Source organism: Sciurus carolinensis, unplaced genomic scaffold (assembly GCF_902686445.1).
Source record: "Sciurus carolinensis unplaced genomic scaffold, mSciCar1.2, whole genome shotgun sequence".
Taxonomy (NCBI): Eukaryota; Metazoa; Chordata; class Mammalia; order Rodentia; family Sciuridae; genus Sciurus; species Sciurus carolinensis.
Window position 1 is genome coordinate 166,627 of NW_025920174.1, and position 72,089 is coordinate 238,715.

General features: G+C 41.9%; 1 protein-coding gene and 1 pseudogene across 1 annotated transcript; both read right to left on the reverse strand.

Moving 5' to 3' along the window:
* Positions 1-31,207: 31,207 nt before the first annotated feature.
* Positions 31,208-33,839, reverse strand: LOC124974769 (small conductance calcium-activated potassium channel protein 2-like; annotated as a pseudogene).
* Positions 33,840-59,591: 25,752 nt separating this feature from the next.
* On the reverse strand, positions 59,592-60,115 carry LOC124974778 (cyclin-dependent kinase 2-associated protein 1-like). Its single transcript, XM_047537800.1, has one exon. The coding sequence runs from the start codon at positions 60,113-60,115 to the stop codon at positions 59,768-59,770; it is 348 nt and encodes a 115-aa protein (XP_047393756.1). The 3' UTR covers positions 59,592-59,767.
* Positions 60,116-72,089: the final 11,974 nt, after the last annotated feature.

The following is a 72,089-nucleotide window of genomic DNA, read 5'->3' on the forward strand; positions in this document are numbered from 1 at the left end:
CTGTATCTTAAATGTTGTTTTAATTAGCCTAATATTTATCTGTCCAAGGAGGTTTTCTCTGTCACCTTCAATGAATTTTGTAACATGATATTTCTGCAGGAAATTATCCAACTGATTTGATTTAGAACAATATTTAACAGTTGCTCCTGGTTCAAATAAAGAGAGACAACTAAAGGAGAATCCTGCAAACAAGTAAGAGAAAGGACAAGTGGTTTCTCTCTGGGCCTTAAGTTTGGAAGAATGACATAGCAGAAAGGCATAAACGTCCTCCCACTGACATAAGCAGGTGACCCACACCTGGCATTTCCCCACCCCAAACCAGAACAGAAGGCAAATCAGATGAGCTCATATTCCTGTGGGCTGAACTGAGGTCTCTGGTATCTCCAAGGGAGCCCCCTCTAACAACAGGCTACCAGGGACCAGCTCTCTCCCTTTTCTGACACTAACACCGCTGTCTGCCATCGTCAGGCACTGAGGCCACGGGGGAAAACCAGCAGCACAAGATGTGACTCAGAAAGCCCGTTTGTCAGTCCCTTTGGACAGGAGGCTCATCTCTCATGCCCAGAGACAAGGGGGCAATAGGGGAGTTGCAACCAGAGGGGTGTGCCACTGAGCCACTTTGATAGCAGAGTCTCAGGGACTGCATGGGACTTGGGTAAAAAGGATCGCACCCCAAACTGGAAAGAGCCCATGTGTCTTTTAGCAAGTACATGATTAAACTGGTGCTTTAGGAGATAGTGTAATATCTGTCCTGACTCAATCTCTCTGTAGGCTATGTCACAATATGAAAAATTGAGACTGTTCCCTTTGATCTTTTCTTCCATTCACACACTATTTTTGTTCAGCATTTTCCCCCATCTTATTTTGCTGGGGATTAAACCCACAACCTTTTGCATGCTAGGCAATCACTGTTATACTGAGCTACACCCTCAGCCCTCCACAAACTTAGTTTTTGTTATTATTGATAATTTGATTTATCAACAGTATTTATAGATACAGGACTGATATATTTACAAAACTTTTGTTTATAACTACTTCTAAAATATAGACCAAATTGTTGAAAAATTTTTCAAAAGGGAACACAAATGAAGAATAAACCAGGGTTGTTTAATATAAATTTTGTTAAATTTCTTGGAAGAGTTAGAATATTATCAGACAATATTCAAAGAAAGTAGAATGATAATTTTCCTCAATTGATAAAATTCACAAATTCAGAAAACTGCCTCTTCTATCTGGCTGTTGGAAAATTTTCCACTTGTAGATTTGCTGTTTCCTAATAACATGCTACTAGAAAAGAATGGAAAAAGATATATCATGCAAACAGGTCTGCTTGTTATTGCTGCATTGGTTCAGGATCTAAAAGTTTTGTGGTTGTTTGCTTTTCTGTGAAGAAAACTATTATCTCAGAGAGTGTGCAAAACTGAATGCTAAACTTGATACAATAAAAAAATTTGTTGAGTTGAAAACAGCACAATAGTTTTATATTATTATGTTTGAAATGATTTTGACCCATGTGTTCACCTATAATTTTATTATCCTTTAGAACACAGGTATTTTATGCTGCTGTTTTTGTTTGTTTGTTTGTTTGTTTGTTTCTTTTGTTTTGCAGTACTGAGGCTTGAATCCAGGGGCACTCAAGTATTGAGCAACATCCTAGTCCTTTTTATTTTTTATTTGAGACAAGGTCTTGCTAAGTTGCTGAGGCTGGCTTCAAACTTGTGGTCCTCCTGAATTGCTGGAATTAGAAGCATTCACCACCACACCAAGCTGTGCTGCTGCATTTAAAAAAAATAACTGTTGTCAAGATGAATTCTCTTTCTCTCTCAAATACACACAAACACACACACACATACACAATTTCGGTAAGTGTTGTTTTCTTTCATTTCTCACGATGTCAAACTTCATTTATTAACCTTTTTAGAAAGGAGTTATATTGATCATGAGTTACACACCTCCTGTGATAAATACAATCACAAACTGATCACAAGTATTAATTACTTGGTATTCTCTACATACCAGGGCACAGAGACAAAGCACAACCAAATAATTTATTAGAAACACAAGTAAGTTTGGTAGCAGCTTGCCTCTAATTGATTATAATTAGACACAGTGTTTTAACATAGTTATTCAGGTACAAGATATGAGCTAGGTTGGAACATGCTGCTTGCATTCTAAGTTGCCATACATGGACATTTTTATTAGAAAGTTCAAAGGAGAACAGGAGAGAAAGAATGGGAGGGAGGGAAAATTCCTTGGGCAACAGAATTGTAAATTGTGTACTAATTTTCTGTTCATTATGTACTTGTTCAATGAGAGACTGAATCTTCCTGTCTTGCAGACTCAAGAGTTTCTCAGAGGGGTTCATTCTTCACCTTTTCTCTGAACAGATTTAACCCTACCTAATAAGCACTTGTACTTCCCTTGAGTCAATCTTTGGGTTCACTTGCTTAATGTGATGATGTCAAACCTTTGCAAACCTTAGTGTGCCATAGTGCACTCTCCTGCCAGACCTGTTTCCTAACTTCTTTTTAAAGCCATCACTTTCAAGAGCACTGGACTTAAAAAAGTGGGGGGACTACCTGTATTTCTGGAGGGTCATTTTGGTAGAACAACACTGGCACCTAGTGGCATGTGTTATGGGAGGAAATGCCTCCCAAATCCAGCCCGAGCATCAGTGAAGTTCCCCACAGACTCTTCACCTGGTTCTCAGGATTTGGGTTCACTAGTCCTTAATAATATGCAGTTTAATTGCAGAAGTGACAGAGTTCTCAAAAATATGATACCAGTAAAAATATTATGCTCCCTTATGAGAATACAAGTGTTCATTTATAGATATTATCTTCTGCAGAGTGGTTATCCTAAAAGGAAGGTCAATACCTTCATTGTTGGTCAATGCCATTTTATCTAATATGCTCAAGTAGATGGTAAAAGAAAAAGAAACAAACAAGCAAATGATATTTTTCTTGTCCTAGAGAAATTTGAGACCTAATCAGGGTGGATAATATATTTATTTACCAATTGATACATTCAAGGATATTTATGGGCCTTGCTCCTGAACACTCTGTTAGGTGCCATGGGTAAAGAAGGAAGCAAGACAGGACAGAAGCTCTCAGTCTCCTAGCAGAGGTAAGTCAAACAGTCAATTATCCATCCTCAAGATGTGAAGGGACAAATTGGGGAGAATTATAGCAACAAGTATCTGAAGGTCACAAAGGGGAAGACTTTTGGCTGAGGGCCATGGAAGGTTTGTTTTCTCAGTTGGGTCATAAAGAGTTGGCAGAACTTATCCATGTAGACAAGAGCACCCAGGAGCAGAGTGGAGGATGTCCCCAGTCACAGCCTCAGAGTCAGGGAACCTTAAGGCATACATGAAAAAAGTCCAAATTCATTTTTACCTAAATTGTGGTGGAGGAATTGTACAGAAGCATTGTGCAGGGCATATGAAGGAAGAGTGACTCCCAGATCAGGTGTGGGCACCCTGGCAACTCACAAATCCTCTGACCTCTCTGTGGCTTTCAACATCTTTTTCCAGAACATGCCCCCGCCCAATCCTACTTGATGGCTTTCTTCTGTATGTGAAAGGTAATCTGGTCCTCCACTCTCAATTCTCCTGGGGAACAGCAATTTCAAACTGCTGAAAGGAGCTGGGACATTGGAAGGAGCTGGGACAGGGTGCCTTGTTTTGTCCTTTTTCAGCCCTGGGAACTTGCCAGTGGTGTTTACTGGGGGTTCAGAAAGGTGACTCATATTTATTCTCAGGGTGGAGGGTAAGGAGGCAGTGATTGGGTGAGGGGTCAAATGAAGGCTCTAGAGCTGGCTTTGGATTGCAAGACTGGGGCTGCATGTGGCTCAGGGTATTCTTTTGTTAAACTAGACGATGTGTGCTCACTGCTATGGCCTCCAGAAAACTCATGCACAGAGGGTGCTGAAGGGCAACCTGGGCAGGTGCTGGGTAGGCTCTGGGACTGACACTGTGGTGTGCTGTTTTCAGGGATGGGAACTTGCATCAGTATGGGTGTACCTGGTGGGTCTTCCAAGCTGGTGAGGAGAGCTCACAGGTGATGGGGTGACCTGCTAAATTGAGTACAAATGCATACACATGCACACCCTTCACTGACAGGATTTGTGGGTTTCTGTCATTTCCTTTCATTCCATAGCTAATCTATGATCATGAATCAGTTGTTCTGCCTCCAAAATGCTTCTCCAACACACTCGTTGTCTGCAGCTTCCCTGTCATTAACCTTCCTGGAGCTGCCTCATTTGTCAATGGGAATGTCACAATGGCATCCCAGGGGTTTTTCAATTCCTTCTTTACAGTACTGCGATGGATTTTGGAAACATATAGTTTTAATCACGTGCCTAAACCCAGTTGGAGTTCATCAAAAGATCCTGCCACTTTGCAGGTCCCTGCACCCCGTGCCTGCCTTCTGCCTAAGTATCTCTCCACACTCCTGCTTCTCCATGACTCTCTAGATTTCCTTCAAGTGATGCTGTCTTCCCTCCTGGAATATATCCACTTACTGCTCCCTCTACTTGGAGGAACTTTCTCCCTTCTTTTTTAAAATGAATGATCCTTTTTAATCATTAGGTTTCTGCTTCCACTCCTCACAGAGGCTTTATGGACCATTTGATCTGAAACAGCCTACAAATCTCCACCACATGACTTTATTTCCTGCAGTTCACACAACCCTAAAGTTACCTGATTTTCTTTATGATTCTTGACACATAGTGCAGTGACAGTAGTTAGTAGGCAATTGTGAATGTGTAGTGACTACATGACAAACACTGAAACTCAGCAAATGATTAGTAATTGCCAAGCTCTTGAGTAGATGCCATTTGTGCCCATCTGTGCCCTGTCCTTGAGGCTCTGGCTGTCTCATCCAAAAGCCAGTCACCCACACAATGAATGACAGCTACCACAGTCAGGGATAAAACAGGGGAAAGAATAAATTATTGTACATTAGAAACACAAATTCAGTCATGGCAAGCACCTTGAAAGACCTGGTACTGAGCTGGCAGCCTGAGTGGAGCACATGCCACAGAGGGGCAGGAGGTGCCTGCGTAGGTGAGGGCACATCCAAAGATGTGGAGCCAGGGGATGATGGAGGCAGCAGTGGAATGAAGACAGGTGATGGAGGTAAGAGATATGTTTCCAGGGGAAATGCCTGGCAGCCTAGACCACACAGTATGAATGGCCTGACAGGCCACATTGAAGAGAACCTTCCTTTATGCTGCTCACCCCCAGGCCCTGCCTCTCAAGACAATAACTATTGTCATTTGGGGAACTTTTAAAACAGGGGGAAGAACACTGTTGAAGAATGAGGAGAGAAAGAAGAACTTTACTGCTAAAGATTGAGGTGGGATTGTCAGCATGGGCAGACCTGCTCTGACAAACTCATATAAAGAGTTCCAGAGAACACACATGCACAGGAAAGCACACAGCTTCCTCAGGTGTCACCCAGCAACATGCCCATGGAATCCAGGACATCTCCCCCTCAATCACTATGCTCTCTTTCCTTTTCACTGTTAATTGTTCTCTTGACTTTTAAAGTCATTAAGGAAAATTTTGCACATCTTAAAGTTCTATGAGGGTCTGGGTGCAGTAACATATGCCTGTAATCCCAGTGGTTCAGGAGGCTGAGACAGGAGGATCATGAGTTCAAAGTCAGTCTCAGCAGAAGCAAGGTGCTAAGAAACTCAGTGAGACCCTGTCTCTAAATAAAAATACAAAGTACAGCTGGGGATGTGACTCAGAGGTCGAGTGCCCCTGAATTCAATAGCTAGTACCTATCCCCCCAAAAAGAAATTCTATGAGGGGAATTGTTCAGTACATATTCTGTGTGTTTGGCTTCTTTCACCAGCACTACAGCTGTGAGATACATCTATATTGTATATAGCTATAGTTTATTTATGTTTATTCCCATAGAGTATTCCAATATATTACAATTTATTGATCTGATATCAATGGATACTCAGGTTGTTTGGGTTTAGGGTTTGGTATGAATATTTTTGTAGCATATTTTTGGGTTCACCAAAGTTAGCATTTTTGTAATGCTAAACTTAAACATATAAAGCAAAACTTCTGTGGCAATTCTCAACCCCATCAGTAACCTGTTGAAAGCCATTGTTGATCCATATCCCCACCAACACTTGGTTCTGTCTTTTTTTATGTTAGCTCTTTCAGTGTAGATATATCTCTGTGGTTTGAATTTAGCTTCCTTGATGAAAAGAAACCAAACCCATATAATATGTCTACTAGTCATTGGATATCCTCTTTCAAAGTGTCATGACTCAATGGTGCATCATACCATCAAAACTCACAGTCTCAATCAACTTCTGGGATGTGTTACTTTCAAATCTTCCTTTAAGGATTCTCATGTGAGGGAACCAGGGTTGGGTCTGCCAAGAACTTACCCTATCTCTTTTAACTCAAAGAGACACTATACTATAAGAAACAAACCAACAAACTCACAGAGAAAAGTGGAAAACTGATAAATCTCAAAAGAGCAAGATGGGGAGGGGCTGGCTTCCGAAGTACATATTAAGTTCCATTACAGAGTTCTCCCCAAATTAATTATCTTAGTCAACTTTTTTGCTGCTGTGACTAAAGGACCAAAACAACAATTGTAGAGGAGAAAAAGTTAATTTGAGGGCTCACAATTTCAGAGATCTTATTCCATAAAAGACCAGTTTCATTCCTCCAGGTTTGAGGTGAGGCTGAAAATCATGGTGGGGGAGAGTGGCAGACGAAAGCAGCCTACATGGTGATCAGGAAGCAGAGAGAAAGAGAGGTCTACCCTTGCTAAGTACAAATTTATATCCAAAGTCACACCCCAATTCTCACCTCCTCCAGCCACACCCTACCACTTCAGTTACCACTCAGTTAATCCCTATCAGGGGATTAAATCAATCATTTCTCTTCCACTGGAAAACTCTTAGAACTCATAAGTGAATTCAGGAAAGTAGCGGGATATAAGATCAATGCACATAAATCTAATGCATTTTATACATATGTGATGAATCTTTGGAAAGAATAATTAGGAAAACTACCCCATTCACAATAGCCTCAAAAAAAATAAAATACTTGGGAATCAATCTCACAAAAGAGGTAAAAGACCTCTGCAATAAGAACTACAGAACACTAAAGAAAGAAAATAAAGAAAACCTTAGAAGATGGAAAGATCTCCCATGTTCTTGGATAGGATGAATTAATATTGTCAAAATGGCCATACTACCAAAAGTGCTATACAGATTCATTGCAATTCTAATTAAAATCCCAATGATGTACCTTACAGAAATAGAGCAAGCAATTATGAAATTCATCTGGAAGAATAAGAAACCCAGAATAGCTAAAGCAATCCTTAGCAGAAAGTGCAAAGCAGGGGGTATCACAATACCAGATCTTCAACTCTACTACAAAGCAATAGTAACAAAAACAGCATGGTATTGGTACCAAAATAGAAAGGTAGATCAATGGTACAGAATAGAGGACATGGACACAAACCCAAATAAATACAATTTTCTCATACTGGACAAAGGGGCCAAAAATATGCAATGGAGAAAAGATAGCCTCTTCAACAAGTGGTGCTGGGAGAATTGGAAATCCATATGCAACAGAATGAAACTAAACCCCTATCTCTCACCCTGCACAAAACTAAACTCAAAATGGATTAAGGACCTTGGAATCAGACCAGAGACCTGGCAGATTATAGAAGAAAAAGTAGATCCAGATCTTCAACATGTCGGCTTAGGACCAGACTTCCTCAACAGGACTCCCATAGCACAAGAAATAAAAGCAAGAATCAATAACTGGGATAGATTCAAACTAAAAAGCTTTCTCTCAGCATAGGAAACTATCAGCAATGCTAAGAAAGAGCCTGCAGAGTGGGAGAAAATCTTTGCCAATCATACTTCAGATAGAGCACTAATCTCCAGAATCTATAAAGAATTCAAAAAACTCTACACCACTAATGCAAATAACCAAATCAACAAATGGGCTAAGGAAATGAACAGACACTTCACAGAAGAAGATCTACAAGCAATTAACAAACATATGGAAAAATGTTCAACATCTCTAGTAATAAGAGAAATGCAAATCAAAACCACCCTAAGATTCCATCTCACCCCAATTAGAATGGCAATTATCAAGAATACAAGCTGTGCTCAGAACAAGCTCCAAGTCCCGGAACCAGCGCGGCATACTCCGGCGGGCAAGCGGCTTCAGGGACCAGGACAGGGCAGCCAGAGACCTCCCCAAGCAGCCTGGACCCCTGCAGTGGGAGGTGCCTTTCAAGGCTAGCTTCTCGGAACAGGCCACCCAGTGAGAGCCTTTCTACATAGAGCCAGCCACACGTCCCCCAGCCAACAGAGAGCTTCGATCTGCAAGCAGCCTCTAGGATCAGGGCAGGGCAGCCAGAGACTTCTTCAGGCGGCTCTGCCCACTCCAGCCACAGGCTCTTTCAACGGGGCAATCCAAGATGACAGACTAGATGGGGACTGCATCCCCAGTCGCTCCAGAACCCAGGAGTTAAGAAGGGGAGGCATTGAGAGACTCGGACCAAAATAGGGCCATGGGTGAGTCTGCCCACTGGGTAAAGCTCGGCCCGGGTGGCAGGCCCAGATAGAGGTGGCTTATCGGAGCACGGCAGGGCAGCTAGAGTCTTCCACAGGCAGCCCTGCACACTCCAGTGCTGGGCCCCTCCCACACAGCCAGCTTCTCCAGGTTCTTGGAGCAGGCCCCCTAGTGAGAGCCGTTCTGATCAGAACAAGCTCCAAGTCCCGGAGCCAGTGCGGCATACTCTGGCCAACAAGCAGCTTCAGGGACCAGGACAGGGCAGCCAGAGACTTTCCCAAGCAGCCCGACCCCCTGCGGTGGGAGGCGCCTTTCAAGGCTAGCTTCTTGGAACAGACCGCCCAGTGAGAGCCTTTCTACAGAGAGCCAGCCACAAGACCCCAAGCCAACTGAGAGCTTCGATACACAAGCAGCCTCTGGGATCAGGGCAGGGCAGCCAGAGACTTCTCCAGGTGGCTCTGCCCACTCTGGCTGCAGGCTCTTTCCATGGGGCAATCCAAGATGGTGGCCTAGAGGGTGACTGCATCTCCAGTCGCTCCAGAACCCAGGACTCAAGAAGGGGAGGCATTGAGAGACGTGGACAAAAATAGAGTCATGGGGTGAGTCTCCCCCACTGGGCAAAACTTGGCCTGGGTGGCAGGCACAGATAGGGGTGGCTTATCAGAGCAGGGCAGGGCAGCTAGAGTCTTTCCCAGGTAGCCTTCCACACTCTGGTGGTGGGCTCCCCCACACGGCCAGCTGCACGGTGCAGGCCCCCAGTGAGAGCCTTTCCACACAGAGCCAGCTCCAAGCCCTGGAACCAGTAGGGGGCTAGGGGCAGCTTTCCTCAGAAGCACTGCATTATCAAGTTCCTACAAGTCTTCAGGGTACTGAAGGCTGGGAGGTGATACACTGGAAATCTACCAGGACACTATAAGCCAATAGAGGAAATCTGCAATATCTCAGGGTCCCACTGACATCTGACCAATATGAGAAAACAAGGGAAGAAAATGTCCCAAACAAACCTAGATACTACATCAATAAAACCCAATGACAGCACAGCAGAAGAAATGTCAGAAAGGGAGTTCAGAATGTACATAATTAAAACAATCAGAGAAGCAAATGAGGAGATGAAAGAGCAAATGCAGGCATTGAAGGAGGAGATGAAAGAGCAAATGCAGGCATTAAATGATCGCACCAATCAACAGTTAAAAGACCAAATACGGGAAGCAAGAGATCATTTCAATAAAGAGTTAGAGATACTGAAAAAAAAAAAAAACTGAAATTCTTGAAATGAAGGAAACAATAAACCAAGTTAAAAACTCCATAGAAAGCATAACTAATAGGATAGAACACCTGGAAGACAGAACCTCAGACATTGAAGAAAAATTATTGAATCTTGAAAACAAAGTTGGCCAAACAGAGAAGATGGTAAGAAATCATGAACAGAATCTTCAAGAATTATGGGATATCATGAAAAGGTCAAATTTAAAAATTATTGGGATTGAGGAAGGCTTAGAGAAACAAACCAAAGGAATGAACAATCTATTCAACGAAATAATATCTGAAAATTTCCCAAATCTGAAGAATGAAATGGAAAACCAAGTACAAGAGGCTTATAGAACTCCAAATATACAAAATTACAACAGACCCACACCAAGGCACATTATTATGAAAATACCTAACATACAAAATAAAGACAGAATTCTAAAGGTCACGAGAGAAAAGAATCAAATTACATTCAGAGGGAAACCAATAAGAATATCAGCAGATTTTTCAATCTAGACCCTAAAAGCTAGAAGGGCCTGGAACAACATTTACCAAGCCCTGAAAGAAAATGGATGCCAACCAAGAATCTTATACCCAGCAAAACTTACCTTCAAATTTGATGATGAAATAAGATCCTTCCATGATAAACAAAAGCTAAAGGAATTTACAAAAAGAAAGCCAGCATTACAGAACATTCTCAGCAAAATATTCCATGAGGAAGAGATAGATGAAAAACAACGATGCAAATCAGCAACAGGAGGTGCTAGCCTAAAGGAATAGCCAAATAAAGGAGAAACCAAATCATGTCAAAAAACAAATATGAGTCAAATGACTGGGAATACAAATCATATCACAATAATAACCCTGAATGTTAATGGCCTGAACTCATCAATCAAAAGACATAGACTGGCAGATTGGATTAAAAGAAAAATCCAACAATATGCTGCCTGCAAGAGACTCATCTCATAGAAAGAGATACCCATAGACTAAAGGTGAAAGGATGGGGAAAAACATACCATGCACACGGACACAGCAAAAAAGCTGGAGTATCCATCCTCATTTCAGATAATGTGGACTTCAAGCCAAAACTAGTCAGAAGGGATAAAGAAGGACATTACATGCTGCTTAAGGGAAGCATAAATCAGCAAGACATAACAATCATAAATACCTATGCCCCGAACATTGGCTCATCCACGTACGTCAAACAAATCCTTCTCAATTCCAGAAATCAAATAAACCACAAAACAATAATACTAGGCGATTTTAACACACCTCTCTCACCACTGGATAGATCGTCCTAACAAAAATTGAATAAAGAAATCATAGATCTCAATAACACAATCAACAATTTAGACTTAACAGACATATATAGAATATACCATCCAACAAAGAATGAATACACTTTCTTCTCAGCAGCACATGGATCCTTCTCTAAAATAGACCATATTTTATGCCACAAAGCTACTGTTAGCAAATACAAGAAGATAGAGATACTACCTTGTACTCTATCAGATCATAATGGATTGAAATTAGAAATAAATGACAGAATAAAAAACAGAAACTTCTCCAATACCTGGAGATTAAATAATACAATATTATATGATGAATGGATAACAGAAGACATCAGGAGGGAAATAAAAAAATTCTTAGAAGAAAACGAGAACAAAGACACATCATATCAAAATCTCTGGGACACTATGAAAGCAGTACTTAGAGGAAGAGTTATTTCATGGGGCGCATTCAAAAAAAGAAGTAGAAATCAACAAATAAACGACTTAACACTACAGCTCAAAGCCCTAGAAAAAGAAGAGCAGACCAATACCAAAAGTAGTAGAAGACAGGAAATAGTTAAAATCAGAGCCGAAATCAACGAAAATGAAACAAAAGAAACAATTGGAAAAATTAACAAAATAAACAGTTGGTTCTTTGAAAAAATAAACAAAATTGATAAACCCTTAGCCACACTAACAAAGAGAAAGAGGGAGAAAACTCAAATTACTAAAATTCAGAATGAACAAGGAAACATCTCAACAGACACGACTGAAATACAAAACATAATTAGAACCTATTTTGAAAATCTATACTCCAACAAAACAGAAAACCTCGAAGACATCAACAAATTTCTTGAGACATATGAATTACCTAAACTGAACAAGGAGGTCATACACAACTTAAATAAACCAATTTCAAGCAAAGAAATAGAAGAGGTCATCAAAAGTCTACCAACAAGAAAAGTCCGGGACCAGATGGGTTCTCAGCCGAGTTCTACAAAACCTTTAAAGAAGAGCTCACTCCAATACTCCTCAAAGTATTCCATGAAATAGAAGAGGAGGGAACCCTCCCAAACTCATTCTATGAAGCCAATATCACCCTGATACCTAAACCAGACAGAGACACATTGAGGAAAGAAAATTTCAGACCAATATCCTTAATGAACATCGACGCAAAAATTCTCAACAAAATTTTAGCAAATCGCATACAAATATATATTAAAAAGATAGTGCACCATGATCAATTGGGTTTTATCCCAGGGATGCAAGGTTGGTTCAACATTCAGAAATCAATAAATGTCATTCACCATATCAACAGACTTAAAGTTAAGAATCACATGATTATTTCAATAGATGCAGAAAAAGCATTTGATAAAATACAGCATCCCTTCATGCTCAAAACATTAGAAAAAATTGGGGTAGTGGGAACATTCTTTAACATTATAAAGGCCATCTACGCTAAGCCCATGGTTAATATCATTCTAAATGGCGAAAAACTGAAAGCTTTCCTCCTAAAAACTGGAACAAGGCAGGGATGCCCTCTTTCACCGCTTCTATTCAACATCGTCCTTGAGACTCTAGCCAGAACAATTAGAGAAACCAAAGAAATTAAAGGGATACGAATTGGAAAAGAAGAACTCAAACTATCCCTGTTCGCTGACGACATGATTATATATTTAGAGGAACCTGGAAATTCCACCAGAATACTTTTAGAACTCATAAGTGAATTCAGTAAAGTAGCAGGTTACAAGATCAACAATGTTCATAAATCCAATGCATTTTTATACATAAGTGATGAATCTTCAGAAAGGGAAATTAGGAAAACTACCCCATTCACAATAGCATCGAAAAAAATAAAATACTTGGGAATCAATCCCACAGAAGAGGTGAAAGACTTCTACAATGAGAACTACAGAACACTAAAGAAAGTAATTAAAGAAAACCTTAGAAGATGGAAAGATCTCCCATGTTCCTGAATAGGCAGAATTAATATTGTCAAAATGGCCATACTACCTAAAGTGCTATACAGATTCAATGCAATTCCAATTAAAATCCCAATGATGTACCTTGCAGAAATAGAGCAAGCAATTATGAAATTCATCTGGAAAAATAAAAAACCAGAATAGCTAAAGCAATCCTAAGTAGCAAGAACGAAGCAGGGGGTATCGCAATACCAGATCTTCAACTCTACTACAAAGCAATAGTAACAAAAATGGCATGGTATTGGTACCAAAATAGAAAGGTAGATCAATGGTACAGAATAGAGGACATGGACACAAACCCAAATAAATACAATTTTCTCATACTAGACAAAGGGGCCAAAAATATGCAATGGAGAAAAGATAGCCTCTTCAATAAATGGTGCTGGGAAAACTGGAAATCCATATGCAACAGAATGAAATTAACCCCCTATCTCTCACCCTACACAAAACTCAACTCAAAATGTATCAAGGACCTCAGAATCAGACCAGAGACCCTGCATCTTATAGAAGAAAAAGTAGGTCCAAATTTTCAACTTGTTGGTTTAGGATCAGACTTCCTTAACAGTACTCCCATAGCACAAGAAATAAAAGCAAGAATCAACAACTGGGATAGATTCAAACTAAAAAGCTTTCTCTCAGTAAAGGAAACTATCAGCAATGTGAAGAGAGAGCCTACAGAGTGGGAGACTATCTTTGCCAACCATACTTCAGATAGAGCGCTAATTTCCAGAATCTATAAAGAACTCAAAAAACTCTACACCAATAGAAATAATCCAATCAACAAATGGGCTAAGGAAATGAACAGACATTTCACAGAAGAAGATGTACAAGCAATCAACAGATATATGAAAAAATGTTCAACATCCCTAGTAATAAGGGAAATGCAAATCAAAACTACCCTAAGATTTCATCTAACCCCAATCAGAATGGCGATTATCAAGAACACAAGCAACAATAGGTGTTGGCAAGGATGTGGTGAAAATGGAACACTCATACATTGCTGGTGGGGTTGCAAATTAGTGCAGCCACTCTGGAAAGCAGTATGGAGATTCCTCAGAATGCTTGGAATGGAAACACCATTTGACCCAACTATCCCACTCCTTGGCCTATATCCAAAGGACTTAAAATCAGCATACTACAGAGATACAGCCACATCAACGTTCATTGCTGCTCAATTCACCATAGCCAGATTGTGGAACCAACCTAGATGCCCTTCAGTTGATGAATGGATAAAGAAACCGTGGCATATATATACAATGGAATATTACTCCGCAATGAAGAATGATAAAATGATGGCATTTGCAGGCAAATGGATGAAATTGGAGAATATCATGCTAAGTGAGATAAGCCAATCTCAAAAAACTAAAGGATGAATGATCTCGCTGATAAGCGGATGAGGACATATAATGGGGGGTGGGAGGGGTTAGCATTAGGTTTAGGGTTAGGTTTAGGGTTAGGGATAAGGAGTGTGGTAAGAATGAAGGAAAGAAGGACTGTATAGAGGGAAAAGAGGGGTGGGAGGGGTGGGGGGAAGGGGAAAAAATAGTGAATCAAACATCATTGCCCTATGTAAACGTATGATTACACAAATGGTATGCCTTGACTCCATGTACAAATAGAGAAACAACATGTATCCCATTTGTATACAATAATAATAATAAAAAAAGAAACTTAAAAAAAAATACAAGCAACAACAGGTGTTGGCGAGGATGTGAGGAGAAAGGTGTACTCATTCATTGTTGGTGGGGCTGCAAATTAGTGCAGCCACTCTGGAAAGCAGTGTGGAGATTCCTCAGAAAGCTTGGAATGGAACCCCCATTTGACCCAGTTCTCCCACTCCTTGGCCTATACCCAAAGGACTTAAAATGAGCATACTGTAGAGATACAGTCACATCAATGTTCATAGCTGCTCAATTCACCATAGCCAGATTGTGGAACCAACCTAGATGTCCTTCAATTGATGAATGGATAAAGAAACTGCGGTATATATATACAATGGAATATTACTCAGCCATGAAGAATGATAAAATGATGGCATTTGCAGGCAAATGGATGAAATTGGAGAATATCATTCAAAGTGAGATAATCCAATCTCAAAAAACCAAAGGATGAATGATCTCACTGATAAGTGGATGATGACACATAATGGGGGGTGGGAGGTGTTAGTGTTAGGTTTAGAGTTAGGGTTAGGGTTAGGGTTAAGGAGGGTGGTAAGAATGGAGGAAGGAAGGACTGTATAGAGGGAAAAGTGGTGGGAGGGGTGGGAGGGGTGGGTGGAAGGGAAAACATAACAGAATGAATCAAACAACATTACCCTATGTAACTTTATGACTACACAAATGGTATGCCTTTACTCCATGTACAAACAGAGAAACAACATATATCCCATTTGTTTACAATAAAAAGAAAAAAAATCAATCATTTCTCTTCTGAACTTTCTTGCACTGTCTCACCCATGAACTTTCGGGGTGAGATTTTGGGGGATACCTCACATCCAAATCATAATACTCATGTACCCTCCACTTCCATCCAGACTTCACGTAACAATTGGTCCACATTAAAATTAGAGTAGATGACATTTAAAGACAAGTAAAGGTGAACAGGTAGGAACTTAGAAGAAGTACAAGATAAGCCAACCATGGGCCTCCTAAAATGATCTCATACTTCCACTTTGATCCTTGCTGTTAGGTTAAGTTCGAGCTTCTTCTAGTGGCTTCAGTCTTCTTCTTTGCAGCTTTTGTTTCATATATATCCTATTACCTTACCCATTCTCCTTAGAAACCCAGTTCCACAAACCCTCTGCTATTAACACACTGAAGGGTTATCAGTCTTTCATGCCTCTTTGTCTTTAAACCCTCAATCCCAAATGCATTTTAACCATTGACAGGGACCAGATAAAACTGAGCGAAAATAAAGCAATTTTCTCAAGGTCATCTAACCAGGCGAAGCAGAGACTAAATTCAAAAGTAGAAAGCCAACTAATTCCTTTATCCTTTCTTAGCATTCTACCACCTCTAAGTAAATACAACCTAGTCAAACCTTCTGTTTTTGTAGTTTCAGTTGACATAAAGTGTGTATTTTTAGTACATAGTTAAATCTCTCAAGCACAGGCACTCAAAAAACTATGTTCCTTACCTCTGACTTATCTCTTCCCTTCAAGTAATCTTTATTAAAGAAATTCATATTTAAGGAAAGCCTAAATACTGACACAATAAATGATCATATGCTCCCCATCAAGAGCAATAAGTTGTTTCTAATTGTATCATTAGCTTTATATCAATGATCATATATTACATTTACTTTTTCAACTCCCAATGATTCCTTCGATCTAGAACTGTCCTTGTATTTTTGGGAGATTTGGGTTCAGGTCAGCTCTCTTGCAGAATATCTTGTCATCTGGATGTGTATTTTCTCCTTGAGATGCTTAAGATTCAATTAGAGTTAAATATTTTTAGCACAAATGGTCTATACGAGTGTTGACTTTTGTATCACATCAAGAGGTGCATAATGTTAGTCTGTTGATGGCTATTGGCAACAATAAATTTGTCACTTGATTAAGATCTGGAAGAAAATGTAAACAACACTTTTTCCCAAAACTTTCCTGCAATGACATTCAATTGTTGGTCAAAAGTTCTGATTTTCAAGTTATTTCTTTCTTCTGTATTTATTTGGTAGTATTCATGTTGAGGAAAGAGCTTCTCTCCTCTGCTAGTAATCATTATGGATTCAAATTTTTTTTTCTGATTTAGGTTACATTATGGTCATTATTTTATTGAAGCTCCAGTTTTTTTTTTAAACATGCCTAGTGGGAATGCACTTGAAATGCCTCCATTTGTCTTTGGGCATTTCCTTGCCTTCTGGCACAAGATGTTTGTGGCTTGGCTTGAACATTCCCTTCTCCAGATGAGGTACCAGTCGCTTTTCTTCATGTCTGAACACTGAGTGTGCTCAGTGATGCTAGGGTACCATTGCTTCTTGACCTGAACTTCAGTGAAAAGAGTTGTGGGAAATGTGAATAACATAGGAACCAAACATAATTCCAAAACAATACCACCCACTTCCTTGGTCACCTCAGGATTCTTCCTTGTCTATTACTCCACAAATGTCACCCTGAATAACACATATCCTGGGAAAACTCAAAATTTCCTGTGACTGGGTCAATTTGTTTGTTGAATTTACTTCCACTGCATCTGCTTTCTGTTTGAAGCAAAAGGCCAGATCAACTTCTCAGAGTGGTAGTGGCATTTGTGGGTTGTGGTAAGAAAAACACATAGAGAAAAGTGAAAAAAGTAAAATAGTGTTTGTGGAGATCAGGAGTTTATTTGGTTATGAAAAACATAATTTTGACAGGCTCTGCTGAATGACCATTCTAGCTAACAAGCTAACACAGAGGACATTTATGTCAATTTCTCCAAGTGTTCAATTGCTGGAATTTCATTATGTGAAAAGCAATAGTGGGCTGCCATCTTACTGAAATGCCAGCAATCAATTGTCATATAGTACACTGCAGTACTAGCTAAGAGACTCCATTTGAGGGGAGGTAGGTCCAGAACACTCTCCTTATCTATCTCATAGAGAAGATTAATGGCCTTTCAGTTGTTTTGTGAATGTCTGGGTGAACAAATGACAGAAATATGAGTACAGAAATGACAAATTGCACTTTCCTAGCACTATATAGATGAATCCTCACTGAAATTTGAAATCACTAAGTCTGAGCTTAATCTTACCCTCAATGAAAAAGACAGCAATGACATAATGAAACTAACCTATTTTCATTGTGCTGTGGAGATTACTATTTTACTCCTGGTGAAAAGTTTGTACTGAGATTTTTGGATGTAAGGTAGTTAACCCATCTCTGAACCCTGTGAAGTTATCCTGAGCTTAACAACACATTTTCAAGGAAAGAGGTTTCATTTCTTTGTTGTCTTTCTCTGTCCCTCAGGTGGGTTGAACTAGTTGAAAGCAGCCAGAAAACCACTCCAGATGCAGGAACTCACACAAGAGATTTTAATAAGCAGATAAGCAGAGTATCTGCCCTTAAGGATGAAAGAGAATAAATGGCAGGGGAACTACCCTGAAGTAGTGGAAGCCCATGGATTAATTGGATCAATGACTGATGAGGAAGTTAACAATCTAGATTGTAAATGGTGTGGGGGGGTAGAATCAGGGGAGAAATGGCTTCAGCTTTGTTCCTTTCAATAGTAGGTAATGATTTAAATGCAGACATGCTTGTGAGAACCTGTTGTGGTGGGAGCTGTGTGAACAGCTGTCCAGTGAATGCTGCCCTGTGGCAACCATGGGAGGTCACCTGCCCAGTTCCCATAACCTACCTTTTTTTGGAGTCCAAGGAGCCTCCTAGATGAGCCCTGAGTCTCTGGCATATGGACCATTCACTTCTTTTTATGTATATAAAAATATTCATGAAGTTTAGTTTATTGCTTTGTAAAATATGGGTAGTAGGCCTATAGATTGCCAAGGTCAGCATCCCACTGTTTGTTTAAATACCACTCCTTAAAGTGAACTTGCCACCTCACAGCACCGCCTGTTCCATTCTCAAGATGTCGGTATCATGAGTCCCCTCTTGTGGGTCTGACCTTGTGTCTGCCCTGTCATCACCCTTTCATACTGGCATACTCTCCTGGGCCCCTCTGAATAGTTTGTTTTGCCAGACAGAGTGCTCCAGAACAGGAGAGAAATTCAATAGTATCAAATAAACATGTTAAAGCATTTTCCCCGGGAAAGTGAACACCAAGTGCATCTACTCTTCAGAGAGAAAATATTTACTGTTTCTCCTAGGTGATTTCCATGGAACAGAGTCATTCAGTGCACAGAACACCTCAGACAACCACAGTCAGAAACTCAGGTGTGGACAAGCAAAGTGGGAAAGGCCTGAGTGAAAGGCGGTGGTTACAGGATAATATCCAGTGGTAATTATCTGTAACCCAGGCCTGACTTACCAATAACTCTACTCCTGCAACCTATGTGGAGGCAACAAAGGGGAACGAAGGGGAGGGAAGAGAGATGGGATAAGAAAAAAACACTGGAATGAATCAGACCTAACTTTCCTGTGTACATATATGAATATATAAGCTAATAAGATCACTGCATCTTTATTTCCCCAACTGAAACACTTTCAGTAATTACAAAAAATAAAATAAATTAATAATAATGCATATTATTTAATAAAATAAAATATTCACCATATTACTTAAAATATCATTTTAGTAAAATAATTATAAACAATAAAACACATTAATAATTACCTACTTTTAATACAAAAAAGTTTTAAAAATATTTTTGTTTTTATTTATTTTTATTGGTTCTTTTTAGTTATACATGATGTTAAGATTTATTTTGGCATAATTATAAAAGCATGAAATATAATTTGTTCTAATTCAGTTCCCAGTATTTCTCTTTTCCCTCCCCTTCCCTCTCCCCCTGTTTCCTCTATTCTACTCATCTTTCTGCTCTTTACTTAATGTTTTTTTAAATTAGAGTCTTGTGGATATATATGATGGTGAGATTCACTGTGGTATATTCATATATGTACATAGGAAAGTTAGGTCTGATTCATTCCAGTGTTTTTTTCTTATCCCATCTTTCTTCCCTCCCCTTCGTTCCCCTTTGTCTATGCCACTGATCTTAGTAATTAGACAATAAAATAAAATAATGATTATTTAAATGATTTATTCTCTTACCTTCAACCCATCCCCACCCTTCCTTTCTTTTATGGGTGATGGCTTAGATACTGTTCTGATTTTTTTTTTGTATCAGGGATTAAACCCAGGGGTGCTCAACCACTGAGTCACATCCCTAGCCCTTTTTATTTTTTATTTTGAGATAGGGTCTTGATGAACTGCTTAGGGCCTTGCTAAGTTGCTGAGGCTGGCTTTGAACTTGTGATCCTTTTTTTCTGAATTCTTTCTGCAGCCATGTCATTTGTGTTCCTCCTTCATACACTGAACTCAGGAATGCTGAGGTCAGCCTTTCCTGACTTCAGTATTGTCCCCTTATTCTGTCTGCATCACAAGCTGAACACATCACAGGTTGAACAAGTCATTGATGCGTTCTTCTATCATGGTTCCAGAAGGCTGGGAGGTCTTCATGTGGAACTGTGAACTCCTGAGAGCCAGGGAATGGACATGGCTCAGCTGCATTCCTGAATAGGAGATACATGCTTGTCTGAGGAAGGTGGCAATACATAGAGAACATTCAGAGCAACCTGACTTGATGTAAGTCATTCAGAACAACAAAAGGAATCTGATAAAATGAATAGTTTAGAAACCTGAGATCTGAAAAAAAATCTCTGAAAAATTATCCAGTACAACTTGGAGTAGTCTTTCAGAGACCCCCTGCAGTCCAGCATGTCTTACTGTGGGAGTCAAAATCACAAGAGCTTGTTTGTTCCTTTACCTGGGCCACTCAGGATTATTTCTGAACCTGTACATTCTGAGAAGTATCTATAACACTGTTTTTTGTTTGTTTGTTTGTTTATTTGTTTGTTGATTTTTCAGTGGCTGTGCATTATGTTACTTAACTGGTGATATGCATTTGAATTTATCACATTGCTATGGACCATTGCAATAAATAAAGAATGGAGTTCATTTCTGTCATTACTGAAATAATATATCTTTTAAGTAGTTTTATGAGCCATTTCCATGTCTAGTACAGGAACTATCAATTTATTTCATTCTCATTTTCCAATGAATTTTTTACCAGTCAAGGTAGGTTAGAATATTTTGCTTTAGGTAACAAGCAATGCTGAGGTCTCAGTGGGTTGATGTGCTATTTTAGAGTTTTTGAAAACACTTATTAATATTTTATTGTTCAAGGCAACTGGAAACCTATGGTTAACTTAAAGATTTATTTTAAAAAGTAGAAAAGCTAACTGAACCCTGGAAAATAAAAAATTGAAAATATTCAGTGACAATTCTCATAGGATATTTGCCTTTTTCTACTTGATTTTTAGATACATGAAACTTCATTATATGCATTATACATATGTATTTGTGTATTATTCATATCTATCTACATGGAATTGCAAAAATTTGTCTCTTGTCTTTTGACTCTGTGTGGAAACTATTTTTATAAATTAAAAGATTTTACTATTTCTTCCTAAGAAGGCAGTTGGCTTCATAAGTCTTCAAATACTTTTCTCATATTTTCATAATTTTATCTGATTTGGGATGTCACCTACATTTCATTCCTGCATTTTTGGAACTGTCTCTGGATTCACTATATTGTCACTTCCTGTCTCAAAATATAGTAGTATCACTTTCTATGTTAAAAGAACAGTGACTCCACAGGAAGTGTTAATCTCTGATTTGGCAAGTATTTTTTTAATTATTATTTTTTTCAAAAATATTTCATTAGTTTTTCACACTGAATTTTACAATCAAATCTTAGAATTAAATCACTTAATTTAAAAATATCAGTACTTTCGGAATTCTGCATAAATAAATTTACTATTTGTAACTTGGACATCTTACCCTATTAAGAGACATACCTTGCTATTCAAGGCAAAGTTTGGTTTACATAGGTTTGCCACATTTGTTAGAAATAGACAGATGGATTTCACACAGTATGTTCATCTGATGTAGCTGCTCTCTGCACAGTGGGAGGAAGGTACTCAGCATGCAGGAAATGGGTTCAGGGCCTTGTCAGTTTACCTTGTGTGACTCAGAAACACAGGGTCTGCCTAAGAAAACTCAGGCTGGGAATAAGTTACCATGGATCCTTGAGAAAAACACATCAACTCTAGCTATATAACATGCTTCCATCTTTTAAATTCATACACATTTGAGAAAAATGAGTACATATATTTACATATCATTAGAAGGTGACTGAATCCCCATATCAGTGCTAAGATTTCTAGTGTTCCTCTCTAAATGTATAAATACGAGAGTATTAAGACTCCACTGTGAACTCTACCAAGTTCCTAGACAAAGTGTTATGAGTACCTTTTAAGATATGGAGGATAAATTTTTGTGGGCAATATTTCAAACCTATATATAAGACTTCAGGGAGATGTTAATGTTCCAACTTTAACCAGGAAGAGTCTAAAATTCAAGTCATGACCATGTAGCTGGTAGGGGGCAGCAACAGGGTATTCCTAGTAGTTTATAAAGTACTTTCAGCTGTTATCGAAACAGTACCAACCAACAAAACAAACAAACAAAAAAAAAACATTAAATGAATCACAAGTTTCATTTTTTTCACATAAAAGTTCCAGCTGACTTCAGCTTGGTTCTGCAAATGATATCTTCCACTGTGGCCTCTGATCCCATTTCAGTCACCACTCCATCCACAGTAAGCAGGATGAAAACCTCTTCAAGCTCTTTCCTCTTAAAAATGCAGTTTTGACGATGCTCCCATCACCTGCACTCAGATCTCATTGGCTGGTGCCACACTTGACTGCAAGGAAGTCTGGCAAGTGGAGTCTCAAGCACAGCTGAAATTGTGATTCCCATCCAAGTGGAGCAAGGAATAGATAAAAGGGGAAAACTAACAATTTCTATTTCTTTCTAAAATAGTTGACATATCTGGGCTTGGTGACACACATCTGTCCAGCGACTTGGGAGGCTGAGGCAGGAGGATTGCAAGTCCCAGGACAACATCCTCAGCCACTGAACAAGACTGTCTGGAAATAAAAAATAAAAAGTGCTGAGGGTATTGCTGAGGGGCAGAGTGATTAATCTCTAGTTTCTCTCTCTCTCTCACACACACACACAAAGAATAAAATGGTATAAAATAAAATAATGATAGACATGAATGAAAGTTCAAATACTTGTTTTAAAAAGAAAGAAATAATGAAAAGCAAAAGTTATAGAACAGCCCTAGATCCCATGCTGCCTGTGCAAGTCTAAATTAGTACATTATTTTAGAAAATATTTTGGTATATTTCAGAAAGCCCTAGATCCCATGCTGCCTGTGCAAGTCTAAATTAGTACATTATTTTAGAAAATATTTTGATATATTTCAGACAGCCCTAGATCCCATGCTGCCTGTGCAAGTCTAAATTAGTACATTATTTTAGAAAATATTTTGGTATATTTTGGTATTAGAGAGACCGGGGTATTTTATGCCAACCTCACTGTCTTGACTTTTGTCCACATATAGGGCATCTATGTGTAGGGATTAAATCTATGCCCAGTGATAAAGTTACAACAAGGCAAATGGATGTAACAAAAGAGGCATCCACCCAGAGGTAGACTCCTATTTACAGATTTGGATGTGCCTCTAAAGAATAGAGGAGGCTGAGTTAGTCTCACAGACCACTGGGCACTTACTGCTTTTCCAGTTCTGACATCACAACTTGTGGACTTTCAAAACCCACTGTCTCCGCTGAGATACTAGAATATGGTAATGCACAAGAACATGTATCCTTCACAGTGCAATATTCAAGAAAACCTATGTAAGGATTTTGTTAAAATAAAAAGAAAACTTTGTGGGATGCAAAATAACAAAATAAAACATATTGTTTAATCTCCAGGTGTTGGAGTAGTTTCTGTTTTTTACTCTTTCATTAATTTGTAACTTCAATCCATTATGATCTGATAGAATACAAGGTAGTGTCTCTATCTTCTTGTATTTGCTGACATTAGCTTTGTGGCATAATATATGGTCTATTTTAGAGAAGGATCCATGTGCTGCTGAGAAGAAAGTGTATTCGCTCTTGGTTGGATGGTATATTCTATAAATGTCTGTTAAGTCTAAATTATTGATTGTGTTATTGAGCTCTATGGTTTCTTTGTTCAATTTTTGTTTGGAAGATCTGTCCAGTGGTGAGAGAGGCGTGTTAAAATCACCTAGTATTATTGTGTTATGGTCTATTTGGTTTCTAAAATTGAGAAGGATTTGTTTAACATACATGGATGAGCCACTGTTTGGGGCATAGATGTTTATGATTGTTATATCTTGCTGATTTATGCTTCCCTTAAGCAGTATGAAATGTCCTTCTTTATCCCTTCTAACTAACATTGGCTTGAAGTCCACATTATCTGAAATGAGGATGGATACTCCAGCTTTTTTGCTGAGCCCATGTGCATGGTATGTTTTTCCCCATCCTTTCGCCTTTAGTCTATGGGTATCTCTTTCTATGAGGTGAGTCTCTTGCAGGCAACATATTGTTGGATCTTTCTTTTTAATCCAATCTGCCAGTCTATGTCTTTTGATTGATGAATTCAGGCCATTAACATTCAGGGTTATTATTGAGATATGATTTGTATTCCCAGTCATTTGGTTCATATTTAAAATTTTTGACACATCTTGGTTCCTCCTTTATTTGACAGTTCCTTTAGGATAATTCCTCCCTTTGCTGATTTGCTTCTTTGTTTTTTATCTCTTCCTCATGAAATATTTTGCTGAGAATGTTCTGTAATGCTGGCTTTCTTTTTGTAAATTCTTTTAGCTTTTGTTTATCGTGGAATGATCTTATTTCATCGTCAAATTTGAAGGTAAGTTTTGCTGGGTATAAGATTCTTGGTTGGCATCCATTTTCTTTCAGAGCTTGAAAAATGTTGTTCCAGGCCCTTCTAGCTTTTAGAGAAACAGAAGTTACCAGTATATCTCATGCAGGCACAAATAAAAAAAAAATAAAAAAAAAATAAAATAAAACAAGTTTGCAATGTAAATATTTTGTTTTTTTGGACCAGGTATTGAACCCAGGTATGCTTTATCACTGAGCCACACCCCCAGTCCTTTCTCATTTTTTATTTTGAGACAGGTACTCATTAAGTTGATCAGGGCTTTGCAAAATTCCTGAGGCTGGCCTCCAACTTGCAATCCTGCCTCAGCCCCAAGTTGCCAAGTTGCTAGGATTACAGATGTGCAACAGTGTGCCTACTAAACATTAATAATATTTAAAATATTTTACAAATAAAAAGTACAATTATCCTATTAGTAGAAAAACATTCAAAATGAACTTACAAAAAAGTCAAAATGGCCAAAAAATATGATAGTAACCTTTCCATATTAGGAAGCAAATTCATACATATTTAAAAGAAAAACATTTTCCCACCTACAAAATTGGCAAAAAAAACTTAAACAGAGTGAAAAAAAGAAGAGGATATATTCAGAACTGTCAAAGAACTCAGGGTCTCAAGGTGCAGGATTCTGTCACTATCCCCTGATTGGGATATCAAGCTGAACAAAACTTTTTATACAGCAACCAGCTACTCCCTTCTATAAACTATAAATTTTTTAGTAATATTTTGAATGCAATTGACAAAACATTAATTTGAGCTGAGTTATATTTCATATTTACTGTAAGGATCCCAAGGCAGCTCCCAGACCTAAAATGAGGATGTCAAATAATGTCTATTAAGAGAAGGCATTGATGCCACTCATTCTGCAAATATATTGGAGCCTTTTGGGAGTTAGAATGTAGAAGAAACTTCTGGGCAGTTTGTTGAAGGTGCAGTTTCCTCAGGCTCCAGTCCCAAAAGGAGGCTTCCTCTGGTTTAGGGTGGAGACTGGGATCCTGCACTTTAACCAACTTTCTTACTTAGTCAGCAGTGTGGCCCAAGAACACTGAGTAGTGAGTGCTGGGCTGGATGTTTACAGAATGCATGTGAGCATGTTGGTTCCTTAATTTAAGGATCCTATACTCTGGTGGGAGAGTAAAAGAACTAAGATCAGAGCTATGATGGGGCAAATGCTAAGGACAGTCAGGACTGCCAACATTTCATAAATATAATCATGTCAAGTAATAGTAATAAATCATGTGCTTTGAGTGAATTTGTGTTTTGCCAAAACTTCCTTAGCTATTAGCTCTCCAGGCTTCTTTCTGGCCACTGGGCCCAGTCTTTTTGCATATATTTTGAACATGTGTCATTTCTTCTGATTAATTTGGAGGGACCAGAATGCCTGTACAAATGTGTTTGCAAATGTGTGCATGTGTAATTCTATGTGGGAAAATCCACCAAAAATTTGTTACAGATGAATTGTATCCCCCACAAAGATATATGGAAATCCTACTCCCATATCTGTGAAAATGGTCTCTGCAGATGTGATAAAGTTGAGATGAAGTTGTTCTGAATTAGGATTGACCTAATCCAGAATGACTGATGTACTACTCATGAGAAGAGAGAGGCACAGAGAAAATGGGACAAGTGAAGACATAGACATAGAGGGAGGTGGAAGAGATTGAAGTGGTGCATATAGAAGCTAAGGGATGCCAAAGATTTCCAGCTCTCACCAGAGCTGAAGAAAGCCTGAAGCAGATTCTTTCTCAGAACCTCAGAAGGAACTAACCCCATTGACACCTTAATCTTGCACTTTGGACCTTTAGAAACATGGGATGATAATCTTTTGTTGTTAAAGACACCCAATACTTGCTGTCCTTTATTACAACAATCTTAGCCAACTGATTCAAAGGTGCTCCAAAAATCCACATAGAATAGGTAAGCCAAGCCTGTGCTCAGAGAGTTGGAATTAAAGTGTTTCAGGTGAAGTCCAGGGAATGGGGGCAGCATAGTTGAGCACCTCATGTGGTATCAAACATCATCATCAGGGAGAAGAGGTCATGGTTTGGATGTGAGTTGTTCCTCAAAATCTCATTTGTGAAGCAATGCAAGAAGGTTTAGGAGAAATGATTGGATTGTAAGAGTCTTAACCCAATAAGTGAATTAATCACCTGCTGGGATTAATTGAGTGGTAATTGAAGGCATATGGGATGTGACTGGAGGAGGTGGGGCACTGGAAGGTGTAGCTTTGGGTTATATATTTGTATTTGGCAAGTGGAGTCTCTTTCTGCTTCCTGATCATCATGTGAGATGTATCCCTGTGCCACAATCTTCTTCCATGATGTTTAGCCTCACCTGGAGCCTGGAGACACTGTGAACCCTGAAATAAACTTTTCCTCCTCTACAGTTGTTCTTGTTGGGTCTTTTAGTCACAGCAATGAGAAAGTTGAATAACAGAGAAGGTCTGGTTAGTGAGTAATTGGAAATTTCTGGAAAAACTCGAGATATCATCTCAGGAATGCAACTTAGGTATTATTTGAAATGCAGGTGAACTTGGTGTTGTTTAAAAAAATTGAAAATTCAGAGACTGTGAATGAAATGGAGGGAGAATGTATCAAGATTTTGGGAATGTTAGCTGTGCATGGTGACTCACACTGGTAATCCCAGCTACTTTGGAGGTCGAGGCAGAAAGATCATAAGTCTGAGGCCACCTTGGGCAACTAGTGAGACCCAGCCTCAAGATTAAAAATTTAAAAGTGCTGGGGATATTGCTGAGTGACAGAGTGCCCCTGGGTTCAATCCCCAGGAGCACATACATAGATTGTTGAAATGTCAACCTTGAGGCAAAGCATGTATGTGTTTGAATTTCTAAGACTACTGCAACAAATATTCACAAATTAGGTGAATAGAACTTTACTGTCTCACATTTCTAGAGGCTAAAACTGAGATTAATATGATTCAGCAGATCCATGCTCCCTCTGAAGTTTTAGGGAAGAAACTTTCTTGCCACTTCCTGGCCTCTGGTGGTTTCCAGCATCTTTTGCAGCTGCACCCTTCATTGTCACGTGTGTTCACTCTGGTCTTGGATTTCTTTTAAGGTCTTTAGTCATTGAATTAGGGTGTGCTGGTGTATGTGCATGTTTGTGTGAGTGTGTGTTTTCATGGACTTATGGCCATACACATAAGAGAAATATCTAAGAGTATGTGTTCTTTAATAAAGCAAAACAGTCTTAGAGGTGAGTGAGTTCTTAAGAATGACCTCAATTTTACTCTTCTTCCCAAAGCAAAAAATGCCTCTGAAGTGTCCTATGACTTGAAAAGTGGCATAATTCAAGATTCAGAAGATAGTCCCTCTGGCTGTAAGAAGGCATTTCTTACTTAAAACACTTCCACAGAACATGCACCAAATTACATGGAATGAAGAGCTAACTTTAAAAACAAAATTGAACAAAAGAAAAAAAATGTACCAAGAACTATAAAATATTTCAAGAGATATGTTTTTATTAATCTGAGGTCAGTGAGCACCTCTTTGAGCAAGAAACAAAGATAAAGTTTTCCTTTCCTTCTGTGTTAGTCAGCTTTTTGTTGCTGTGACCAAAACACTCAACAGGAATAACTTAGAGGAGGAAAAGTTTATTTTAGATCACAGTTTCAGAGTTTCAGCCTATGGTCAGCTTGGCTCCATTGCTTTGGGACTGAGGTGAGGCAAAACATGCAGGAAGGCAGTGAGAATAAGCATGCTCACCTCATGGTAAGCAGCTGGGAAGTAGAGAGGGAGATGGGAAAGAGCCAAGGAGACAAGATATAATCCCAAAAGCACACCCATGAGACCCACTTCCTCCAACTATGTCCCTCCTGGCTACAGTTTTCACCCAGGTAATCCATTCAAATTATTAATCCATCAAATGGATTATTTACTGATTAGGTTATGGCTCTCATAATCTGATCATTTTACTTCTTGCACTAACACAGTAGCTTTTATGAGGTACCTTATATCCACACCATAACATTTCCCTATTTTTGAATAGTCAATTAAAACTGCTTCCCTAGAATCTCTAATCATTATTTTAAAATCTGGCCACAACTCTATTGGGAATGTTAAGATGTGAATGACTTCCTGGCTTCTTCCAAGTTGAAATACCATTACCTTCGGGGGATGGGGTAAGATGTGCCTTGCACTAATTCTGTGTCTACCAGTCCTTCTCCTCTTTGGATAGGTTTTATAAACTGAATGTTTACATCCCCCCAAATTTACATGTTGAAAATTTAACCACAATGTGCTACCAGGACATAGTACATGTGGGTGGAGAATAGGTCACAATGATGAAGCCATCATGAGTGGGATTAATGCCCTTATAAAAGAAGTCCTAGCAAGCTTTCTCTCTCCTTCCAGTGTATGAGGCCATGGAGAGAAGGAGGCAGTTCTATAAACCAGGAAGAGTACCTTTACCTGAATTCAACTATGCTAGCACTTTGACCTTGGACATTTAGTCTCTACAACTATGAAAAATAAATTTCTATTGTTCATAAACCACTTACTCTACTATAATTTATTAGAGTAGGCCAGGCCAGGCTGGGGACATAGCTCAGTTGGTAGCATGCTTACCTCATAAGCACAAGGCCCTGGGTTCAATCCCCAGCACTGCAAAAAAAAAAAAAAAAAAAAAAAAAAAAAAAGACTAGATTAGACCAGGCTGACTGAGACAATAGGTTTCTTAGTTTCTCTCTGGAACTCATGTCAAACATGTGTTTTATCTTTTGGACATTCAGCTTTCCCAAAGCTGTACATGTGTGTCCACTCATGTCCCAGGTTGTGCAGTTTCTACTTGAGAAATCAGGAATTGTGTTACAATGTGCCCATTAGATGAGTGAATTTGGAAAATGTAGCCTTGGGAGACCATCTTGAGAAAGGAGGAACTGTATAATCACCTTAATTTTTCCTTGCTGCATGTCTGTTCTCAAGCTATCAGGCTTAAAGTTAGGAGGAGGACAGACAGAGGTTTTGAAGTGTGAAAATCATCAATGCTACAATTACAGCTCCAGCATCCAAAGAGGAAAAAAGGAAGAGAAAGAATTTCCAATGTTCACTCTCTACAATTCAAATATAATTTATGAGTTTATTTACAGAATAAAATGATAGAGTGCTCTAAACTCTTTGGACCAGGTCCAGTGGTTCTATTTGTTTGCTTTAGAGGAAAGTGGAGTCCTGGGTTGGCACCCTTGGGAACAGGCTCATTGGTGCCTTTTGCCTTTTGGCTTTTGCCCTGGGTTTTCAAAACCCAAGAGTCATGAAGTCAAGAATCCAGCTTCATGGTTCAGACAGCTCAGCAGGCCTGGGCCTTCAGTCACGGCATTCCTCCTCCAATGCCCTGATGATAAGCTGTAGAGTCAGGTCACCCCAGGTTCTTTTTGTAGAGACCAAAATAGAACTTGCTCTGCTTCTCAACTACAGGGACACAGTGGATACTCAGCTCCATGTCACCAACTCAAGGTTCCACTCTATTTCCTCTGTAGCAGGGAAAATGGACTGAATCAAAGTTCTCAATACTTTGTTTTTCTTCATTGGTTTTCCTGCTTTCCCCTCATCACAATGCATGTCTTCAAAAAGTAGTTTGCTGTCATGTCATTGTCTCATTATCCATCTTTGAATCTTTGATGAAATTTCCACCTTCTCTATGCACTTGAATTGCCCAAATGACATAGTTCAATGATCTAATGGCCAAATTGAGGGCACAGTTTTGTTTCTCCATGTAACTACTCTTCTAATGTTCTAGAAATGTCTTCCTCCTCCAACTCAAGATGGCCCTTTCTTGTTTTTCCTCTTCCTTTGAGTCATTTTTGGCAAACATCTTGTGAGTGCATCACCAGAGACCAAGCTCCTACACAGTAGTGCACTTTGTTATCTGAATAAAAGCAATATGAGTTGTACAGGGACCAGTCACTGTCAGAAGTGTGTAACATAATTGGTCAAAGATCATCAGGAAATTGTTATGCACACAGCGATTTGGGGACTGAATGCCAATAGCAAAAGCTATATTTTATGCAATCACAGATAATATGCCACAGGAACTGAAATTTGAACTGGTTTTGTGGGGCTAATGTAATTAATTAGTGGTAATTGAAAGACGAGAACATCAAAACTGTGTGAAGCAAGGCCTGCCTGTAATTTTATCTTTAAATGTGTGTTTTGTAAGTGATGTTTGTAAGTGGAACATACTGGAAGCAGCAGAAATAAGTACAAGTGCAGTGTGCATGACTGCCATCAGTTCTGACTGTTCCATTTGTATGTAATGTTTGTCATGTCCCAGGAGCACAGAGTTTTAGCAGACTCATGCTGAGTGGTGGTGGAAGAAGTCAAGATGAGTAAAAAGTCATGCATCTATGACTAAGTGAAAGCAGACTCTATTGGCTCCACTCTTCAAAGAAATCAAAATTTCTACCAGATGAAGAAAGCAAGAAATCAAATTCTACAGAAGCTTGAACAACCAAAGGCCCTAATCATTACCTTTCTTGTGTGTTACTTTCATAAATTAGTTGATCTTTTTACACTAAACATGGTAACAGAAAGGAAGGGAAGGATAGGGCCCCCAAGGTTTCTGTTCTTTTTTTTTTTTTTTTTTTTGCAGAAATTAACTTTTTTTATTATATATCATATAATGTAGTAGTAAAGTTTGTTTGAAGTGTATGAATAAGAAGTTAGTGAAATTACAGGAGGAACAATCTATATAGCAATAATAGGTGCATTCCCTGTGCATCTGAAAGAAAAAAAAAAGAAGAGTTTTCACTCATTTTGGCCTAAAACTTAGTGTTCAGGTTCCCAGGATTCTGACAACAGAACCCGGATAACGCTGATTAGAACCATAGGGGCTTTACAATAAAAGCTAAAATATTGACCATATGATGGCAAAAAGTCTTATTTTGTGGTTAACTTATTCTCTTCTAGCTACTCTCTGATGAAGTTGGTGGCGCTGTAGAGGAGGACCTCCGCCTCCTGGACGAGGACCGGGACCGCTCAGCGTTGTAGGCGACGTGCTTGTCGTAGTTCTCCATCTGACCTCAATGAAGTCTCTCTGCTGCTGTCTGATGGTCTGGCTGAGGAGCCCAGGGAGGGCGTGGATGCTGCCAATCACAGTCTCTAATTTGGTTTACAGGGTAATGATCCTCTTCTTGAAGTCCTCACTCCTTTCATTTAAGTCAGAAATCATGTCATACATGATATTCTGGGTTTTTGCCAGATCCACCAAGGTATTTGCTTGGTCATTCAGCTTCCTCTGCTCCATTTTTACACTTCTTAATTGATGAATAGCTTGCAAGAATTTTCGTTGATGTTTTCTTACTTTTGCATGATCTATCTTTTTTACTAGCTTTGTATTTTTGTAAATTATCCATGTTTCCCTGAGTACATTGGCAGCTCTTTTCCTCAGCTGAGTATCCATCATGAAATTGTGCACGTGCTTGTCTGCTTTGGTAAGTTCTAACTTTCTTGCCACCACAGCTACCATCAGGGCTGTACAAACCGCACCCATAATTCCAGTAAGCAATCAGACTCCTTTTCCACAGTATGTGTTGGGTACCATGTCACCATAACCAATGGAGAGAAAAGTTATTGATATCAACCACATTGCTCCAAGGAAGTTGCTAGTAACATCCTGTTGATCATGGTACCTTTCACAAGCTCGGACAGTCCAGGTGGCAATTATCCATAATGAGATACTAAAAACCAAGAGCACAGTTCCTGGGCAAATAGTCATTAAAGTCTTCATAACAAAACGCATATTGAAGTTTATTTTACTAAGTGCTCCAATGCTTCTAGAGGAGGCTTCAGTGAAAAGTTTGCTATGTAAAAGCATGACTCTGGCAATCAGATAGAGTCTTAAGAACATTGGTATAGATAAAATAATATCCACATCAGCAGTGGTTGTGGATTGGGCATAGGAGAAGGCAAGCCGGGCTGTCCATGTGAACGTATAATTCCCAGTTATGGGATGAACAGCACACACCAGTATTTCCAAGCAGATGAAGAAAATACACTCATAAATCATGGCTATTCTCCAGTCATCTGCTCCATTGTCCACCATGAATAACTGTATTTCCGTGGCGTGGTACATGGTGATCAGACCGAGCAGGATGATCGTGGAGAGACTGATAAGGCATTTCAGAGCAAAGGAATACAGTGACGCCTTGTCATAGGCGCCCCACGACACATCGGTCTCGATAACCATGACCACAATGCCAAACATGCCGAAGATAAGCGCGTAGTCGCTGAGCCGCTTGCGTTTCTTGAACAGGGCGCACCGGTGGCCCAGCTTGTAGCCGATGTTCTGGTTCTTCTTTTTGCTGGACTTGGTGCCACTACTGCTGCCATGCCCACTGCTGCCGCCGCCTCCTCCTCCAGTGCTGCCTCCGCCGCCGGTTCCGTAGAGCGCCAGGTTGTTGGAGTTGTTGTGCTCCGGCTTAGACACCAGGATCTCTGGGACTGAGGACGAGGCAGCGGCAGCAGCGGCGGCAGACAGGGAGGACGCGCCACCACCTCCTCCGACGGACGCAGGGGGCTGCAGGGGCTGCGCCTCCGAGTCCATCTCGTGCAGGATCCGGCGGGACGCACTCAAGTTGCTGAGTGGCCGCATGACGCCCCCGTTGTACCTGCAGCTGCTCATGGCTATTTCGGTGAAGGGGTTGCTCTTGCGGCGCGCCTGGGGCTGGTGGTGCTGGTGGTGCGCCAGGTGCGGATGGTGGTGGTGGTGCGCGATCGGGGGCCTGGAGCCCAGGCTACCGAGGCTGCCCGTAGGGCTGGCGGCGGGCTGCAGGCTGTGGCACTGGTGGTACTGGGAGGCGGATGCGGGCTGTTGCGCTTACTGCTGCCGGAGCCCACTGGCATGGCTGGACGGCGTCAGCTCGCTCACATTGAGCTGGCTACCCCGGCGCGAGGAGCAGCAGCAGCAGCATGAAGAGCCCAACAGCGGCGAGGAGGTGCGGGTCCGGAAGGTGCCGCCGGGCGAGGAGGTGCGGAGCAACAGGGACACCGGAGGGAGGCGCAGCTATTGCACCGGAGGCGTGGGTTGCTGCCGCCGCTGCCCAGCTGCTGGTGCGCGAGGTGAGGGTGGTGGTGCGGGTGCGGGAGGGGCGCGAAGGGCGGGCATGGCTTGTCCTGGCTCTGTTGCTGCTGCTGGCAATGCAGGTGTGAGGAGCGCAGCGGCGGTGGCGACTGCTCTGGGAAGAAGCCGCGCTGGAACTCAGGTTTCTGTTCTAATCCTTCCTTACTCATCAGCTGCCTAAAGGTGGAAAGTGTTAGAATGTGCATGTATCAGAAGTGACATATAAACATTTGATTAACATAGTTATATGCAGTATGTCTACAGTTCTGGTGTGAATAAAGTGCATATGAATTGTGGATTTCAAAATAGAAATTTTTTAAGTTCAATGTTTCTACACGAGTTAAATGATTTACATTGATTTACTGACATTATATGAGTTGAATGGTAAAATTCTTGTTAAGAATTTTACACACATCCTAAGTAAGACTGTGAAGAAAGAAAAAAAATGTATTTTAATGCACTCATTACCTGCATACTGAACAAGAGGGCTTATATTTTCATTTTACACAGGGGCCTGCAATTTATGTAACCAGACCTGCATTCAGCATTTCTACTGTCTCCTCTGTGAATAGTGCTTAGGAACATTTAGGATCTTTGCTTCTCTTAAACATGAAAACACTGAAAAGATCTTATGTGGAAAGTAAAATGTTGTTTCCCATGTATGAAATGATAAATTATAGATCCTTAGCAAGTTGCAATCATTTAACAAACCTTAGAATAAAAACACATCTAACTAAAACAACAATAGTCTTTTACTTTTGTATCTTATTCATGTCTTTTGGGAGCACAGGTCAATGAATTCATTATTGCATTACACTCCTAGGAAAAACAATGTGAATAATGAAACTGATGCTCAATAAGACATTTTCTTAGAATCAGCAAGTGAGCAAGTGTTAGCATTGGAATGTGGGCTCAGGCATTTCAGAAACTGAATCACTTGCTCTTTACACAGCTCATATAGATTATCTCCAACTGTAAAATCACAAAATCACTGTCTCTCCACAAAGACTTTACAGAGTATAGACAAGAGTGGTCATGTGCTATCATGCTTACACTAAAGCCACAATAACTTTTCTTTTAGTTCCTCTCCTTAAGCCTACAACTGGTCCTTCAGATTATGAAATACATTGTGACAAATTTATATGGAGCAATATGATGTAATCTAAAATAAGTGAATATACAGGTATGCAAAATTATTGACTTGTAACTGTAATAGAAATAAAAGATTATAACATTTTTAAAAAGTAAAAGAGTAACAAAAGTTATTATAACTATTACTTTAGCTCTTCTGCATTGGAGACACAAACTAAATTGGAAAAAAACTTGAAGCATGTTGCAATCCCCTGTAATGATAAAAATGAAATATTTTAGTGAGAAATTAAGGCACAGAGAAATGTGCATACAATGTTCATGGATTGTACAATACTATATTGTTATGATACCTGTTCTAACTAATTCTATCTATAGGTTGAATGCACATAAAAGCACAACTCTATCAGACAGTTTTGAAGAATTTTAAAAGTTGATTCTAGAATGTGTAGAGAAAATTATAAGATGTAGAATAGCCAAAACTATCTTGCAAAAGAAAAACAAGGTTGGAGGGAATATGCAACCTGATTTTGAGATTAATTTTAATGATCTAATAACCATAATCATTTTGTATTGGCATAAGAGTAGACAAATAAATGCATGGAATATAACAAAATCAAGAAATACATGAAATAGGCAGCCAATTATCTTTTCTACAATTTGAATAATTGTCTAATTTAATTGTGTGTGTGTGTGTGCGTGTGTGTGTGTGTGTGTGTATGTGTGTCTGTGTGTGTTGGTATTTATCTTGCTTAGTAAGATTTTTGGGTCTGTGGTTTGGTATATGCCATCAATTTGGGAAGATTTTTCATGTTTTTTTTCAAATGTTTTTGATCCATTCATTTCCTCCTAATATTTCAACGACTTGTGTTTTAATTTTTAACTACATCTTAAAATATTTAACTACCATGCTTAGGTGTTATGCTGTAATTTTTCCTTGTGTTTTAGTTGGGGTAATTTTGTTGATCAGTCTTCAACTTCAGTTATGTCGTCCTGTTTGGATGACTGATGATCCAACCCAACAAAGTCATTCCTTATTATGTTACTGTGTTCTTAATCTAACATTACCTTTTGAATCCTTTGAGTTCCCATCTCTCTACATACATTCACCATCTGATCTTGTGTGAGATATTTAATATATTACTCACAATTAAATTTCTTGTCTGATAGTTTTAACATTTCTGCCATCTGGAGTTTAATGCTGAAAACTGGTTTGTCTCTTTGGACTGAATTTTTTTTCTGGCCTTTTGTCATGGATTGTAACTTTCTTGTTTGGAACTAGACATATTGTACAGGGTGATAAACCTGATTTAAATAGGCCTTTAGGAGTTGGGCTCTTTGACCATGGGAGTAGCTATGGGCACTAGAAAAATCAAATTCCTGTTAAGTTCTTAGTTTTGTCTCCCTCTTCTTGGTTTGGGGACTTCCTTTGTTCTGCTCCTCAGAGTCAGTTTCTTCTACTCCTAACTATAATCCACTTTTATTTTCCATAGAACTATGTAGTGTGTAAATCTTTTGGTTACATAGTATGCTACCTCAGTGGTGAATTTTTAAATGTTGTTACTGACCTTTCTTCTGGGTAAGTGCTTTCCCCTGATGTAGCTAGTGTTCTCTGAAGTCTGTGTCATTGGAACCCTCTCCATATAAATTACACCCTTCCTCACAACACAGAGAGACAGAGTTTTTGGAACAATGTTAAAATAGGATGGAATTCACTCTTCCCCAGTTGGGATGAGATAATCTTACTCTTGCCATGTGGCATTTCTGGGAATTGGAGCATTTGTACCAGCAGGGAGGGAAGTTGTGGGGGATTTTGTGATGGCTCTTCTTCCCATTTCACTGCCAGGGCCAGAGGCAGGAGAGGACAAAGTGGAGAACAGTGGGGGAGGGAAATGAGGATGGAGAAGTCAGGAATTCTCCCATTCATGAGATTATAGTGGATGGTGGGGTGCTTGGTCAAATCTTGAAAAGTATGATCTGCCTGTGAGTATAACCCCAGGATGGTCTCATACTCCTTAATCCCATGGAAAGCATCTGAGAAATGGGAACATGAAAGAATTTAGGGTTCTCTAATTTTCTGCTTTTTCAATTTCCATATCATTCAAAGTTTATGAAAAAGAAACATTATAGTAAAAAAGTGAATAAATAAAGGATAGTTTGGGTGGGGAGAACACAGAAAATTATTAGGGCAATGTGATGATTTTGCATGATCTATAATCCTGGGTAATGTCATACATCTGTCCAAATTGATATAATGTGCATCAGGAGTGAGATGTATTGTGAACTATGGGACCGGAGTGATAATTATGTGTCAATATAGGTTCATTGATTATAATTAGCACACTTTTCTGGGGAAGGATATTGAGAGTGGGGAAGGATGTACAGGTGAGGAAGAGAAAAGTCTATGGGAAAGCTATATTTTTCCCTGAATTTTAAGTTGTTGTAAAAATAAAATAAAATGTATAAAAAATCTACTTCAGTGTTCAATAATCCAAAATTACTAAATTGGAATTATTTTTGCCCTGTTAAAGAAAAGTTTATGCATATATATGTATATATATATATATATATATTTTATGTGTATTTATGTTAATACAAATATGCAAGTACCATTGCAACTTAACAAGTCCCATTGTGAATTATTTTAAAATGGAAATGTTCAATTTTTGTTTGAATGAAATTGTTTAGTGACAACTCATTTTATCAACACTGTTATTGTGCAAGGAGAAGACTCTGCTTTATCAGTTATGCACAGTTCATAGATGTGCTAATTCCTCTGCGATATATTAACTGAACACTTACTTCATGTCAATTCTGTAGAGAACCAGCTGCAGATAATTTTTTGTTTTAAAGTTAGATCAAGGTCCCAGTACAGTGGGCATAAGTAAAACAATGTTGCTACGGGATAAAGCATCAAGATAGTTATTTAAAAAAAAACTTCCCCAAATATGATTAGGGATAAGAAAATTCTTAGATCCATGATGAATCATAAATTCTACTTTTCCCAGAGAGATCTAACATAGCAAGATTAACAGGCTCTTAGTCACATCTTAATCATGACAGTGTTACCTAAGTCATTCACTAACCTTGTTCCAACCCAGGATCCAGGAATCTCTTCACCCACAGATTACCCTGCCCCTTTGCTAAGAATCACACCCATGACCAAATTATTACTTATTTTGAAATTATTTAACTTTCCCAGAATTTATAAATCTATGAGATGTCAAAATATTTTATTTTTCCTTATCATCAGGTGTCTTTTTTTTAATACAGTGTTCCAAAAGAATGGATAACATTATAGTCCAGAACTGGGCAGATTTTTCTGTATTGTTGTATTCCAGGATTAATAAGAAATACCTGCCAAATGCAACAGAACTGATCATTGATTTACACCTTTATTGATATCGATATCAAAAACAGTGTTCATTTCTAATGAAAAATGGCTCACCCCACCCCACATTCCAAGGTCATGTTGATCCCTGATTCAGGATCACGTGGTTGAATTTGTTAATTTCCCTCCTTGGCATGGATCTTGTGCTCTAAACCATATCCTGCTGCATGTCCACCCCTCCAGGAGCCTCAGAGACATAACAAAAATGTCTCATTTCAGTGAAGAGGACTCTCAGTGCCAATGAATCTTCCAGTCACTTTTGACTTCACCAACTTCAATATTATCCATGCCTCTGGATAAGTGTTTCTCTAGAAGCACTATCACTATTTAATCTTCATGTCTTTAGAATCTCGTTTGTGACTTACAGAATGTAGACTTACAGGTTCCTTGGTATTCTTGAGTCCACTTGTCTTACCATCTTGGAGGCAGTTCATCCTCTTAACTACTACACTCATAAACTCACATCAGAACAGGTTGTGTCTTCTTGGCCCTCACATTTCTTTCCCATGACTGATTTGTTCCTCATAGAATCTCAATTCTTTCCTACAAGTAGAGACTGCTACAGATAGAATATTTACAACCCTACCATGTGTATACGTTGAAACTCAATCTCCCATTTGATGGCATTAGGTGTGGTCTCTGGGAAGTTACTGGTCATGAGGTCAGTACCCTTATAAAAGAGACTTCAGGGAGTTTCCTTGCCTCTCCTACAAATCATGAGGACACAGTGAGATGATGTTGTCCAGGAACCAGGAAGCCCTCACCAGACACTGAATCTGGTTATGCCTTGATCTTCTACTTTCTAGCTTCCAGAACTGTGAGAAATAAATCTTTACCATTAAGGTGATCCATTCTATGCTCTTTTCATTATGGCAGTCTGAATGGGCCTAGGCAGGAACAACTATTCAAATTCATGGGATCACATTCTATACCAAATTTACCAGATTTATGACACATCTTTTTCAAAGTCATTGTTTCTCATTTTCACCTACACTTTGAGTTATGTGAACATAATTTCCTACCATATATATATTTATATATAAAAAATTTCCTACTATATATATTTTTTCACTTTTAGTTTAAAATACAGAAAATAGTAAATGCATGTTTTAAGCACCTGCTCTATGCTAGACACTGGACCAGATCTTTTCATGAAAATTGACAAATGTATTTGATTGAACATCTAATGAGGACCAGATATTTTAAATGTATTATCCCATGTAAACCTTAAGGGCATTTTCCAACAATTTTGCTGTCATAATTGAAGATGAAGATTTAGTCAAGGTCACATAACTAATAATATCAGACACAGAGTTTAACCACAATCTACTACAAATTTGCCTGACAAATTTGATTAGGAAGTGATTACATAAGAACAGCAATAGGAGATGACATCAGGATATTGAATATCAATAATATCAATAATAAAAAACTTTGTGATTGTATTTGGTGCAAGAGAAGAATGTAATGTTTCAATGTGCACCTCCACAGATATGGTATCACGTTAAGACTGAAAGAGAAGTGTGGCCCCATCCTTGTTTACTTAGTTTCTTTGTCTCTGTCCATTCATGGATTTCAGATTGAAAAGAGAATCCTAAGATGATCAAAGACAGATAAGAGAACTTAAAACCTGAATACTTATCCTTGCACCATTTATCAAACATTACTGTGTGCAAGAAACTTAAGTCTGTTTCATCATTGTGACAATGCCTTTGGAAGTCAGGCACCTGGGTTGATGTTGAGAACTAAGTGCCTTAATTCAAGACCATTGATGTACTCAGTATAAAATCAGGTTGTAGGTTAGCCCAGAATATGGCAGCCCATAACCTGCTGTTGTTTTCATGACTGCCTTTCACACATTGATAGACTGTCCATATTTCTCTCTTCTTCTTTCCATGTCCAAGATGATGAGTCCATTTTGTGTGGACCTTGTAATACAGTCCTTTAGTCCATTTTACAGCTGGGACCTAGGTCTATGATCATGACCCAAACTCAGTTGCCCAGGCCACAGTCTTTGAAGCAGGCACCATAGAGCAAGTTGTTCTGGTTGGGGCTGCGAAGCAGGTGCTTCAGTGCTTCACAGTAGCAGTAGCAGCTTCTCAGGGTCTCAAGGTCAAACTCAAGGTACAGGAGAACCAAAGGCTACAATAGTCAAATCAAGTCAATTTTCTGATACTGAAATCTCAGCAGTGCCCTTGTTTGACAGCTGATTCCTCAGTGTGGCATTATGGCAACTCCCTGGAAAATATCTCATCCTTTCTACCTGAAAGGAACCCCTATCATATAATTTTCACTACTAGTCAACAAGATTTTACAAAGAGTGTCAATAGGATTTCACAGGAGTTGGGCAGAGAGTTCAAAGTGGTTTGAAGCTTCCTCTATCTTGTAAATGCCAGATTTGCAGACAAAAGCTGTGATTGAGTCTATTTTAAAGAGAGATTATTGCTATGCTAAAGATACTATCTCTACTTTCTTGGTAAAAATGTGTAAAACTACTGTCTAGGCTAAGAATATTGGATAAAGAGTAACTAATGTCCCCATACACTCCCACTGTCATGTAACAACCCCAAATCTAAAAGAACTTTGACTCTGAGGTCCAGAGTACCCAGTGGACCACTGCAGCTTAAATAAACCATCTTCCTGAAAAATATCTCAGGTATTCAGCTCCATCTGTTCTACATCATTGCTTTACTACATAAAATAGCTAGAGTCAATTCACTTTTCTTCTCACATCTCAGAATCCTGGACTCCTCATGGTTCTGCTGCTTCTGGGGACAGAGTGGAATGCCAAGATCCTCTGGTGTGGAAGGACTCCAAGCACCCACTGATAGGAGAGGTTGGCTCAGCGCTCTTTCCAGAAACTCAGAGCAGATTAGAGCAGCTGCTAACACATAGAGCCCAGGAAGGCTTGAAGGGGAGGGTGATGTGAGTTAGCCCTGGGCTAAAGATATAGCTTAAGTCTTAAAAGACATTGTCAAGTGATGCATTTCAAAGGTGGCTTTTTGAAAAATGTATAAAATAACTAGCACCTTGGTTTAAACAACCAAAAATAAAATGAGGCATTCATGGTCATCTCCAGTTTTGTGTCTGGTTCTTATACCATCTGAACAGGAGGTAGTAGGGATAAAACAGAAAAACATCTTTCTCTAAGACCTGCTATGTGCCAAGGCTAGCCTGGGAGCTGCATCTGTGCGGTCACATGGAACATCAGATTGACTGAGGAAACTGTGCCCAAAGACTCAAAGAAAAATGGATTTGGGGATGGGCTGCTCTGCCCCTGATCACATGGCATTGAGTGAACTTCTTCATCCTTGTGCTTCTTCTGGGAAAGTAGTGTGGAGAGTTAGGGTTCAGAATTAGATGTGTTCAGTAGTGATTCTTAGTATTTCCATTGTTGATTAAGGATTGCACTGTTTCCAGGTTGGAAAGGGGTTTAAATTGTGGATTCTCTATGGAAAACTATCCTGCTCTGATCTCTTACCCAGGCTCCTGTCTACAAAAATAAGAGGCAGTCCCGTGTGGAATGACCAACGCCCCAGAACAAACAGGACTCCATGGCATGGAACAGAAGGAAACGCAAAACACCAGCAACAGAAAAGTGTGTTCCACTCACCACCTCTGGTGATGTGGCTTCAATTTTCCCTACTATTTTGTGGAGATAAGGAGCTTACCTGGAGCACTCGTGAGGATTACCTGTGAGTGTGAACAAGTAAGACACGCTGTGATGAGGTCAGTGATCCTCCTCAGGGATGCTATTTCTCATTTGGCACAAACAAAACCAAAAAGGCTTCAGAAACCTTACTTTTCTTGTGACAAAATTAAATGAATTAATTTATAAAATACTTAATCATGACTTATTTAACAGATAAGGACCACTGTGTGACCAGCTTTGTGCAAGATGTTGGTTTCAGCAGAGAGCACTTTCCCTCATGGAGACTACTTGGAAGAGATGGGGAGAAGGTGAGAGAAGTGGAGTCAGGATGTGGGAAACAAGGAAGGAAACAGATTGGATTCCACATCTATCTGAGCTCTTTTTAAAATGTGTTTTTTAAAAACTTGTAAAAACAGAAAACTGCTTTTAAAAAATTTTGGAGACTAACACCATCTTTGTAACAGAACCCTGGAAAGAAGCATTGATGGGAAAATTTTCCTCAGATAAAAATAACCTAAGTTTCCCTTAGTAATTATTTCTTGGGTTACAGAAGTGTCTGAATTTTATTAACCATTTTAAGGTTTTATCGAAATCTGCCAAATTTTGCTTTACCTTAATGTTAAATATTATAAGATGTATAGACAGTTTCCCCCACTCATCTGTGGTTTTCCTTTCCAAGATTTCAGTAACACATAGCCATGGGTGGTTCAAAAATATTGAATGGAAAATTTCAGATTTATACAATGCATAAGTTTTAAATTGCACACCTTCCAGAGTTATGTGACAGAATTTCATGCCATCCTGCTTTGTCTTGCCTGGGAGGTGAATCTTCCCTTTGTTCAGTGTATCCACATTGTATATGCTCTCTCCCCATTAGTTGCTCAGTAGTTTGATTATCAGATCTACTACCTCAGTTTCACAATTCTGTGTCCAAGTAACCCTTATTTTGCTTAACAATGACCTCAAGGCACAAGCATGATGATACTGGAAATTTCATTAGAGTATATTGCTATAATTGCTCTATTTTATTATAAGTCATGGTTCTTATTCTTTTATTGTGCTTGATTAAAGTTAAACTTTATCATAGGCATTATGAGTAGAGAAAACAGTGTATATCTTACAGGGTTTAATCATGAAGCAGACCAAACTACCCCTCCCACCATAATTGTAATATATAAGCTTCTCTAGGGACCCCTACCATAATTAAGCTTCTTGTCGGCAAAATTTTACAGAGTGTCAACAGGATTTTACAGGAGTTCTGCACAGAGCCCAATGTAGCTTGAAGCTTCCTCTTTCTTATAAATGCCAGGTTTGCAAGCAAAAGGTGTGATAGACTGTCTCAAGAGTGCTTGTTATACAAAAATTATTATCTCTGTTTTCCTTGATAAAAACTTGTGAAACTTCTGTCTGACATAATATTGGGACAAAGATTAACTGTTATGTACCCACCCACTGTCATGTAACCACTCCACTGAGGAAAATCTAAAAGAATTTCCAGACTTGGGATCCAGAGATTTCAGGCATTTGTACCCTCTGGACAACTGCAGCTTAAATAAACCTGCTCCCTGAAAATTTCTTCAGGTGTCCAGCCTCAAATCTCCAAAATCAATACCATCTGCAGTTTTAGGCATCCACTGGGGGTCTTGGAATGTAACTCCTGTGAATAAGGGGGGGGGGGGGGCTCATCTATTTAGAAATAAAACCAATAGTAGTCTAAAACCCATCACTTCCTAATAATCAATATTTCATCCATGGAAGGAGCTGGAAATGGAAATCAGTTCAGGATGACATCTTTGGATTAGTAATCTTGACCTTATCTGAACTAGTAAAAACCCCGTTGTGTGTGAGCTGAAGTGAGCTGAGCTGGCGCTATGTTGAACTCAGCTCTTCCTCTGCGATTTATGGCACTTCTGCCTTAGTGAGGTTGGAAACCCTGAGAGCTCCTAACCTCCCACTTCACTTGCTGGCTTATCTTCTTAGCTTGGAAGAAAAGGGTGCATCAAAGTGAAGCTAGAACACTAAGGGGATGTTTTACAACCTCAGGAAAGCCTGGAGTTAATCTCATCCCATGTGAACTGGTCAAATATCAAAAAGCAGCTTGCTTTTTATGGGCTCCCCCACATCCTGAAATCAACAGAAGTAACACTTTGTGAAGTTCACAAGTCTGCATGGGGTGAGCCACAACCTGGAGGCTGAAGAGGCTGAAAGCTTTGCAGGAGATAGGATCACAGGCAAAGGAGATCACTGGCAAGGGGCTCCCCTTAGAGAAATCAAACCCAGTTCCACTGTCAGGGACATCTGAGCCAGATGGATTTCCATTCTTGTGGATTTCCAGTCTAATAAAGACTCTTCTGAGACAAAGACAGACAACTTGTGGTGCTTATGTGCCCTCTAGGTCCAGGAACCCAATAGTCTATAGGGAGAGCTCTTAGTTAGCTCCGGAGTGTGAACACAGCTGAGCTGGCATCTGGGAGGTGTTCAGATCCTGCTCATGACTGTGTTACAAGCAGTGAGCAAAGGTGTTGGTCGCCCCTTAGAAGCTGCTTCATGGAGCAGCTCCCTCCAATATCCTTTTTTTCAAAGTGGTCTTTCTCCAACCTTCAGTTCTCTCTCTCAGGGTGACTGCAGTCTTCCTCATATTTCCAATGGCACATCTAGGTAAGTAGAAATTTGCATAATTAACTGCTCTCTATACTCTGAACTTTACTCCACCATTGCATGTTGACCAAACATTTCTCCCATAATGTCCCATGAACTCCTCATCAGGATGACTTCACCTCCACATTGAATCAGTTTCCATTCGCCTATAGTTTCTTTGCCTTTCCTGATGGCACCAGCATGGAACCACTCTCTCTCCATCTCCACTAGTGGCCAATTCCATTCCATGCTGTTAGTAGAAGAACCCTCTACTCCTGCAGCCAACTTGTCCCATGGACCCTGCAGTGTCTTCTCCAGGTTATTATAACTCTCCTAACTGGCCTTTCCATATAACATTTTCAACCAGAAAATGTGACATGTTCTCTCCTTGTATAATTTCTAATGTAAGGAGGATCTAATGATGGATTCTTTTCAGTCTTCTGATTGTTTTCCTTATGTGATCATTTCCCATCTGCTATGGTTACTTCTTGTATTATTAAGCACCATAAATGAGGTGGCTCAAAATAACTGGAATTCATTTTCCCACTGATCTGGGGGGCAGAAATCCAGATTCCAGGAGAGGCCCTGGTCCCCATGAAGCCTGATGGGGAGAACCCTTCCTTGCCTCTTCTGGTGGCCACTGGCCATTTTTCACACTCCAGCTTGCAACTGCCTCATGCTGAACTCTGCCCTCTCTACCACATGTTGTTGGATGATAATCAGATACAAGAATTATTAGTAATTAGAATATAAGTAAGGCTTCTTCCTCTCTTGAATTTGAAAGAACTAAACTCTATCATGCATTATTAAAGTTTATTCTTTTCATTGATACTTTTTCAATGTGAACTAAATTTGAGACATCAAAGGAAGAATAAATGCACCATTTCCCTCCGTAAATGTGGGCCTTGTTCTTGTCTACACAAGGGGACCTACTAACCCACTGAGGAATCCTGAGTCACTCTCAGTTCTCATCTCCTGTGCTGTCCTTACACCCACCTGTGAATCTGAGTCTTAACTAAAAGGACCAGCATTATATTCATCTCTGCATCATTTCCCTCAGCAATACAAAATTCCTAACCCAAATTGAGCATTGGGCAGTGGAGGGGGTTTTCCTATGAGAAACACCAAAGTTTCAATTTTATGAGACCCACAATATATTTGCCTCTGTACATAAAACTCAGAATTCCAGGTGATTTACCCAATTCACTCCATGTTATAACATCTCTGATATTTTTTGTTACTTCCGATGTACCATTTTAAAAATCAAAAACACATTCTTCCCCCTTCTCTTTAAAAAATGTGCACATCCGGCGCGTCTTCCTCTCGCCCTCCTGGCCGCCGCCAACATGCTTTCTGCCACTCTGCTCCGCCGCGCTGGCGCCTACGCTGAGGCTGCCGCCGCCCAGGCCAGATGTCCTTCACCTTTGCTTCCCAGACTCAGGGCCGGATCTCGCGCCCTCACCGTTGGACCCGGCACCTGCGCTCCCAGTCCCAGGGCTCCGACCGCCTTCCTAGGCCACGTGCCTACCCAACCCGTGAGCGGCCGGGAGACCGAGGGTGCCCTAGCTCGCGGGGTCGCACTACTGTCCTGGTCCTTGGGCGCCCCAGCTTCCTTCCTTTCCTCTCTCTACAGCCCGCTCCGCTCCCTCACCTCCCCTCCGGTCCATGACCAGTTCCTCACCCCCAGGCCTCCAACCGGTGGCCAACCTGTTTCCCTGGACCCGGACTTAGGTCCCCTGGCCGTGGGGTTCCAAGGCCGAGTCCCCCCACCCTCGGAGCCGGCAGGGTGGCTTCACTCCTGTCTTCTTCCTGGTGCACTCACTGTGGTTCTGAATCTGAGCCCCGGCCCCTTTCTGGGGTTAATGCCCCTCTCATTGTGCAGGTCGCTGGACCATGCCCTGCACCTTGGCTCCCCTCAACCCTAGCTCCCAGGCCTTCTCTTCTCCCGAAACTGAGTTATAAGGGTTTGTTCTAAGAGTTACTCCTTGTGTCCAGCTGTCCCCTGGGAACCCTCCTGGGGGCTCCCTCCTGCTGTAGCTTGTGTCCTGGCTTCTCCCTGGGGAAGGACCCAGGTGCTTCCCAGTCGCAGACAGTCCTACTTGCAGATGAGCAAGGTGCTCCAAGACTAAGGGTGGCAGGGGCAGTTTCTATGACCTCTTCAGGGCCCAGTCTTTTCCGGATGCATTTCAGAGCAGTAAAGGCCAGGTACCTGGTGACTCCTGAGGATAAAAAAAATAAAAATAAATAAATAAAAATAAAAAATGTGCACATCCATGGTCAAATTATTCACAATAGCCAAGAGGTGGAAGCAAGGTATGTGCCCAGCTACAGATGAATGGATGAGCAAAATGTGCATCCACACAATAGAATATTATTCAGTCTTAAAAATGAAGAAAATTCCAACACATAATGCAACATGGATAGATCTTTAAGACCTTGTGCCAGGCAAAAGAAACCAGTCACAATAAGACAAATACTATATGATTCCCCTTCCACGAGGTACTTGGGATCATCAAATTCATAGAGTGATGGTGCCCAAGACTGGGGAAGGGAGACAGGAAGTTAAGGTTTAATGGACACAAAGTTTTAGTTTTGAAAAATGAAAACAGTTATGGAGATGATTGTTGGAGATGGTGTTAAAATGATGCATATTGCTTAGTGCCACTAAAATGGTCCTAAGTGCCCTGAGCCTTGGAGACAAGTAATATGTATGAATGGACTCTGAAGACAGATGCAGAAAGGGCACTGAGGGTGAAGACAATGATGTGCACAAGTGTGGGAGGGGCCTGGAGGCACATGTCACAAGGAATCTGTAAACAGAGTAGCCTCATTTAACTGTGTGAGTTGGGTCAGTAACAAATGAGATTGGAATTGTATGAAAGAAACACTCAGAAGCTTGGGCTTTCACCACTGTGTGACCCACGAACCCCCTACATCCGTTTCATTTAGATGCTTGCTGAGATGGGAATCCCAGGCTCAGTTTTAATTTGTGTGCATTAGATCTTTGTTGCTGTTGATAGGAATTGGCATTTCTCATAAGTTCCCCAGGTGGTCCTTGTGAGGAGGATAATCAGAGAACTAGGTTAGCTTAGGTCTCACTTAAAAGCCCCTCAATCTCAGCTACAGCTTGGGAGAGCACCTCTTTCCATAGGTCACGGAGGTGCAGAAGCACTGCAAACTGAATTCTGAGATGAGCATGTGATGTTCAGGAGCTTTCTTGTTCCAAGCAAATATTGGCTTGCAACTCAAAATGGAAACTTTGCAGCCTGTTTTATTCATGACTTTTGCAAGAGTTTCCACATTTGCCAAAGGAAGTGCTTGCCAGATGTAAAACACATGAAGGATGCACTGCTTTTTCTTCCCACACATGGGTAAGTCATTAAAATTGAATCAGTCTGACAGCAGACAGCTTAGGTGTTCATTGGTTGTTGGAACCTTATTTTCACTTTCTCTTTGTATGTTTTACTTTATTTTTAAAAAAAATTAGTTACAAGGAATGTGAAAAAGTACCACCAGGTCCTCAGCCTGTACAAAATTTATGTTTAGGAACTTTAAACAAAACCCTAACATTCATTTTCCTTTGGTAGGAGGTGAAAATTTCCTTTTAAAAAAAGAAGGCTACTTATTAGTGTGCACACATACATGCAAATTCAGATTAGAATGAGTGTCGAAGGGGAGCATGATGTGATGCCACCTTGCTGGATGGAGTGAATCCAGCTTCTACTGTGAGGGCTGGGAAGGCAATCCTTGTGAAGAAAGGAAAACCTTACATTGGAAGTGACCTAAAAGGACAGTGTGGGCAATGGGAGACACAAAAGATGGGCAGGTGGAGTGTGGCAGTGTGTCCAGGGACTGACGCTATTGGTGGAGGTGATCCTGAAAGGAGGTGATCTCACATTGGAGAAGAATTCAACAACAAGGAGTGGGGATTACACTTAATCTATAGACAACACAGAGTCCTTCAGTGCTCAGTGGTATCATGTTTTGGGTAGAGTGTTCTAGTAGTCTTATTTTATGAACACTGAAGGGAGAATATTGTAAAATGATTAAAATGGGTTTCCAGTACTTCAACTCCTCAGTGATTTTACACCAGCGAGAGAAAAGGAGGGAGTGGATTTAAGAAAGGCTGAGTTAGAATTGGCAGGATGGTTGCCATGGTGGCTCACACCAGTAATCCAAGTGACTGGGTAGGTTGGTAGGCTGAGGTAGGAGTGCCACATGTCAGCCCCTGCAACTTAGTGGAACCCTCTGCAACTTGGTGAGAACCTATCTTAAGAAAACAATAAAAAAGGAAAAGAAAAAGAAAGAAAGAAAAGGGGCTCAGTGGTAGTTTACCCCTAGGTTCAATACCACAGGGGGAAAGAAAATCTTACAAAATGGAATGCATTTTGTGTATTTGATATGGTGGGGGAAGGGTAGAGGAAGGGGTCATTTGTCAACAACCAGGAATGAACCATTGAAACATTTCTTAGCCTTTAACCTTAGTGGTCCACCAGCTCAGAACAGTGTACCAGACAATTCCCTTCAATGACCATGCTGACCGTTAATGATTATCAAAGTATTCTTGGGGAGCCATTCCTTATGAATATGGGAAAACATGGCTGTTTTTCTCTGCCAGTACAGTCTTCTATCCCACACTGCTGCTACTCAGACATTAATACAATATGCATAATTATGTGATGATGTAATTTAATAGGAGGGTGTTGAGCCAGCATGGGATTCTGGCTGAACAATCAGTTATGTGGAAGTGATGCATCCTGCTACACATTCCTAGGTGTTGGCTGTCATTCCATGCAGAACATCCAGCTTGATGTAGGCATGGCATGTTGCCTAATAATAGAAGTGTGGTCAGGACAAGGACTCTACTTTGAGCACCATGACCCCACCAAATCAATGACATAGCAGAGAAAGGCAGTGCATCTATAACAAATCTTTTGCAACTAGCAAAAATTTGAGGGGGGGGGAGTGAAAAATAATACCCCCTTACTAATTGTCCAAAATATTTTTTTAAACATCGAATATTTTTTCCTAACACATTTTCTATGGCCCATTTTTGTGAAATTAAATGTGTATGAGCGAAGGGAAACCTGTACTTCTCCAATGTCCTTCATAGAATCCCAGTCCTTTAAAATTTTATAAATCATCAGTATCATCGGTTTGACAAAAACACAAATAATTGACACATGGTTGATTTACAAACATTGATTTACAAAAATTGCTTCACATAACCTTGTTGATACTAAATGTTTAAACTTGATCTAGTGATTACCTCTCAGGGATGAATATTCCAGGCACATTTTAAGGCCTACATATGCTAATTAACTTAATTCTTCAGTTGTCTTTTTAGACAGGTACTATTTCTATCTTCCATAAAGACCAAGAAGCTGAGGCACAGAAAGTCGTGCCAATTTCTTCAGGTCAGATCTAGCAAGGTAAGGAGCTAGAATGAGAATCAGATCTTACCCCAGAGCCACTTTGAACCACTGTGCCCCACTGCCTCTTTGTGTACAAAACAAACAGAAACAAAACCAAAATATTCCCTAAGATGAGATTTGGTGATAGAATTAGAATTTATATAGCTTCTTATTTACTTATCTTCTAAAAAAGACATTAACACAAAGGGCAAAGAATCTCAATAAACTTCTGACATCATTATTTAAATCATCTAATCATCTATAAAACACGATTTTCAGAATACCATCTTCGTACTTTGGAATACTTACAATCCCTAGGGTCTTGGTCAAGTCATTTGTATTTCAGTTTATTTTCCACATATCTAAATTGGGGATAATTTCAAATCTGTGAATATCTACTATGATCAGGTATGATAAGGGATCTTCCAGAATCAGCTCATAATAGTTCCCCAATATATATGACTTGTGGTTGTTAAATCAGTGTGGGCTGGAGATGTAACAGAGGTAGAGCACTTGACTTGCATGAGTGAGACCCCGAGTTTAACCCCTGGTACAAAAAAAAATTGCTTAGTCAATAGATCAGGGAACACAAAATTCCAAATTCTATTGAACTGTTGGGAAGAACAAAAGAGAAGAGGATAACAGCATCTGTTAAGACACACAAACACAGAAGGAGAGTGGCCCATGAATGGTGGATATAAGTGCCAAGCTAGTTCAGAGGCTGAGCCCTCTATTAGAAGAAAATAAGAGGAACAGGAGGTATGCTTGTTATGAGTTCAGTTGTTGAGTATGAAACATAATTCATATGATGAAACCTAACCCCATCTCTTTCATAGGCAATAAGGTGGCATTATTTAGAAATAGGGTTTTTATGGATATAATTAATCAGAATTAGATGAGGTCATACAGTAGTAGGGAGGTCCCTAATCCAATATGCCTGTGTCCCTAGGTCTGACAGTTTTCCTCCAAAATTCATATATTGAAATCCCAACCCCCAAGATGATGGTATTAAGAGTTCACCTATATTTTGGATATAGGTGATGAGGGTGGAACATCATGATAGAATTGGTGTCCTTATAAAAGAGGTCCTACAGAGTTGTCTTGCTCCTCTACCTGCTGAGCATTGATGTGGGAAAGCTGAATATTAAGTCTAGGGAATTGGTCTGTTGGTGTTGCTGACTTGTGAAGAGAGTCCCTAAGGAAAAATAACACCACATTTTCAAATTGAAGTGTGCTGTTTTTGTTTGATTTACTTTGATTTTAGATTTGGTAGGCAAAGAATCTACCTGTGCATCTCAGGAGAGTGACTGAAACTTATGAGTTGTATTAAGCCTAAATTGGTACTTGGGATTGAACACAGGGTGTTTAACCAATTTACACCTACAGTCCTTTTTTATAATTTATTTAGTGACAGGGTCTTGTTGAGTTGCTTAGGTTCTTGCTGAGTTGCTGTGGCTGGCTTTGAATTCACAATCCTGCCTCAGCCTCCCGAGAAGCTGGGATTACAGGCATGCACCACCACATGTATTCTTAATCAGAAGAAATAACAGCTACATTAGCAATATATAGAAATGAAAGGTTTTAAAATTAGAACATAAGTAAACACTGAAAATTACAGAAAGTATTTTTAATTTTGAATATTAATGAAAGATGAGATATAAACAAAAATCTTTATGACCTTCAAGAACTGTCCTTTCTTTGCAGAGCTAGTGAGCCCCTCACATAGTTCCTGTTCTGATATCTCCATGTAGGCACAGATTCCATAAGGAAATTTTCTTCAGCTTTATTAGTTTGAAGGAAGAAGACAAGATCCACACCAGGCATGGAACTCAGATGACCCCTGGATGACAATAATAATCCACATAATCCACATAATAATCCACATAATCCACAGAGAAAGATTGATCCTAAGTGTGCAGTTTTAGTAAGTTTTTGACAAGGATAGGGAACAAATAGCATAAAAAAAGACATTGAAGACCACAGATATGGAATTATATAATTATTTATAAATGAGAAGATAAATTTTAAAGTGGAAAAATAGTGACTATGGCATAAATCAAGCTAGAATTCAAAAAATACCCATTGACTAAGCCTCAGGGAATAAAAGAATATATTGCAATAGATTGATAAGTCTGTTAGATCTCTTTGATCTATTTATCATTTTATTTTTTTGTTCTTTTTAGTTATAGATGATAGTAGAATATATTTTGGCAGATTATACATATGTAGAGTATATCGTATTCTATTTAAGATCCCACTCTTGTGGTTGTAAATGATGTGGAATTACTCTGGTCATGTATTCAAATACATGACTAGGAAATTATGACCGGTTAATTCTACTGTCTATCCTATTCCCCTCTCCACTCCCTTCCCTATGTTTCCCTTTGCCTAATCTAATGATTGCTATTATTCCCCTCCCCAACAATTAGTATCCACAAATCAGCCTTTGGTTTTTTGGAATTGACTTATTTCACTTAGCATGATATTCTCTAGATTCAATCATTTATTTAGGTCTCTTTTAAACTACAAATTTCTCCCTTCTCTATTTCATTTCATTATCTGCAGTTTATTTATTGATGAAAATGAAGTGTTTATCATCATTTCCCAAGGAATGCTGGATTTGCTCTTAAAATTATTGTGTTGTCAGTTAGCTCCTATATTTCCTATTAAACACCTGACTAAATTTAAATTGTGATGCATAATAAGAATTCAGCAGAAGTGTTGGTGTGTCCTTTGACCAGGAGCAAATGATGCCTTTCTGTGAAATGAACACCATTGATGATCATTCTATATAGAACCATTATTTTATTAGCACTTGCAAAATCCTGATATTTTAACGATATTATTCTTCAGCAATTTGCTAGCTAAAATACTTTAGTGGGAAATTAAGCCACCACCCACTATATGGTTAGCTAGAAAAACAGATTCATAGGAAATTGGGGGCCTTTTCAAGTTAGCTTCTGAGTCCTTTTGACATTGACGAAGCAGTCTTTGATGCTTCATGGTTTCATATGTTACAAGATTTTTCAGGCTCATTCTGCACATTTCCTGCCCCAGACTTTGAACCAAATTTTAGCTGGAAACAGTATTTAGAGTTTATGGCTAAGACAGTAACAGAGAAATATCTTAACTATAGTCATTTGATTAGTTTGGGGCAGTTATTTCTTCTGTCAATGATACTTAAGTACCTGAATGTTTGCAAAATAAAATTTAAATATTGGTGTCACTTTTTGATGAATTGCTATACTTTATATTTGACAATCACCTGCATATTTCTGAAATGCTATTTGAGCATATATGGGGAACAACTTTTGGGAGGATTCTCATTAGCCAGATTTTTTCTTTTTTTTTTTTTGTTTGTTTGTTTGTTTCTTTTTAATTTGTTTTGTCATTTCAGGACTCTCATCTGCTAATCATTACCACTGGAGTGCTCTAAATCAACATCTTATCCTATTTTTTTTAATGCAGATTGCTAAGAACAGTGAATTAAGTAATCTAAGAATTTTACTTGTTATGGTTTGGATCTGGAATGTCTACTCAGAGGCCCATGTATTGAAGGGTTGGTCCCTAATACAGCAATGTTCAAAAGTGGGGTTTTGGGAAGTGATTGGATCATAAGGGCTCTAATCAGTGGATTAATTAATCCATTGATGGATTCATAGCTGAAGAGAATATTGGAAGTAGTAGAAACTGTCTAAGGTGGCCTTAGTTAGAGGAAGTAGGTCATTGTGGAATGTCAAGGAGATGTTTCTCCTGGGGTAGTCCTCTTTCTGCTTCCCAGACACCAAGAGGTGAGTAACCTTGCTCTGTCACACCCTTACACCAGGATGTTCTGCATCACCACAAGATCAGAAATAATGAAATCAGTTGACAATGGACTGAAATCTCTGAATCCATGAATCAAATAAATCCTTCCCTGTTTAATTGGTTTTCCTCGGGTATTTTGTTACAGCAATGAAAAACTAAATAATACAAAATATCCTACATTTGACTACTTTTAGAAGGTGTCTCGAGTGGGCACTAAAAGAACAGTTTTAGTTTTAATAAATTCTGTAGATATTTAATATCCATCCTGACAGATATTAAACTAAATCTCAAATTTTAAGTAGGGATTGCTTTGTTGGTTGGATCAGGCCCCTGGTGCCTCCTCTTCTTCACACACAGGCATACTCTTCTTCACATCATAGGCATTGTAGCAGTGACAACCTAGGCAAGGTAGCAGTAAGAATAAGTTTTACGTTGAATAAAACTCAGAGTTCCAAGATTTCCAGTTATAGGTAAGCCTTCCTTTCTCTCATAATCCTTGCAAAATATTTCATTTCCTTTCTGTGTATATAAAGTTCACTTTAAAGTGGAAGACTAAAACAGCAGAATTCAGGGTCTTTAGACACAGATGACTTCAAATTGTGTTTTCTTCCCCTGCTGGATGTTCAATCCAAATGAATGGCACAACTGCAGAGCACTCAATGATTTAAAAGTGAGTGTATCTGTTTGTCATGTGGGTTTTATTACTGTAACATAATTTACCATCAAGTAATAAAATTGTACTCTTTCACATTTTAGACTGAAAATTTGCAAAATCGCTCCCTAAAATTTGTCCATGTTCAGAGCAATCTTTTTCTGAAACTTAGCATTATTTTCTGCACAATTAAATTATCAATATGGCTTAATAATAAGGAAGCTTTGTTACATGGAACATTTTGATATGTGGAGCATTTGGGCAATAGGGCAATAGAACCATTATCTATCTATCATTATTTGCTTTTACTTTTGCTAGCTACAGCCAGTTATCGGTGAACATAAATATGATTTTACTTAGGTGATTCATAGTGCATTAGGCAGTGTTCAGAAGAAAGTTTCCATATATTAAGTCTCACTCTATGGTCATTACCACTCCATAGATCCAGAAGAGAAAAGGTCCATGATTTTACCACAGTCACAGGTAGAAATGGCAGAGTAGACTTTGAACCCAACCACTTGGGCTCCATGAGCCCATGGTTTAGATACCATGTAACACTGCTTCTTACTTTCTTTCACTAGCTGTAAATAGATCTCAAATGACTCTGAAATCTCAGAACTAGGTTTAGTGTCATCTAAATTAATTCCACGTTTAACTCCAACTTTCTTCCAAAATACCTGATCCAAGTCACAAATGGGTCTATATTTAGTTACCTTTAACAACTGAGAACAACATATATGTTTATTAATATTGTGAATGCAAATGTGCTTCCCTTCTCTGAAGAGGTTCTTGGCCTACAAATGACAGTGGCAGGGCCAACCTAGAAAATTTTGATGAGATAGATATGGTGAAAGTTTACAGAAAATGCCTGACAAAGAGCCTTGTCCTCAAAGAAAGCCATCATTATAATCACTTCTCCAACAAATGCTGGCATTTCAGTCTCCTCTTTTACAGGAGTGTGATCATGTTTCTCACACTCCTTTTACAGGAGTGTGATCATGTTAACTCACATGAAACAGTTCTCATTGTATTAGATGCATTGTAATTGATTAGTAATATATAATAAAATATTGTAATTTATATTAAAACTCATTAGAATGTGGGATAAAGTGGATCATTTTAGAGATATGATTATTAAGGACAACTGAGTTATTCTTTCACTGATATTATGCCCTGTGACCGCTTTACTTAGTCATTAAACTTTGATTCAAAGCCATTTCATGAGTCACTGATAGCCACATGCACTTAGGATGTACTTAGGATGAGCTTGGTGTTTTTACCTTTGTTTCTTTAAAAATCATCTTGTGGTAGTGATGCTCCATTTGCTGGTCCCCTTAATAGCCTGATTCACCCTCAACTTTTCCTCTTCCTAGGAAGGATGCCTTCTATGGTCATTTTGTCTTTGACAACCACCTTTTGGTTGCATTTCATTTGGTCTTTTGGTATGATAAAAAAGAAAGGGAGGGCCTGTCTCTGCTGGGCTCCCCTTCTGTACCACCAGCTGCATGAGCTCCCTTATTAATGGGGGCTTTCATGGCTGGAGGAGGTAAAGTCATCCTGCAGTTGATAAGCACCAGCGACTTGATTCCTTGGTGTATTTCTTTTATTTTTTCTCCTTTAAAATTTTTTTTGTACTGGGGAATGAACAAAGGGAACTTAACTGCATCACATCCCCAGTCCTTTAATTTTTTTTTTTTTTAATTTTGAGACAGGGTATCTCTGAGTTGTCCTCGCTAAATTGTTGAGGATTACTTTGAGCTCCCAATACGCCTGCCTCAGCCTCCAGAGCTGCTGGGATAACAGGTGTGCACCACTGCAGCTAGTCCCTTGGTGTATTTCTTCAGTCCTTTCTTCGCTCTTTTTTCAATTGACCCATATAAAAATTTTCTTTCCTGGCAGGGCCTATACTGATGCACATATATTGAATCCTAACTGTTGTCCAGGCACTTACCAAACATAGGGGATAAGGAGAGATCTAAGACATGGAGACTCTACCTTAGTTTGTCTATAAATAATAGCAATAAACATGGAGGTGGTCATGTCCCAACAAGGAGAAGAGAGTGGTGCCTTCCCTGGGAGAGAGGGGGACTGGATGGAACAGGTAAACCATGAGCTGGTTATGGGGGGCATGCAAGCATTTCTAAAAAATTTAAAAAATATTTTTATTTGAAGAGACAGCTCATTATCCCTCAGGAAGATCAGTATGACTCCACTGGTTGGAAGATGAAATAGAAAACTGAGAATGGTTTCTGTGGGTTTTTTTTTGGTGACATGTTCCAGGAGCGTGTTACTGAGTTAATAGGATCAGGCTGCAGAGGGCCCAAGGGAATTTTTGTCCTTCCTGGGTATTCACTTGACCTTTGGCTTTTACAATAATGTGAGCAGATGAAACCAAATGATATCTTTTGCCATACAACATGAATAACTGATATAAAGGGCCAATATATACTCCTTTGAAATATTCTGGAATTGAACTATTTATAAATATTATATATCATGAAAATGATCACAGGCTTCACTTTAAAAAATGTTTTCCTTGAACTTAAGGAGTTTATTCTGTAATTATAGTATATCTATAAATCGAAATCATACAACCACAACCCTCCTATTTGCCAAATATGGACATGCAGATTGAAATAATAGCAGAATGAATGTCCCTGGGGGCGGGAGACTATGATTCATGAAACAAGTTATTTCTAATCTGAAGTTTTAGTTTCTTTATTTAATCATTCAGTGATTATTATACTAATGGATGTTTTATAGAATAATCAGCATATATCATATGATAAAATATGATTATGTGGTCAAACATGTTTGTTTAAAGAAAACACTCAATATATTGACCTCTTCTTCCACTGTTGGAGCTCTGTGGACATCAGTGGTGAACTGAGGGGTAGCAGAATGTTACTGCATAGGTGAGAGCAGTTAATGGACACTGACCAAGAGGCTGTAGGAGCGAAAACTAAAAAATCAAGATTAGGGAGAGGGAAGAGCTAAATAGGTCTGTTACCTTTTTAAAAATCTTTTATTAACTGTGACATGCCAATAAAATTCAGTAGTTCTCTTACAAGAAAACCTAGAAATGTAAAAATTAAATAAAAATAACAGCAAAAATTCAAACCTCAGTCATTTTCCCACATGAGGGATGCATAAAATTAAAAAAAGAGAAAGATTAGCCTTTGGATTTTAATAACTGAATAAAGACAGCAAAACAACAAACTAACTTTCTTAATTCGATTGAAGTTGTCAATTTGTCAATATTGACTTATGAGAATGTTGGTCATTAGAAGAGCACATGCCTGGCATGTGTAAAACCTGTTTGATCCTTGGCACCTCAAATAAAATAAGAATAAAAGGTGCACACATGTAGCTGTGATTAAAATAATAAATCAGGTTAAGTATTAAAAATAAAAATTGAAATTGGCAAAAATTTGAATTTGTGAACATGTGTAAAGACTATGGAAGTTCATTTTACTATTCTCTTTGCTATTATGTATGTGTGAAAAATGTTTTGTAGCAAAAGGCCAAACCATGATAAACCTGTGGCTTTGTGGTCAATGCAAAATACTTCTTTCTCTATTTAGAGAAGTTTATTTAAGGAAATTCAACAAAATGTTCAAGCTACTTTTTGAGAATTCAAGTTATTGTAAAACAACACCTTATGAATCCAAAGGTAATTTTAAAGACAATTCAACCATGATACTAAAATAAAATTTAAAAATCGATCAAAATGTTAGGAAATTTTTACCTAGGTTTTTCACTCTTTAATGCAAATACAGGCTTTCAACAAATAGACTTTGAAACATTACTTCCTCATATTTTGAAACATTACAATATATTTTTAAATGCTTCAATTATAAGCAAAAATCTAGGAAACATTGGAGCTTTCCAAATGTGTCTGAGCATTTCTTGTGAAAAACGTTTTGCTTTTTTTCTTCAGACTCCTTCAAATCTCAATTATCAGACAAGAAAGCAGACAAAAGTTCTATTCTATTTTTTCACTTGGTTCTTTTTAGTTATAATGATAGTAGAATCCATTTGGACACAATTATGCAAGTACAAACTATATATTATTCTAATTCAGACCCTAGTACCTCTCCTTTCCCTTCTGTCTCCCCACCCCCTGTGCCCTTCCCTCTATTGATCTTTCTGCCATTTGCCCATAGTTCTTTCTTTAAAAAAATAATTTCTTATGGATGTACACAGTGGTGCAATTCACTGTGGCATATTCATATATGTGCATAGAAAAGTTATGTCAGATTCATTGCACTGTCTTTTCTTTGTCCATCCCAATGTATGCTTTTGGTACCTTTGTCTAGGATGAGATAGCTGTATCTATGTGGCTTCATTTATGTGTCTTCTATTCTGTACCATTGGTCTATGTGTCTGTTTTGGTGCCAATACCATGCTGTTTTTGTTACTATAGCTCTGTAGTAATATTTATGGTGTGGTATTGTGATTCCTTCTGCTTAACTTCTCTTGCTAAAGATTACTTTGTCTATTCTGCCCCAATTATTTTTTCAAATGAATTTCGTGACTATGAATTTTTTTCTATTTCTATGAAGAATATCATTGAAATTGTGATGGGAATTGCATTGAATCACTATAGTACTTTTGGTATTATGCCCTTTTTGACAGTATTAATTCTGCATATCTAAGAACACAGGAGATCTTTCCATTTTCTATGGTCTTCTTCAATTGAAAGATCTATTCTTTAATGGAAGCTTTCTGGTCTGAAATGTTCAAACCATGGAACAAACCACTGAAAGAATTTTCAACTTCTCCTATTCTTTTTTTTTTAATGAAAATAAGTTTTATTACATCAAGTAATAAATACATACAAAGATGCAAACAGTTTTAGTCATTTTCTTCCAGATGTTTTGATCAACTTACAATAAACACAGAACTGAAATCTACATACAGTCTTAGTATGAAAATTTTCGGGGTCCTTGTTAGATTTGGCAGGTTGCTCTTTCTTCTGTATTTATAATTTGTGCACTCTTAAAATTGACTTCAAAGCACTAAGAGTCATGCAAATGCTTAAGCAAAAAAAGTGCCATTAAGCAGAATCTACACTGTATGGCACACGAGACCAGCTAAGTGAAGCAGGCGGTCAGGATGCATTAAAACAAAGTCTTTGGGATCAACTGAGTTTATGAAAAGGAACAAAGAACAATTTGGGTGACATAAAGTATTCAAAAGATTAAAGGGTCACTGGTATCTTGGAGCCAAAAAATAGTTTGCTGTAAAATAACTTCACATGCATCTTTTAAATCAATGCTTTAAAAAAAAAATAAAAACCCTGGGTCATTCCTAACTATGTAAAATGCAAATCCTAATTAACTTCGAAGTATTTTCCCAATATTTTGAGACTGTGAATCTTGGGAGAAAAAACTAAACTGTTATCATTTTGAAAACAAGTGTTTCATCTGAACAGGGAAGATGAGCTGTCACCTCTCACTGTCGAGAGACCCTCCCAGCAGGCAAGGCGGCTAGGACCTGGCATTCCGCTCTGTTTCAGCTAAGCACTCCGGAACCAGACCTCGAGCGTGGATGATGCCTCGCTTCAGCCTCTCCATGGCGCTCTTGCTCCCCACGTAGGTGGGCCTTATCTCCTTCCCCAGCTCCTCCATGATGGCCAGCAGCTCCGCGTACTTGCTCTGGGGCACCTGGATGTTCCCAGTTCCCTGCGTGTAGCCCAGAGATGGTGGGCCATAGTCGCTCAGCAGCTGGCGGTACTGCGAGGATGCTGCCATGCTGGTGGAAGGCGGGTGGATGCTTCCAGCGGCGTTGAGGGCGGCGGCGGATATGTGCGCAGCCAAGTTCGGCTTGTAGGACATCCCCCAGGCGGCGGCGCGCCGGGCGCAGCAGGGCCAGGCCGCAAGGGCGGCGGCGGCGGCGAGGCCGGGCGGCGGCGCGGTGGCCCAGTGTCCCCGCGCCTGGTGCAGGTGGCTCTTGGTGCTGCTCCGGGCATTGACTACAGGTTGTGGCATCAGGTCGATTCCAACACCGTTGCTATTAAGTCTGCCTCCCAGAGACCAGGACCTGTGCCCAAGTAGCCAATGTCACTTCTCTGAAGCCACAACCCAGGGGGCGAAAGAGCTGGGCTGGGCCCCGGCCTGTCACCACCACAGACTGTTCCTAGTCCCAGGTTGAGGGCTGCTCCCCCTCCCGGAACCCTGGCTGGGCTCCCAGATGCATGACCAGAGAAGACCCCCAGGGAAACCCGTGCGCACACCCGACACACATGTGCACACACACACACACAGCACCCTGCCCCCAAATGGTAACCCCGCGGGCCGCCTGACCCCCTTACTGGGTTCCTTCCCACCCAGGAAAGACAACCCAGCCGAGGAGGAAGGGGGCTCACAGAAGGGACCTTGCGTCCCTGCTGCCACCAGGGTGACCACTGTGGCTGGGAGGGTTCTGTTGTGCTGATGCTCGGAGGCCTTCTCTCAGCAGAGCCTCCACCACAGGCCTCTCTGGAAAGGGGAAGAAGCCTGTTCCATCGTGTACTGTCTGCTGGGCAGAGGAGCGGGGGAGGTCGTGGGTGGGAGGGGGTCCAGGCCCGTCTCCCGCGGGGCACCCATGCGCTGCGTGTGACAGAGGTGTGGCCACATGCGAGCGTGTTGGGGGTCGTGTGTGCATTGTGAGCAAGTGTGCAGAAGCATGTGTGGGCATGTGGGGAAGTCCACCTGTGTGTCACCTGCGCTGAGACGCGGAGCAGCCTGAGACCCTCGCCAGCCCCTGTGCACACTCTGGGTGGGTGCGCCAGGTGAGCGAGCCACTGCCACCCGCTGCAACCCTCGGCCTCAGTGCCTGTCTCCTCCCTGCCCACCTCTCCCTTCCTGGGTCCCCTTCTCTCTGGGGAACTCCCCAGTTGATCTCAAGGTCTGAGTGGACCCCAGAGCTAACAAAAGTAAACTCAAGGGACACTGAGGGGTCTCTGAAGGTCCATTCACTGTCCTCAGCCCCTTAGCCTACGGACTCATGATGTCCCCCTGCAGCCCGGGGAGGTGGGTCCTGTGATGGCCTAGTCCAGAGCTGGTTTCCTCAACTTTCGCACTCAGGGCTGCAGACTCGTTCCCGGTAGGCCAGAGGTTCAGTCTCCAGGTTTCATGACCAGTTCTGTCACGGCCGCGGGCTCTGCTGCTGTGGAGACAGACAGCCGAGATGAAAAGCCGGGTCCTTCTCTCCAACCACAGTTGCCCGCTCTGCCCACAGAGCGATAGATGGTGGATCTGGGCACCAGAGAGGGTGTTCTGGTGGGAGAGAGCCATTCGCTGACCATGAAGTCGTCTATTAATTTTGTATGTATTGCCACGTGCCCGGCTCCGTGCGGACCAGAGAAAACCATGGACAATATGGAACCCCTCTTCTCTTCTCTTTTGTCTTGTCTTGTCTTCTCTTCTTTCTTCCTTTCTTGTACATAGGATTGAACCCAGGGCACTTTACCACTGAGCTACATCCCCAGCCATTTTTTATTTTTTTTCTTTTTAGGCAGGGTCTCTCCCACTAAGTAGCTGAGACTGGCCTCCACTTGTGATCCTCCTGCCTCAGCCTCCCAAGTCTCTGGGATTATAGGTATGCCCCACTGCACTGACCCGGACCTGCATCTCCATCTGAGGTCTGTTGACAGTCAGCAGCAGGGCAGGCCAGGTGCCTTATCCCAGGTCACAAGTGCAGGGTCCCTTATTTCCAAGAGAGGGGCAGGTAGCTGGGGGAGGGGACAGAAAGATGTAGGAGAAGTGACAGTGGGAGGGATGGGGCTAGGGAAGGCATGGAGGCAGCAGGGACAGGGGAGAGGCTGGCAGCTTGAGGACCTGCCCTTGATGAGGCGTGAGTGGGGTGGGGCCTCGAGGTCTCCCTTGCGGATTCCTCTGTGGGCAGTGGGGGGCCCTGGAGGCAGGAAGCCCACTGGAGGCCCCTCTTCCTGCCTCTGTCTCCAGGCCTTGGCTGGGGGCCCCTGACCTTGACCTTGCCTGGTGCGGTGGGCTTGGTGTTTAGCTGCTGGCTGCTGGCCCCTGGTGCTTCCTCTCACTGACACACACTGGCCTGTGCCTCGGTGGCTCTGCTCACTCCCAGGAGGCCACTCTGTCCCTGTGCCTGGCCCTGCACCTGACTGAGGACTCCTGAATCTTTGGCCTGACCCTTTCCCACTCTCATCCCAGAGCCAATGATGCCTGTCCCTGCTGGGCCACCCCACTGTCAGCCACTCTGCGTGAATCAGCCACGCACCTGCTCATGGCCCACAGCTCCACCCAGCCCAGCTCTGGGCCGGTCACCAACTCTGGGCCTATCATTCTTACTTGTGGCTCCAGCCCACAGAGCTGGCACATAGTAGGTGATCACTTCACTGACGTGGAATGGATGACTTGACCCCTCTCACTGCAAGGAGAGGACTCTGCTGCTGGACAGTTTGCAAGAAGGAGGGGGGAGAACGTAGGCCCTCACTACCTGCAGGTTTCGTACGGGGACACAGACCATAGCAAGAGGCAGGGGCATGGATGGAATGGCCCTTGACCTTTCTTCTTGAGTCCAGAGCATCCATGAGTGGGACATGAGGCCCCTTGAGGGAGTCTCATATGGTCCTGGGGGTGAGGCAGGGCCTCAGGGCAGTCTGGGAAGTGGGTGCTGAAAGGTCACAGGGACTTCTGACCCTGGCCTAGGGCTGGATCCTCATCCTGTTTCTAAAGTCAGCCCTGACTGTTGCTCCAGATTGAGCCTGACCCTGTTACAGCCTGAGCCCTGATCCCAGTTATAGACTGAGCCCAGATCCCAGAGACAGCTGGACACTCTGACCCTTGATACAGCCTAAGCCCTCAGTAGTCATAGATTAAACCATTATAACCTGAGCCCTGATCATGGTCACAGAAAGCCCAGATCCCAGTCATAGCCAGACACCTGACCCTTGGTACAACCTAAGCCCTCAGTAGTCATAGATTAAACCATTAGGACCTGAGCCCTGATCCCAGTTAGACAGATCTTTCACCATAATCCCAGACTAAGCCCCAAATATTGACAAAGATTGAGTCCTGACCACAGTCACATTCTGTACCCCAACCCTTGGTACAGCCTAAGCCCTCAGTAGTCATAGATAAAACCATTATGTCCTGAGCCCTAATCCCAGTTACAGACTGATCCTTTACCATAGTCCCAGATTGAGCTCTGATCCCAGTCACATACTGAAGACTGACCCTTGTTGCCAAGCAAGACTTAACCATGGTATAGACTGAGCCCGGAACCTAATCACATACTAAAGAACAACTCTGCTATAGACTGAGCCTTGACCCTGGTCCAGCCCTGGACTGAGCCCTGACCCAGCTCCCTGCCCCCAGCTTGGCCTGCCAGCTCTTAAAGTTCCTCTGTGCACACAGCAGCCCTTCTGGCCCCACGAGTCTGTGTGGCAGCCACAGGGTAGGACTGCCCTCCCCCTGCCTTGTTCCTCTGGCCAGTGAACTGTGCACAGGGAAGCTGGGCATGCCAGGTGGAAGTCCTACCTGCAGTGTGAATCTCCACTCCACCCCCTGCCAGAGTAACCAGGGATGTTCCCTAGGGTGGGGTCTTCATCTGCCTGACACCCTGAGCCAGGAAAGTAGCCCTGAGCAACCACACTGGACACACAGCCTAGCGAGATGGGAGCCTTCACCCACTTCTTGGGCACGGAGATTGGGACCTGCTATTCTTCCGCACAGCCTGACCGATATGTCCAGAAACCTTCTTGCCTTGAAGGCAGCCATGCTGGGTTCTGCTCATTCCTGAGCACAATCAGGAGGGCCCAGTCCCTGGAGCCAGGGGAGGGTGCCAGCCAACCACGCCCAGGCCAGGCCCACGGGGGACACTGTGCTAATGCTGGGGCTGGAGCTGTGAACCCCGCCTTTTCCTGCAGGAAAGTCTCATCGCCCCCCACACCGAGGGATCCTCAAGAACACTGACCCGTCCCCAGGATGGGCAGTGAACTTGCCACTGCAGTGCCTGCTGGGCTCCACCTGGGGAATGCGGGAGGGACCCCGGCCGGCAAGGGTCTCGCTTCCAGGCTTCTCGAGAGATTGATCTGGTCCCACCCTCCGTAGGCACAGGTCCAGCCCACCGCCACTCCTGTGTTTCTCTACTCGGCTGGGCCGGGTCCCTGCGTGGTCGTCATTGTGCCTGCAAATCTGTGCCAAGCTCTTGCTGGGCACCAGGCCAGCGCCTTCCCTGCCTCCACCCACGACAAGCCCAAGGTCAGTTGTGCCCCTTCTTTCTCCCAGGCTCCCCCACCGTCCTCCCCCTCCCGCCCCTTCCTCCCTGTCATTCATTCAACCGCAGTCCCCAGGGTGGTCGGGGACAGATGCTCTGGGCAAGGACTGTCGGCTTCAAATCCCAGCCTCATGCTCTACTAGCCAGTGTGTGACCCTGGACAGGTTTGTTAACCCCTCTGCTCTGGTTTCTGGGTTTGTAAAATGGGAATCACCGAGTTCTGCCCGCCGAGGATTGGTGCAGATAGCAGAGATGCTTCCAATCCTGTGTGGTATGGAGTGAGCTGTCAGCAATGCCCCTTTGGTTATTCAGAGGGTCAGGGGCTTAACCTTCAGGTCTTGAGCTTCTGGTGGGCCAACCTCCAGGTTTCAGAGATGGAAAAAACAGGGGAAGATAAATAATGACAGTGGACATAGGAATGTCACTATGCAAGTCAAAATTGAGTCCTCTCTAAATCCCCAGGAGATGTACACTACTTTTATCATTTTGCAGATGAGTGAATGCAGATCCCATTCGAGAGAGATTAAGTGACTTGTCTGAGGTAACACAGCTCATAGTGGGTGATTGAGCACACATGCTAAACAACAGGCACCACAGGCAGAGAGGTGACCCATAATGCGCAGGGCTGGACTTGTGGGTAGTGTGGGCCAGTTGGCCACTGCCTGGGCCCCTCAGCAGGCCCAGCTTCCTTGCCTCTGCTTCATCCAGCAAGATGTATTATTAATGATAACAATTGTAATTGCTTACCAATCACTCCAGGTGCTCCCAGCACTCCACCCAGCCATAAATTTGGGTCACTGACCAGCAAATTCACAAATCTGTCCCCCAGCAATGCACTGCACACAGCTGGTTTCCAACAGAGACCCAGTCATGTGACCAAGTGCACAGGCTCGGCCCCAGCAGGCCATATCCAGACACATACACTGGTCCAGCCAGTGCCTGACACATGGTCAGCTGGTCAGCTACACAGCATCCCCCTCTGACCCAGAGGAACTTATCACTTGCTTCATTTTTTTCAGCATTTTCCCTGGATCAAGAAAGCGCTCTTGTGGAATGTAAGTGAGATCAAAGGAAGAGTCATCTCTGTGCCCCAGGGTCACTGGGGACAGTGCTTCTCAACCCTGAGCATGCAAGTCCTGGCATCTTGCTAAACTGTGGATTCCAGTAGGAAGTAGGGCTGGGACCTAGCCTCTGCACTGTTTTAATTTCCATTTTTGTCTTGATCCTGGTATTGCACCCAGGGTTCCCTACCATGGAGCTACATCCCAGTCCCTTTATATCTTTTATTTTGAGACAGCATCGCACTAAATGGCTGAGGTTGGTCTTGAACTTGCCATCCTCCTGCCTCAGCCTCCCAAGTAGCTGGGATGACAGGCGTGCTCCACTGTGCCCAGCAGGCCACATTTTGGATGAACTCTGACAGATGCTGAGGATGCGGGTCTGCAGCGATGCCCTGAGTGGCAGGATCTCGTTGAGGACTAACAACATTTGCCTGCAACATAAATAAGGGTCACAAGGGGCAGTGGGAGAGAGGTGGAAACAGCACAGGTTTTGGAGTTCAGGGGTTTAGCCTGATATTTTCCTGTGTGACTTTAGGCAAGTGGTGTCATGTCTCTGAGCCTCAGTTTCCCTGTCTTTGGAAAATGTGGATAATGTTACCTATTGGAAGGACTCCTTGGGGTGGTTTTAATGAGATAATGGATGTGAAAGCTTCCTGCACAACTGGAGGTACTTCCAACTCTCTCCTTCCTTCCTTCCCACCTTCCCTCCCTCCCTCCCTCCCTCCCTCCCTCCCTCCCTCCTTCCTTCCTTCCCACCTTCCATCCCTCCCTCCCTCCCTCCCTCCTTCCTTCCCTCCTCTCTTGCTTCTGTCCCTCCCTATAGTTTTGTTCAGCACATGTCACTTAAAACCATTACAATGATTCAAATCTTGTCACTTTTTAAGGGGGCCATGATGGTGGGGTGGCCGTAGGAGACTTGGAGTGCTTCTGAAGGGCAGGTCTGCTCAGGGTGGTGTCACTGGAGACAGGGCAGAGGCTGAGGAGGCTGCACCCTGCCAAGCTCAGAACTCACCTGCAGTAGGCACGGACCTGGACGACCCTCTGCTGTCAGCTGCCACCCTGTCCAGCATCCCTGACACCCCACTTTACTCCTGGGGCACTTTCTCCAAGGTGTGCACAGGGATGCCACTGGTGGGCTACCTCCAGGGGCCCCTGGTGGCCACCCGAGGACGGGAGGTAGAGAGGGGTTTCCCAACTGCAGTGACCCGCAGAGGGGAACTCTGAGGGTCCTCAGGGTCCCCTGGGATGGAGCCCTGGCTTCCCAGGCTAGTAACTGTTCTTTAACACCTTTCCTCCTTCCCCTTCCTCCTGAGGAAAATACCTGCACTGAGAACCCTGTTTCAGGTCTGCTCTGGGGGCACCTGATCAGCTAATCTGGCCACGACTTGCTGTCCTTGGTTATCATGGTGGGCCTCTCTCCCTCTGTCTCTCCCTCTCTCCCTCTCACTCTCTCCCTCCCTCTCCTTCCTCTCTCTCCTCCACTGCCCTCTGGACCTCTCGTTTCTAATGCTGTTTTGTGTGGAATGCCTACCTTCATGCTCAGAAGGGCCCGCGTCTGCCTCCCATTCCACAGAGGCTCTTTTAGGGGTTCGTTCAACCAGCATACGTTGGGGACTTGGGCCAGGCACTGCATTGGGCAGCACCATGGACGAGGCTCCACAGCTCCCCCAGTGATTGGTGGACCTCACTGGGCATCGGAACCCCTCTGGGAGCTTGTTCAAGCACAGATTCCTCCCCTAGAGAAGGGGATTCAGCAGGTGTGGTTCAGGAGGCCAAAAGCCTGCTTATCAAAAACAAGACCCAAAGAACCACAGGTGGTTCTGGGTCAAGGGGTGCTCCCTGGAAACACCTGGAGAAGCACCAGCTCAGAAGGCTGGGTTTGGGCCTGGCAGAGGACGTGCAGGACCAGCTGTTTCTGGGCACTGGTGCCCTCCCCGACAGTCTCCTGGCCGCCCTCCACCAGGCACAAGCCTCTGGCATCCCAGCTGCTGGCCGGAGCCCCCCAGCAGCCACCTTCCCCCAGGAGCTGAGCCAGGCAGGGATGGCCTCAGGGTCCTCAATGTCCATCCCATGGCCCATTCCCTTCACCTATGCCCCCCTGCCTCCTGGCACTCGGAGCAACATGTCTATGTCACTAGATGAGGCCATCTGCCTGCACATCGCCCCACCAAGACCCCCACTCTACTTTTCAAAGACCTTCCATTCATGTAGTGACTCCAGCCAGCCCTGATCTCCCCCTGACAACCTGTAGCCTGAGCACCTTTCCTGAGTCACAGAAGCAGAATCAGAGGTTCCAGGAGGTGAAATCCCATGTCTGAGCTCAGGTCTGCTAAGCCAATGTGTCAGACCTGGGTCCAGATCTTCCTAAGTCCTATGTCCACACTCTGTGTGGCTTGGCTGCGGTATATGTCCTTTCCTTAAAGCCTGGAGCTTGCCCACAGTCCTCAGGTGTGCAGAGATGGGCAGGCCTGTCCCCAGAGCAGAGGGAAGGGCTGCATCTCACTATTCAGAATGCCATCTGGTGGAGGCCAACTGTGGGAGTTTGGGGACCTGTCATTGCTGAAGGCTGTAGCAAGTACCTGCACAGGAAAACAGGGGAGAGAGAAGGGAGGAGGGAGAGAGATGGAAAGAGACAGAGAGAGGCCCAGAGACAGACAGGACCGAGGGAGAAGTGACTGGCCCAAGAGCCCTTTGCAAGACTTCTGCGTTGGCAGCATGGGAGATGAGAATGGCCTTCCTCCTACCTGCTGGGCTACGCTTAAGAGATGACTGGACAGTCCTAGAGATCAGATGGGACCTAAGTACAGCAAGGCCACCTGTGGCTCTGATGCCCTGTGTGACTCCAACAAGCCAGTCCTGTGGGTCAGACAAGACTGCCATGTACGGATGGGCCTTGGGACCTGTGCAGAAGTGCCAGGTGAGGAGACACAGGGAGGGAGGAGCCTGCTGGGAGGCCACACACCTGGGTGGTAGGACACTCTTCTAATTTGCACAAGAATGTTCTGTGGGCTGAGGATGGTCCCATCTCAGGCCTGCAAGAGCCAGGTAAGCAGCAATGGGTAGGGCTTACCCTGGAGCCAGCAGAGTCTGCAGAGAGAGGCTCAGGATCAGCATTCTGAACCACAGGGGAGCCCCAACCTCTCCCCAAGGGAGGAACACAGACCACCAGAGGAGGGGCTGGCTGCCATGTTTTCTATCAAGACAAGCCACTGTTGCCAGGTGAGTGCTGGTTGTTTGTTGGTTAGATTTTTTTCTTTCATAGTGACACTTGCCTTGTTTCCATTTTGGTGGGGATGATGTTTTAAACTGGTTTTATTTACATTGGAGACTTTCCTTTGGAGGTTCAAAGTATAGTAAAGTGAGCCCTTCCCCAACCATCTGGCTGCTTAAAATCCTCCATTAATCCATCCATCCATCCTTCTGTCTGTCCTCATCCATCCATACACTCATCCATGTATCCCTAAATCCATTATCCATCCCTTTATCCATCTATCCATTATCCATCCACCTTCCATCCATCCATCATCCAACCATTCACCTATTCATCCATCCATCAATTCATCTATCCACCCATCCACCCACCCACCCACCCACCTATCCATCCATCTATCCATCCAACCATCCATCCAAACATCTGTCCATCTATTCATCCATCCACCCATCCATCTATCCATCCATCACCCATCCACCCATCCATCCATCCATCATCCATTCAACCATCCATCCACCCACCTACCCATCCATCCATCCACCCATCCATCTACCCATCTATCCTACCATCCATCCATCTCTCCATCCATCTGTCCATCCATCCACCCATTCATCTGTCCATCCATGCACCCATCCATCCATCCATCCATCCACCCATCCACCCATCCATCTACCCATCTATCCTTTCATCCATCCATTCATCCATCCATCCATCCATCCATTTACCCATCCATCTATCCATCTATCCTACCATCCACCCATCTCTCCTACCATCCACCCATCTCTCCATCCATCCATCTGTCCATCCATCCACCCATTCATCTGTCCATCCATGCACCCATCCATCCATCCACCCATCCACCCATCCATCTACCCATCTATCCTTCCATCCACCCATCCATCCATCCATCCATCCATCCATCCATCCATTCACCCATCCACCCATCCATCCATTCACCCACCCATCCAACAAAGGCAATCATTCATTCATTGACTTAACAAACACCCTCTGAGCACCCCACTGTGTGCCAGGCCCCCTCTTGGCACCAGGGATCCAGTCTACACTGCAGGTTGGATTCCTGCCCATAAGGGGCTTGCATTCCAGCAGGGACAGACAGACCACTGACAGGCCAACATCATCCTTGCCAGTGACTAGAGCAGGCTGAGAGCACGGGGATGTGTGGGGCTGAGGAGGGACAACTGATTTGCAGCACCCACGGGGCCAGGGAGGTCTCTAGGAGGGAGGACTCAGACTCGTGACCCGCATGACAAGTGGGATGCTCTTCCATGCAGATAATCAGCCGCGCTTGGTGATGACAATGTGGTGCATCAGCATCATCAGCGTTAAAGCTCTGTGGACACTTTTATCTTTTTAAAAATAACCTGGAGATAGTCAGAGCCAGGCTGTCATCAGTTGGCAAGGTCAGTCTTTCAAGGTGGCAGGAGGCACCTGACCTTTGGTTACTATCTTGAGCTGACATCAGAAACCATGTGTCCATCTTCTCAATGACCACAACACCCTCTACTTGAGGGGTGGGGTAAGGTGCCATGGGAGGGTCGAGGGGACCACCTCCCTCAGCCATTCCTCTGCTGCTGTCACTTCTAATCCTTTCTTCCAAGTGTCCAGCCACATGGTGCTTGGATTTCTGGGCAACAGTTCCGGTTCCATCATCTATAAGCTGTGTGACCTTGGGCAAGTAACATTGCCTCTCTGAGTCCCAATTTCCTCATTCGAAATGGAAATTTTCCTGTGTCCTTGATTCTAAAATACCTCTATCCCCCGCCCAGTCCCTGTGTGTTTTAATGATTCAGACATAGGTTTCATAATCAGTGCTTCTCACACTTCAGTGTGCACAACAGTCCCCCCAGGGGGCTGTTAAAATGTCGACCCCCATTCAGCATGTCTGCATTTCCACCAGGTTCTCAGGTGACCACGCACCTGTGCTAGTCCAAGGAGCAGCCTCGGAGTAGCCAGGAAGCAGTCAACTTAAAATATTTCATGGGGCTGTTATCAAATCGAGGGGAAAAAGCCCCTGTGGATGGAATTTTTGATTTCAGAAAATGCATTAACCCTTCCATTAAACACTTACACAAGCGTTTCATTTTATTCCCTCCATCACCCCATAAGAATTTTTGTAAAGCACCCAGCACACAGGCTGGCCCATGGAAAATGTTAATAGATGTTGACTGGCTCCTTTGGAAACCTCCAGAGTCAGTGCGGGATGTGAAGGCAGACGCTGGACTTTGAGGTCCAGCTGTAACTGAACGGGATCCCTGTGAGGCCACACGCGGAGGGGCGGGAGGCTCTGAGGCCCAGTCAGGGAGGGATGCTAATTACTCTCTCCCACCCATGTCCCCCAGCCCAGAACATGTTTGATCAGGTCTGCATCAAATGGCACGTTTGCACAAGACAAAAGCAGTGCAGAGGACAGGAGCCTGTGTGAATCAGTCCCAGGCACCCCAATCCCACCTGCTTCTGATAGACAGAAGTTCTAGTTTCAAGCCACCAAAAGGGGCAGCACCTGACAGTCCTGCCAGCTCTTAGGAGCAGAGAGGTGCAGTGGGCAGGAGGAGGGGAGGCCAGGTCTCATGGAGGGACCTGGAACTTGGAGCAAGAAGCAGAGAGAGGGAGGATGCTTCCAGGGAGGAGGCTGAGGAGGCAGTACGGTTTTATCACCCTCCAAATGCCCATGTTGTGAACAAGGCCATCTTGTAAACAGCACACTGTGGTCTACACCTAACAATTCTTCCTTTGCCTGATCTGGGCAGTCATACCAGTAAGAGGCCATTAAAGACTCTTATCTTTTTATTTTTCAGCAGAGGCCACTGGGACTTGGTGGCATGTGGGGCACCACCCACGGGCAGGTGGGGAACTGGGTTTGGTAGAGGCAGGGGTTGGGGTGGAAGCCCAAGGCTCCCATAGGACACCGATGGTACCGCGGAGCACACAGGGAGCGTGAACCTGTATTGATGCCAGCATCGAAGAGATGTGAACCAGGGAATTGATTGGCTGCCACCCAGGACTGTGTCATTTATTTATTCTGTCCTTATGTATCAGGAGTTTCTGGAGATCCAGGCATTGTATTGAGATGCCACCCAGTTGACAAGACAGCCTAGCTGCTCCCTGACCTGGTGAAGTTTAGCCCACAAACAAGTAAATCACACTTTTGCAAATTGTAGCAAGAGGGGTCAGGCTCACGGCACAGGAAGTACCTTCCATTTAGGGGAGGAAGGTAACTGGCCATGACCAAGAGGCCATCATGGGTGTGGCAGAGGCAGGATGTTCGAGGCCAGGCTTGGAACC

Coding starts and splice junctions, on each gene's coding strand:
- LOC124974778 (XM_047537800.1), bottom strand. CDS start 60,115: ATGTCCTACAAGCCGAACTTGGCTGCGCACATATCCGCCGCCGCCCTC.